This window comes from Cryptomeria japonica, chromosome 1 (assembly GCF_030272615.1).
Source record: "Cryptomeria japonica chromosome 1, Sugi_1.0, whole genome shotgun sequence".
In the NCBI taxonomy this organism is placed as follows: Eukaryota; Viridiplantae; Streptophyta; class Pinopsida; order Cupressales; family Cupressaceae; genus Cryptomeria; species Cryptomeria japonica.
In genome coordinates, this window is record NC_081405.1 from 371123085 (window position 1) to 371195173 (window position 72089).

The 72089-nt window shown below is 33.8% G+C and overlaps 1 protein-coding gene across 1 annotated transcript; it reads left to right on the forward strand.

Annotated features, from left to right (window-relative positions):
- Positions 1 to 19670: 19670 nt before the first annotated feature.
- Positions 19671 to 22460, forward strand: LOC131069103 (RING-H2 finger protein ATL52). Its single transcript, XM_058004414.2, has 2 exons — positions 19671 to 21154; positions 21425 to 22460. The coding sequence occupies exons 1-2, from the start codon at positions 20401 to 20403 to the stop codon at positions 21847 to 21849; spliced, it is 1179 nt and encodes a 392-aa protein (XP_057860397.2). The 5' UTR covers positions 19671 to 20400; the 3' UTR covers positions 21850 to 22460.
- Positions 22461 to 72089: the final 49629 nt, after the last annotated feature.

Sequence of the window (72089 nt, forward strand, 5' to 3'; positions counted from 1 at the left end):
CCACCACCATCTCCGTCTAGCGGCTCTCCTGGATCTGTCAGGCATGGGAATGGATGCTCGACCCAATACGCTATGTACTCTGCATCCATGATAGCATCCTCGATCTCTGGCCATATATCCCAGGGTAAGGGAATCATCTCCACTAGCTGTGTAAGTGCCTGATCATATGACAATAATGGCCCAAAGTGCGTCTAATCCCTGACCGTCCGCGCGTACATGCCTGAACCCCGTGGCATCCGCTGGATCCTGCCAAACTGCTTGCCCACCCTATCCACCAGCTGCCTCTCCAATACATAGGGCGTCTGCCCAATCAGATACCTGCTTCGGAAGGTGTAGGGTAGCTCTACTGCATCATCCTCCCACTGCTCACATCCCAGGTATGGCCTCCATATAACCATATCAATCTCATCTATAGCCCACTACCAGTACTCCAACCTGGCAATCCGTGGCTACGAGGTGACCATATCATACAAATGCATGAAACTGCGTCCGTGACCTCTGCCCCTAAAATGTATAGGTTGTGTCACCGGTAGATTCTCATAGGCCCACACCTGTAACAATGTGACTCCGCAACCTAATCTCACTGATTTGTGTTACACAAATTGATGTAGCTCATAGTATAAATGTGCCAGCACACACGGTCCCCAGGCATATCTGGTGTGTTGTGTCACCAGTGTCTCCAATGTGCTCCCCCAGCCCATAGCCAACCCTTGTGTCTCTCTATCCGGACACAAGAACCCACTAATCACTCCTCCTACCACGGTTGGTAGTGCTAATCCTATCGCAGTCATGGTGTCCCAAGCCACGTGTCCTGCCCTCATCCCCAGCCCTGGATCTTGGAACACTCGTCTCAAGGCATCCCTGTCTCCCTCTCGATCATATAGAATCAACTCCCCATCGATCGGTATCCGTAGAATCCTGTACACATCCTCTAGGGTGATTGTCATCTCCCCCATCGGCAAATAGAACGTGCACGTCTCTGAGTGCCATCTCTCAGCTAGCGTAGTCAACAAACCCATGTTCACCCGAAACTCAAGCACATACAGAATATGTCTCAATCCCATAGCCTCAATCATAGCTCGGTCCTTGAATGTCAACTCAGGTCACAACCTCTGAGTCGATGGGAATCTCTCTCGTGACTCTAGCATAGGCAAATACTCCTGCAGTCACGCAAATCAATCATGTCAGTCCTAGTGGCATTCACTGTTCATCACAAAATGCTACTTTTTTTTATCTAAGTGCATATGGTACTCTATCCTAGTGACACTCACTGTTCATCACAAAGTGTTGCTTCTATCCTAGTGGTACTCCCTATTCATCACAAAGTACTATGTATTTGGCACTCCCTGTTCATCACAAAGTGTTGCTCGCATTTGCACTCACTGTTCATCACAAAGTGCTACTCCTATTGATACTCCCTGTTCATCACAAAGTACTATGTCTTGGTACTCACTGTTCATCACAAAGTGCCTTGATCTATCCTATCCTAGGGCCTCTGCTTGAGTGAATCCTCTTGAGTAGTTTCCTAATTGGCAACATATGTTCTATCACAAAATTGTCAATCCTAGCCCTATTTGCTATCCTAGTCATCCCTAGAGGACCTGCTTGAGTGTATCCTCTCAGCAACTTATCCAATCGACAGCGTATGTTCATCATAGAATTGTCGATTTGACCTTGAAGACACAAATGCGCTTTCATGACATAAACGTGCTTCGAGACTGTATAAACGCGCCTGCTCTGCACAGACGCGCCTGAAAAACATAGATGTGCCTATGCTCTGCACAGATGCGTCTCCCTTCCATAGATGTGCTTCAATTTCACAGACATGTCTGCATGACATAGATGCGACCATATTCTACACAGATGCTTTTCCTAACATAGATGTGCCTGGCACCAACGCAGACACGCCTAGCGAGCATAGACGCGCCTGGCACCAACGCAGACGCACCTGGATGTTTTTTACATTTTTTGGACCCTATCCTAGAGCGCATTTATTACCCTATCTAGCATGCATTAATGACAACAATAAATGCAACAAAGTACAAGGAGGTTTTGTGGTACTCACCGGCTCTCCTGCATCTGCTGGCCTCTGATATCGACGAACGCGATCGAATCTGTGAACCAATGCCATCACTGCTGACTGTTGCTGCCCTATCTCGCTCTGCACTCTGATCTCATGGATGTGTGGATGACAATGAGGATGTTTTCCCCTCATGGTCTATTTTATAGACTTCCCTAGCCCTCATTTCCCGAGTCAGTCTTCTTTATTCCATGATTCTGTCACTCTATTCTATTCGGTCAGTCCATTCTAGCCTTTCTTTCTTATCGAGAGATTGTCTGTGATCTTTCCAAACATTTTCATCCAATCTCTCGAGGGGGCATATCATTCCCATCTTGGGAAAACTTTGTATCAGTTCATCTTATCTTCTTTGAAACAACGCGACAAGCCGCATTGTCTCAAGGGGGCAAAATGTAGACACCTAAAATTATCATGTCTAATTAAATAAATATTTTATTTATTTAATTATCTAAGCCTAATTCTTCTATTAAATTAAATAAATCTTTATTTATTTAATTAATTCATTTATCCTCTTCTAGCCTTATTTCTCATTTAAATAAATACATTTATTTATTTAAATTGTCCTTTTCCTAAATTAAATAAATATCTTATTTATTTAATTGATCTCACTTCTATTAATTAAATAAATCTTTTTGTTTAATTAATTCATTAGCATTTTCTACCCATGACACATGTCATTCATCTCTTAATTCATACACTACCTATCCCTTTCATTATTTTATTATTTTCTCTACCTACCCTCTAATCATAGCCGACCTCCTTTTACACCTCTCAATCTTATCCCTCCATTTCATATAGTGTCTTCTATATAAGGAGATGTTTCCTTCATTATCAAACCCTCCTGACTACTTGATCAATTGACTAGACTACGCTTTGCACCTTCATATGCGATCCTACTTACAACCACATTCCGTTCTTTGTTGAGCTCTTGTGCACACATAAAATCTAAGAGCAAATATATCAAGCAAGATCAATGGAGATAGGAAGAATGGAGATTCAAACCCTATTGGATATGTGATGGTATAATCTTTGTGATTTCATTTGATTTGCATTGTCTTAGGTAATCTTCATATGTTATGGTGGATCTTTGTTGTTGTTAGGCTAGGGTTTTTGTGGTTGAATCCATTTAGTCTTCCAACATTGTTATTGTTGTATCCATTTCACCATATACAATATGTATGGACTAATTCTTCTCTTTGTCATCACATTTCCTATTACATACATTTCTATATAATTGTCCATGTCCTATTCAAATTCATATACTTTTCTAAATAGGCTACATTTTTTATACTTGTCCATGGTGCAATAGGCTGTAGCTATTCTGGCTCCAAAATGACATGCTATGCCATGATGCGGCTCCCCAAAATCGCATGCCCATTCATGCCATATGGCACCAAACAAACGTTCTAGGACCCACCATCGAGCTTCTGACATGGAGGCATGTTGTTGTTTGTGATTGACGGAAAGCAATTGCACGCGGCTAACATTTGTCGGCCACTCTCCCAGTCACGGGCACGGCTACAGTTTGTAGCCACGTGTGTCTAAAAATTTGAATTTTAATTTTAAAACTCCTCTCCCACTCTTGCCCAAACATAATTTCAAACATATTTGTTTTGAATTCGACCACTATTGAATTCCATTTTCATTTTCTGATTCTCAGGTTTAGAGTCGGGTGAGGGAATTGGGGTTTTTTGTTTGTTTGATTTTGTTTGGTGTTGCAAAATTTTTAGATGGAGAAGACGGAAGGAAACCTTGGATCTCATCATTGGCTGCCGTAACTGGTGTTGGAAATAGGAAGGCGGAGTTTGCTTCTGCAAGGCAGAGTGTTTCTGTGCGTAGATCGATGGTCCAATGATCTGCAGTGAAAAGATAAATGTCTAGTTTTGGTAATGCTTCGTACAATGTTGCAGAGCTTCAAGTCTTTTGGGGCTAAAGAGCTCAACAGTTGAAATGAGATGGAGGTGGCACCAGTAAGGACCACAATCAGCACAAACGAGCAAGGATTTGTCATGTGATAGAGTTTTGTTTATTTCGATCACCAGCCGCCCAGCGAGGATATTGTCGTATGTTTTAAGGACCTCCATGGCCATAGCAGGAGAGGAGACCACCACTTTTGTTCTCATTCCCAGACGGAGAGTCATGAGAGGACCATATTACAGAGAGAGGGCATAGAGAGAGTGGTGAGGCATTGATTTCCCCAGCTGAAAGAGGTTTCCCACAATAGGCCAACCTCGAGGCCCAGGGGGCAGACAAAGCCTCATCCTCTTCTCTCTTCTCCATAGAAAGAAGAAGAATAAAAAGTGAACCAATAGCAATTAGGAGCACACAATACCAAGAAAACGAAGGATTAAGAATATCCATATTGTTTGTAAAAAAGGAGCGCAGAATACCAAGAAAATGGAAGATTAGGAATATAAATGTCATCTGTAAACAAGGTGATCCTTTATTTTATTTGGTTTTCATACGTAATGTGAACTAGTACCAAATTATGAAGCTAAGCAAATGTCCACAGACGTGCGTACATTTTGGAACGTTGAGGAATCCATTCGTTTGTAGCTATTCTGGCCATATTTTTGCAAGATATGGACAAAATACATTTGTAAAAAATATAGAAACCTTCAGCCAAATGCAATTGGCAGGTGTAAATCCAGACTTTGCGATCTTTACTATTGTCCTCCCAGCCTGCTCCTAAAATGGGAGCTTTGGAACAGGGCATGGACATGCAAAGCTGAATCAGCTTCATAGAGAACAGACCACAACAGTTGATGTTGTTCATCCTTAAGACAGGTTTGGTTTTGCTGAAATTCCAGATATGATTTTTTCTTCATTTTTTTGATTTTTACTCATTTAAACTGTGGAAAAAGAAGCCTTGCTTGATACTCTACAATCTCTTTTGAAAGAGAGGTTAAATAGTTTAAAATTAATGAAAAATAAGCCTTGTCTTGCTTGTCTTGCAGACCCATTGAAAAGGGTAAAAAAAACAATAAATGGAATGGACAAGCTTAGTTTTGGTGAGAATCCAGTTGCAGTAGTCCATTATATTGTTCATTTTTGTTTTGTCATGGTATTTGCAATCTCTTTTTAAATAGATGGTTTCATACCCTTGATGGGGATGACCAAAGATTGGATTTTTCTCAACAAGACAAACTACTGAAATAGATGGCTTCACATGTAATATGGATTCAATTGCTGCAAGCTCATCCACAAAGTTTGCATGATATATCCTTCCTTCTTTATGATCTATAAATTTATAGATTTGAAGAGATTTACTATAACCTTCTCAACTGTAATTATTTGTAGACAAGCATCTTTCCAGTAGAATAAGGATTGGATGTGGCTTTTGAATAAGAAAGAATACAATATATAATTCTTTTGGTTGGTCTAGTTTACTATTGTTAGTTCTACTTTTCTATTTCTATTATATATCATAATAAAAAATGTGTATACAATTTATAAATTTAATAGGTAGATTTCAATTTATCATTTCTAATTTGTATGTTGGAAATTATTATTCAATATGTTTTGTAAATGGATTTTTTAATTGTTTAGTGTGATTTATTTATTTTCGTTTAGACTAATACTAATTTTAAATTGTATGTCAAATTATAATATTTTTTTTATTATTTTTGAATACATTATTTTAATTACACAAAAATTTGTTAGTCATCTTAATATCTTTTTATCTTAGTTAATATTATAGCCAAACCCTAAAGGATACAACTTTTCCAAAACCTTATGTTAAGAGATTCGATGTAATCTCTTAAAGAAATTAGTGAGCATTTTAAGGTTCAACATTCCAAGACAAGAATAATAGATTAACATAGCTATAATAATCCCCGATGCATGGCATGCGATCATTCCTATCTCTAGATGACATGGATATTAAATGTAGGTCAATCCCATCAAACTAGTTATTGTTCCCTCCTATTGACTTGTATTATATAGAGAATTCAAGTTTAAGTGATGGGACTATTACTTTTTTGCTTGCATTATGAAACTAATCCCATTAGATGTAATTCAATGTAGAACAAGTAGTGGTCAAAGCATTTTGCTTGGTTAAGAAAATAAGCGATATGGGTCTCTTTATTGATCATACTCATCAAAGATGAATCTTGATATATCTTGCTATTGAGAATAAATTGGAACTACTCCCATATATGCATCCCTATCATATAGGATAAAATTATTCTTTTCTCAACCCATTTTCAATAATTTACGAAGACTACCCTTCTTTTATAATGTTTAATTATATCTAAAATTTAAAATTAAATTGTAGATTTCAATAGATCTTTTGTTATTATAAAATTCTCAACTAAAATTATTTTTATAGGAGACAAGAATGAAAAGTTGCATTTGAATAAAAAAGATTAAGATATACAATTATTTTGGTTTATAATATAAGGTCCTCTAATATATTATGGGCCTAGTTTATAAATAATTTTTGGCTATATTTTTTTTTATATTAGAAGATTAAGATACACAATAGAAAATATGTATATAATTATTAAATCTAATATGTATTGGTTAAGATTTGAATCTATTATTTATAATTTATATGTTAGGTTTATTATTCAATTATTGGTCTATTTTGTGGTTGTCGGGGAAGGCCCCCCAGATAGCTCTCCCAAACTTCCCCTACCCTAACAACAACTTCTAGATAGTTGATAGTGTTGGGTGGGATACTGTTTCTAAGATCAACGAACATATTATATTGATCTAACAATAAGTGTTTCATCTAAATAAAATATAATTGCTAAGTATTTTAAGGATCAACAATCCAAGGCAATAAGCATAAATTCTTTTAGATACGTGAATTCCCTAAATGCATGACATGTGATCCTTCCCATCTCTAGATGGTATGGCTCTAAATGTAGACCATTCCCATTGATCGTTACGGTGGTTATTTTTCTTTAATAATGGTATGCAAATTTATATAGATAATTCAATTTTACATGATAAGCATGGGATTGTCATTAATTTCATTATCATTCTTTTGCTTGGGATTTTCACCAATATATAATATATCCCTAAATAGAATAGGCCCTTAAGGTAGGTTAACAACACCAAATTCCCTTTAGAAGAATCTAATCTACACTATATCTCCAAGATTTATTAGTACACATCATACTCTTAACTTATCCTTGTAATGATATTTACCTCCTTTATGTATACTTCATAATAACATAATGTGGTATTAAATCACTAATTCCACTATAAGCCTACTCATCACCTAATCTAGTAAATTACAAAAAAAAATTATATGATTTAATATAAACAACTTAAGAGATGTGTGCCAATGTTGGCATCCCTATCCACCTATTAAATTATAATATAATCTCTATAGATGCATTACATTCCATCTCTCTTTTACATGTTTCAACTATCAAACATGGGAGGAAGTCAATAGTAAGACCACTACAATTCATTACAAGTATGATGAAATTTCCTATTATCAAACCATCCATAGGTGATCTTGTAATATTTTTAGCTTGATGATAGAAAGATCTAGAGCTTGATCATTATTTTAACCTCTATTTTATTCTATTATTTCCATAGCTATTCTTTCTTTTCACCTTAAATTTAGTCATTACTTCTATTCAATGTCAATATTTTTTGTAGGTCCATGTTGATTCTATGTTGATCCATAGTGATTTATTTAATTGTTATATTTAGTATCATGCCTCCATGTAGGTTTCTTCTATGAATCTTTCACCTCACAATCATGTGGATGTTTTTATATTGTACCTTTTATATGTCTATAACCCTATTTAATTCATCACCATTTTTTGCAACTTATTTTGTTAGCTCATGAAAGGAAATATTTTTTTAATCTTTATTTTAATTATATGATTCTTGGGTGTACTCTTCATTATGTTCTTAAAATTTCCCTACCTTGAATTTTATGTTGTGTTTACTAAGTGTAATATCCTACAGTATAGTTTTTATTTCCTTCTATACCAAAGCTTCATAATATTCTACACATTAATTTTTGTTGTCCTAATGACTCTAACCAAATATATCTAAGAGAAATAGATTCAATCCATCAATATCTAAAAAATTATAATTTAAATATAAAACATATTTATCTATAAAGAGCTTCGTTTTTGGATTTCTTCTTACCCTTTATTTGGCTATCCTTGATTTATTTGAATTTATTTATAATTGGTTGGTCATTTTTTTTGCAAATTAATTCATAACTTGTAGGATTCATATAAATAATAACATTTTCGTTTTGAATAAATGCATAAAATTAAAGAATTAGATCTTCCTTCCTTGAAGCCCAAATTCATGAAATGTTATCCTTTGTCTTTCCTTCCTTCTCATCATCTCATGCTTTTCATCATCCTCCCCATTTTCCTTCTCCTTCTCCATATTCTACTAATTATTATTATCCTTCTTATCCTCCTCCACCTTCATAATCTCCTTCTCCTTCTCTCATTTCTTTTAGTGCCTATCTATCTATAAAATCTTGTTTAAGTTCACCCTAAAAGGAAATGTTAGTAAACCATGACACATACCAATTGTTAGCTTCATCTTTATGAATACAAAGAAAGATAATTTCTGTAGAACACTTTAGTCATAAAATATTTTATACCAACAAAATAAGAACACTCCATCAAAATAAGGTTTTAAAAAGATCAATATATCTCCTTTACCACCTAAGAAATGAAAGCATTCATAGTCCATTAGAAAAGATCTATCATGGGAATTTACATCATTTATTACTTCCATATTAAATCCAAAGTCTTCATGAGAAATATGTTGAAGGAATACCTAAGTGTACACTAGGTCTAGCCTATTAAAGTTAATTTTAGCTCTACTTTAGAAGAATAAAATGGGAAAAAATAGAGACAAAAGAAATTCCAACTAAATCATGTATATAATGATACATAGGTGCACCAAAACAAAAACGCTAATACAAAGGCACCCCCTCAATATGAGTTGCATCACATTGATATGTATCTTCATCTTATATTGCAACTCATCCACATCATTGTAACTAGGTCATGATTCATATAAAATTAATAGATCCACTATCACATGCATTTTTATCAAACTCATGGAAAGAAAGTTGTAATATATTACCACTACAAATGTTGAATTTATTTTTCATTTTAGACTCAAAAATAAAATTCAATCCTTCAATCCAAGCATGATGTAAGTCTATATGAAATGTCTCTGAAGAAGAGGTAAGGATTTTAGAGTTTTTATCCAATTTAATTCCTTCATAAAAAAATATCCACAATAGAACCGCCCTTGTGGATAAGTTCTAGAATGATTTTGCCTTGAGTTAAAAACCTCTTCACAATCAACATTATTAGGGTCAACACATTTAATTAATGAATTTAAAGAACAATCTCAACATCATTTGCACCATGAATAACTAGTATTTCTAACCCATGCTCTACAAATTTACCAAGGTAAGAAGCTTGTTCATTCATAGAAAAACACTTTTCCTTATCAACATTCATATTAGTAAGATTTTTATGTGAAGGTCGAATCTCTAATTTATCATCATAGGAGAAATTACAACTTATATAAATACAATAAAATAAATTTATCATCACAATCAGCAAGAAATATTTAGTTTGAGATCTTCAAATTGAGTGCCTAAACATGTATCTTTAATAATATCATTAAATAAACTAAAAAATCATTGTTCATAATAACATAATCATTTTTAAGTAATCAAAATTCCACTTCACCCATATGTTTGCAAATTCCCTCAACAAAGTAATGGGAGAGAGATAGACCTAAGAGAGGAGGAGAGTGAGATAAAGAGATAGAGACTGAGAGGGAGAGAGAGAGAGAGAGAGAGAGAGAGAGAGAGAGAGAGAGAGAGAGAGAGAGAGAGAGAGAGAGAGAGAGAGAGAGAGAGAGAGAGAGAGAGAGAGAGAGAGAGAGAGAGAGAGAGAGAGAGAGACTTAAGTGAAAAAGAGAAAGGGAGGGGGGGAGGTAGGGAGAGAGTGGGAAAGAGATACACTTGACAGAGGAGGACAGTGAGATAGAGAGATAGAGGTAGAGAGGGAGAGAGACTTAAGAGAGAAAGAATGGGAGAGAGAGGGAAAGAGAGAGAGAGAGAAGATTAATGAAATATTTTTTAGGTACATAGCGTGTTGATGGAAGATTAGACTAACATAGTGTGTTAGTCGCTTTCACTGATTCACAGACTAAATGGCCACCATTTCCTTTTGCCTCATGAAAAGTGAATTCGACTAGCATAGCATGTTAGTAGCTTTCGCTGATTCGCGGACTGTGTGGCTGCCATTTCCTTTTGCCCCGCGAAACGATGAATTCGACTAACATGGCGTGTTAGTCGCTTTCGCTGATTCGCAGACTGCTTGGCCGCTATTTCCTTTTGGACCATGAAACATCAAATCCGACTAATATAGCATGTTAGTCACTTTCGTTGATTCACGGACTATGTGGCTGCCATTTCCTTTTGCCCTACGAAACAATGAATTCGACTAGCATAGCGTGTTAGTCACTTTCGCTGATTCGTGGGCTGCATGGCCGCCATTTCCTTTTGGACCACAAAATGACGAATTCAACTAACATGGCATGTTAGTCACTTTTGCTGATTCGCGGACTGCGTGACCACCATTTCCTTTTGCCCTGCGAAATAGCAAATTTTACTTACATGGCGTGTTAGTCGCTTTCGTTGATTCGCGGACTGCGTGGCCGCCATTTCTTTTTACCTTGCGAAATGACAAATTCGACTAACATGGCATGTTAGTCGCTTTCCCTAATTCACGGACTATGTGGCGGTGGCGGCTATTCTAGCTCCAAAACAAACCTTTCATACAGCATGTTAGTAATAGGTTAGTCGATCGCAGTTGTTAATTGCAAAATCGATGGTGTAAAACGCGTGACGAACACACGTGTTAGTCAATCCGTACTATCTTTTTGAAGCCAGAATAGACGCGTCCCTGTGTGGCTGCCATTTCCTTTTGCCCCACGAAAGAATGAATTCAACTAACATGGTGTGTTAGTTGCTTTCATTGATTTATGGACTATGTGGCCACCATTTCTTTTTGCCCCGTGAAACAACGAATTCGACTTACATAGCGTGTTAGTCGATTTCGCTGATTCACGGAGTGTATCGCTGCCATTTCCTTTTGGACTACGAAACAATAAATTCGACTAACATAGCGTGTTAGTCACTTTAGCTGATTTGTGGACTACATGACCGCCATTTCCTTTTGCCCCGCGAAACAAAAAATTCGACTAACATAGCGTGCTAGTCGCTTTTGCTGATTCGTGGACTAACACGCTATGTTTGTTGAATTCTCTGTTTTGTGAGGCAAAAGGAAATGGCGGCCATGCAGCCCGCGAATCAGCGAAAGCTACTAACACGCTATGTTAGTTGAATTCATTGCTTCGCGGGGCAAAAGGAAATGGCAGCCATGCAGTCCGCGAATCAGTGAAAGCGACTAACACGCTATGTTAGTCGAATCTTCCATCAACACACTATGTGCCTAAACAATGTTCCATGAATCTTGTCTCTCTCCAATAAAACCTTCTTCGGTTTATTCCTCTAGTGGCTCCATCGGCCTTCAGAATGAAGTCACTTAATACTTCATCCAATGGTCCCATGACATCTAAATTTCCTTTTGATTAGCTTAACTTTCACCGATTGCTTCATCGGGCGTCGGCATAGCGTATTTTCCTTGTTTCTGATAGTTATAGTATCCCCGATAGATCCGCCCTCCATGGCATTCTGCCCATCAGGCATTGACACAACTCTAAGAATGTTTCTCCGGTAGCGTAAGCTATCCCAATAAGCCTTCTTGCACCTTACTCTCCTTATTGGGTTGTTTCGGTCTTATCGACATAGGCTTCCCCGAAGTAGTCTCAGCCCTTCGTTTGTGCCATGTAGTCCGCGAATCAGCGAAAGCAAACAAGCTATGTTAGTCGAATTCGTTGTTTCGCGGGGCAAAAGGAAATGCCAGCCACGTAGTCCGCAAATCAGCGAAAGTGACTAACACGCCATGTTAGTCGAATTCGCAGGTTTCGCAGGGTAAAAGGAAATGGTGGCCACGTAGCCCACGAAACAGTGAAAGCTACTAACACACTATGTTAGTCGAATTCGTTGTTTCACGAGGCAAAAGGAAATGGTCGAAGCTATTATGGCTCCAAAATAGACCTTACATACAACGTGTTAGCAACAGGTTAGTCAATTGCAGCCGTTAATTGCAAAATCGATGGTGTAAAATGCGCGACTAAGACGCGTGTTAGTCAAGGAAATGGTGGCCATGCAGTCTGCAAATCAGCGAAAGCGACTAACACGCTATGTTAAATTGAGACACCAAGATCCAAAATCACCAAGGGGAAGTGCACTGACATATTTAAATATGTCTTTTTTAAGGAAGGCAAGGATGCCCTAGGCACCCCTATACAGAAAAGGGTGCCTCGAGTGCACCTATTCATCGAAAATAGGGCAAATAAATGAGAAATGAAGAGCAAAAAACTCAATGTTAGGGTTAAGATTACCGTGCAGAAAGATGACATTAGTTTTGAGGTAAAAAGGCCTGAAATGGACTCGGGTGAGAGCTAAGATGGGACACATGAAAGTAGGGGCACATAAAGTTGTGTAAATTGTGCAAGGTTACAAATTACAATAGTTCACTATCTCTCTCACTCATACACACACTCCTTGTTTCTATCTCTCTATAAATCTCCTTTCCACCTCTCTCTATCTCTTTGTTCCTCTCCTTGTTACTTGTCTTCATCACCTTTCTCTCTCATTATTGCTCCCTCTATCTGTATCTCCTTATCCCTCTCTATCTATATCTCATTATCTATACCTCTCTCTTATTCGCCCCATCTCTCTTGCTTTATATATTTATCACTCTATTACTCTCTTTATCTCCCTCTTACTCCTCTCTCTATCTCTTTCTATCCATATCTCTCTACCTCTATCTCACTATCTCTCTCTTGTTCACTTCATCTCTCTACCTCTATCTCTCTCTCTCTTTCTATCCATATCTCTCTACCTCTATCTCATTATCTATACCCCTTAGGACACTATTTGGTGTTGTTATAGGTCCTATTGTGTGCTAAGGGATCATATAGTGTCCTATGACCCCTTAGGATATCCTATGACCCCTTAGGACTCCATATGACATCTTATGTATCGTTACGGGTCATATGGTGTCCTAAGGAGTTATATGGTGTCCTATGACCCCGTAGGACACATGCATGGATCCCTAGGATACCATATGAACCCTAAGAATACCATATGACCCTAGAGAGGGAGAGAGGGGTAGGAGAGTGAGGGAATGGGAGAGAGACACACCTAATAGAGGATGAGAGTGAGATAGAGAGATAGATACTGAGAGGGAGAGACAAGAGATAAATGAGAGAAAGAGAGATGGAGAGAGAGGGGGGGGGAGACCGAGATAGAAAAAACATAATATTGATGAATCAACACCTTGAGGTTAACATAATTTGTATTCTGATGATGTTTCAAAATCATTGTTGAGTTAATATAGATGTATCTTCTTCATCATCAATAACATACAAAGGTAGCTCATTAAACAAAACAAGCATTATCCCATCATCTTGCTCAATATAACTAGGTAACTCATTAAACAAAACAATCAAAAATGTGTTATTAACACTTTTTCCTTGCTCTTTAACCTATTGTTCCATATCATCATACATATCATTTTATTGCCATAAATTTAATTTTTCTATTTCTACATCATTTGCAGGTATATTGACAAAAGATAACTTTGTTTCTACCTCAAAAAAGTCTCTCTTTTGTTCAGCAAAATAGCTCTTTTGATATATAATAGGACCTCTTGGACAAAGGCAGATGATGCTAGGGAATGAAAGTTGATTTGCAAAAGGACTTTGATAAGATTTGGGGATTCCTTGAGGTGGAGACATCTATTTAAAGGGTTTCTCTTAGGTAATGATGACCTAGTTTTCTACACACATATAACATCTTGCATGCGTTGAAAGCTTCTAAAACTTGGGATTTCAACTTTAGAAGACTCACTTGAAGGTTGAACAGGCTTACCTTGCCCAAAAATTTTAAATTTGTACTTACAAACCTCTTCTTTCATAAGATGATCTATTGTAGTTGAGGGAGCTTGTTTGAGGATATGAATTGAAAGAGTCAATTAAGTCTCCAGCCTCTAAAATTGAGCAAGAAAAACCTTCATCTACTTCTCCTTGGTTTTTATCTCACTGCAAGATATTCTTCCTACTGCTTTGTTTGATCCTCTAAATATTTCTCATGACGATAGGCTTGATAAGCCCACTCATCTTGTTGCAAATCAAATTCCCTTGATAAGTACACTTATATTCAAGTTCCCAAGGGGTTTGAGTAGGGATGGGTGGGTGGTAAGCATATTGAATATGATAATAGCTTGATGTAGAAAGTTTGTCTGGGATAAAACTAGCAGTGTTTTGGGTCTAATATAGATAATATGGTGTAGGAATATCACTCTCATGAAATAGGGGTTGATAAGAAAAACTCTTATGAAGTATAGACATATTTATTCATTCAAAGAGCCGAAGAATCAAAATAAAATAGATTTGCTTTGAAACATACCAACACTTGGACTATTGAACCAATAGATTTGAACTCATAGTCACTAGGCATGTGAAGATATTGCCTCAAAAGGAAGATATCATTGATATAAATACCAATATCAACAATGTATGGAAAATCCTTAGACTGAAACAATCCAAACTATCCCACTTGGTGTGCCAAAAGCTATTGTTACTAAGGATTGTGCCCAAATGCTAAGATGTAAAACTCAGTAATCTTGCACAACATGGGGAGTTTATCAATCTATGAGTGACATAAAACAAGGATGAACCTCCATATTATGGGATACTTCCCTTGGAAAACATCCTAAAATTATTGCACTTGAGAAGAGAAAACGATAGAAAGATTTCTTTTGAATTGAAATCTACTAGCCCTAGGAGGTGATGCACTAAAATTTTGAGATTCTACTTGCTATCCTAAAATCACAATCGAATTCAATGGAGATCAAATTTCATTCACAACTCAAATTAGAAATATGTAGTATATAATTGATTCATAGGAAAGTTTTAAATTCAATAATTGTTTGAAGGAAAATGATTGTATTCACAACTTCAACTTGTCAAAACACTCAACAAAACTTACAACATCTACTAACATGACACTTCTTGCCTTGAAAATGCATAAATGAGACAAAATTGAAGGATCTTTAAACAAACCATAGGAACATCATCATATCATCAATTTAGGAGTCAAATAACAAGTTTAGATTCTATTTATTGGTTACATGTTATCTCTATTAGCTACGTCTATGGAAAACTATTAAATTTTGTAGGCTAGAGCAAGTGTAGATTGTGTCATTGAAAGACTCATTCAAAAGAAATAACACTGAAGCTTTAAATAAAAACACCATGTAACAAAATAAATCAAGCTCATGATTATAGATTTTACATGACATGAGTGTAAATGAGACAATGAGTTCACTTATCAACAACATGTGATGTCAAATAGAGAGGATATTTGTCACCAAGATATTGAATATTGGGGCACATATTAGTGTGTCCAATTGTGATCAAAGATAAGAAATGATTTTGTGTGTGTGTGTGTGTGTGTGATAGATTCCATCAGTTTTGATGTTAAACCATTTGTGCATATTTAGGATTAAGATTATATATGCTATATACACAAAAATGTGACTATACATAGACAATTAAAGCATGAAGTTAACCAATATAGCTCACATGGACACACAATTTAGTCACAACAAAAGAAAATTAATATAATGAAAGCATACAAAATATTTTTGTCCACCATGCCTTATCAATGCACCAAGCTATGATATTCATATCCAAGGATATAAATTGGGTAGACTATAATATTAAATTCTCATAATGGCAATACAACAATGTGTAACATCTAAGAATTTCGTTCAAATGAATTGGTGTTCAACAAATTTATAGATTTTTGTGTGAGAAAATAGAGAGCCTAGATTAGTTGGAGAGACCAAAGGTTCTCACGGCTTGAGAGGATTGGGAGCATAAGAAGAGAACAAGTTTCATGCTTGTAATTGAGGAACTCAACGTCTCTCCATGATTCAAGGGGAATCAAGGGTGAGTGACATGTGTCTTGGATAGAGTGGATGGTAAGGATCTAAAAAGTATTTTTTAGGGATGTGAAAATAACTCCTATGCCTTAAGTATTGCAAGTGTACAAGTGATATGACATATGCACCTAATTGAGAAATTGAGAACATAAATATTTGAATATTTATTATTAGGCATGCACAAATGATTAGGGATATTAATTCATTTTTCTTAGGTGTTTAATTAATTAAATATTGTAGTGTTTATTGAATTTTTAGGCATTTAATTAGGCATGCACAAATGATTAGGGATATTCTAGTGTCTGTCGGTGAATGCCTCCTAATGTCGGTATATGACTCCCATCCAATCTTGTTGCCATCAATGACAACAAAATGAATCCAATTAGTGTCAATTTCCAACACCAATATGGTGTCATAAGGGGTCATATGTTGTCCTTAGGGGTCATATGGTGTCCCATGATCCCTTAGGACACAATATGACCCATAATGGCACAATTTGGTATCTTAAGGGGTCATATGGTGTCCTACGGGGTCGTAGGACACAATATGATCCCTTAGGACACCATAGGACCCATAACGACCCAATATGGTGTCATAAGGGGTCATATGTTGTCCTTGGGGGTCATATGGTGTCCCATGACCCCTTAGGACACCATATGACCCCTAACGATACCATATGGTGTCATAAGGGGTCATGTGACCCATAACGACACCGTATGGAATTGTAAAGGGTCATATTGTGTCCTAAAGGGTCATATGGTGTCTTAAAGAGGTCATATGACACAATATGACCCCTTAGGATTCAATATGACACATAATGACACAATTTGGTGTCTTAAGGGGTTATATGGTGTCCTAAGGGGTTGTAGGACACAATATGACCCCTTAGGACACCATAGGAACCATAATATCTCTTTCCCTCTCCCCTATCTCTCTATCTCTCTCTCCCTTCCCCCTCCCCATCTCTCTCTCTCTCTCTATATATATATATCCCCCCTCTCTCTCTCTCTCTCTCTCTCTCTCTCTCTCTCTCTCTCTCTCTCTCTCTCTCTCTCTCTCTCTCTCTCTCTCTCCCTTCCCCCTCTCTCTTTCCCCCTCCCTCCCCCTCTCTCTCTCTCTCTCTCTCTCTCTCTCTCAACATGTTATTATTTTATGCATGAATGACCATAGAATAATTCTCTATGTAAAATGACAATTGTACAACTATCTTGAGGCTTGAAAGATGATCAAAGCTTTAGTTTGTAGAGTCTCCCTTGTCACCGAATCACATGCATATTATATCAAACTCATCCACAAGGAGCCCAACTTAGACATGAAACTCATGAATTCATAAACTTAGAATGACATGTTCACACAACCACAATATTGAGAACTCCAACGTAGACATAGACTATCATAATTTAATATCATCACAAGTCTCACACATAAAACCCGTCTACAAAACATTATTTCACTATTTTTTTATGTTGAACTGTAGCTACAATTACTTGCGCTATGAAAATTACTCAGAGAACTTAAATATGTTATTACATTTTGCATACATGTCTACCAGAATAGTTGCAATTGCCTTTGAGAAAATTCCTCTATCCTTTATGCTTTGATGGATATCCATACACTATGCCAAAGCTACCATTAGGTACAGGCTGGGAGGATGCTAGAAAAGGTTGTAGAGTCTAACTTTTACACCTAACAATTGCATCGGTTGGAAGATTCTAAAGCCTTTTGAGAAAATCCCTTCTATTAATATCCTTTAACCAAGAGGATGATTCTCTTTTAGGCATTCTATCAAACATTTCAGATGCACTATCTATGCTTCCAGATTTTGTGTATTTTGCATCAGGGCACTCTGTCGAACAGTTTTACTCATTTTGCATACATGTTCACCTGGGCAATCACAACTACAACATCTAATAAATTCTTGCGATGGATGTCGAGACCCTGTTCTAAAGCTTTGATTTAGGCACAAGTTGGGAGGACGCTAGAAAAGGTTGCGGATTCCCTTTGGCTAAACGTTACTAAATTCTTTTCAACAAACATATTTTGTGTATATCCTGCGACGGTAGGATTCCATGTGATCACATTTTTTTGATTTATCAAGTGAAACAATTTAGATGCCTTGTCTATGCTATGCTCCCCCTTCCAGTATGCTTCGATGGATGTCCATATCTACCATTTTGGGACAGGTCGGAAGTGCGTTGACAGATGGGAAGTGATCGGTTCGAGCAGGAACATTAACGACATCACTGTTTGGACGGGAACGACGACGTCTACGAACGGGAACGGTGAACCAAAAGGTTGACGGATTTCAGTGGGACCCACACCAGCCACCAGTACTGTCCTTTCCCGCCTTTCGAGTCTTAACCAAGCCCCTAACTGGTGCGGTCTGTGGAAACAGTGCGGTTTGCGGTCAACACTTTTTGACGTCCGTCACCTCCACACTATCCTAGCAAAGGGGCATGGGAGGGATGTATGCACATAGGGCTCCAGATGCATGTCGTTCGTACGACAGTGCCATTTTGGAGCAAGAATAGACGCGTCTGGTGCAATATGTACAAAAGTTGGACTTTTTCTTCTCTTAGTCATCACCTATTCCTATTACACATATTTCAATATACATGTCCACATCCGTAATTTTGTAAAAGACTTCACTATTACATCATCACATATAATTGGCATTTCCCTAATATCAATCCTACAATCTAAATTTCACTTCCAATTTAAAAAAACAAATTAAATTTTTTTAATCAACCCCGACATATTTCATTGACAATTATAAACCTTCTAAATACATGTCTACACAGTTAATATATATTTTATTTAGGGGAAGCGTACCAATAGTCATTACAACTAATTTCGTACACATATAGATTCTAAACAGTACATAAGATTTTGACTTTTTTTTTTGTTGTCTTACATGCAACTTAACTACTTATAACTATTCTTTTGACTTTTGAGTAGTATGACGCAAGTTGTGGGATCCATCACGCGCAAGGGTCAAAAAGTACACATTTCAAAGTGTCGCCTGATACTTGCTTAAAGATGCCCCAATAACTATACACTAAAAATTGCCAATTCTTATACACAAATGTCCTCATGCCTTATGGATACCAATAAAGATGTCCAAATGAACCAATTATGATCTAAAAATGTTAAAAAATAAATGACTATTGATACATGTGAAATCTATTAATGAACTTTTAATTATTATTATTATTATTTTTTTTAAATTAATAATTAAGAAATTGGATGTTAGAACATGTGCTCCAACAAAAGAATAAACCGCAAACAAAACAATTAACTCCTGTATATTTATTTGCATTCATTTCGACTCCAATCAATCCGAATATCTCTCCCATCGGAAAAACATTCCTGTTATAAAATTTGCGCAATTTCAGCCAATTTTAATGAACATTGTGTACCGTACACTTGTACGTCAACCCCATTTTTTGATACGATATTTAAATTGTTGTATTGGAAAAATAATCATGCTTTTTTGACTTTCAAAATCAAAATCAGATCCTCTTCATACAAGGCGTACATATACAGTTACAGATGAAGGATGAAGAATTCATCATCTTCCTGTATCTGTAACTGTATATGTGGGTGCCACTGAATTCAACAGTTATGGAATCAATATATCTAAACCCACTTCACACTATGCAGTGATTCAATTTGTAAATTTTCAATTTACTACAGTTCGTCCTACACTTTTTTGCCCTTTCTATTTTGGACCAGGTTTGGTCAAAATCTTCAGAGTTAAATTCGCCTCTGTCCTTTCAATTCTTCATTGGATCTTTCTTACGTGTCAAAAATATTAATTTAGAAATTTCAATTTCCATCCTGATCATTGACCTTTATATTCTATAAACAAAAAGATCATGGTCTGTTGATTTGGGTCCTGGAAATCTGCATTGGGTTCTTGCGAGCAATCTGATGATTTGCCTAAACATTTTGTGATCTTACAGTTTTGTATTGGATTGTCCTGAAAAATGTCTGGCCTGGTGATTTTTCCATCCTATAGAAATTCCTTGAATTGATATGATTATCCGTTGGCATGGAGGAGCCCAGATAATCCGCAGTAAATTGGACTTTCACATTTTGGTCTTTCTCCTTGTCACAGATTGATTTGTTCTTCACACTGCAGAAGGAGAAATGTGTTCGTAGGATTTAAGTGCTTAAAGAAATCTTTAAACTCATTTTGCAGAGAAGACGCAAATGAGTTATCCTTCCATCCCCACTGCACCAAATGACTATCCGCCTTTCTTCACCCTTACTCCACCTCCTCCAACTCTGCCGACAAGGCAATCAGATCCTAACTTCTCTCCTCTGATTATAGCCCTGATAGGAATCCTAGCCAGCGCCTTCTTGCTGGTAAGTTACTACACTGTAATATCCAAATATTGCACAAAGTGGGAGGTACTCAGACCCAGAAGACGAAGCGATCAAGAGACTGATCCTTTTCCTGTGACTGAAGATTCATGGCCTGTCATGAACAATGGCCTTGAGGAGTCTGTCATTAGATCCATACCTGTTTTCAAATATAAGGCAGGGGATGGATTTGTTGATGACACTGAATGTGCAGTCTGCTTAAGTGAATTTCAGGAAAATGAAACCCTCAGGCTTCTTCCCAAATGCACTCATGCCTTCCATGTTCCTTGCATTGATATGTGGCTCAGTTCTCATTCAAATTGCCCTCTTTGCCGTGCTAATATTGTAAGCCCTGCAGTTTCCCCAATACAAGAAACTGTTACTGAAGAGAATTCTGATTCGACAGTTGACTCTCCATCTCGGGAAGCTTCAGAAAATGAAACTGTTAGAGAAAGCTCAGAAGAAGAATCAGCACAGGAAATGGGCCTTGAGGCTCCTCCTTCTCTGATGGCCATTTCACATATACGAGCAGAGAGTGATTTCATTATCAAATATGGAAGAAATGACAGCCTCTCTCAATCTAGCAAACTTCATCTATCTGGTAAGTGGAGTTGTTTTAAGCACTAATTTAATAGCTATTTCCCGTGACTGTACCTTTGAGACCCTATGGAGCAATATTGTAGCAAACAAATTGCACTATACTATTGGTATATGCTTGATTTGTACTTAGGGTTGCAAGCTTGCTCTGCAGTGTACAGAAGGGTTTATGCCTTTGATGTGGTGCCGTTTGTTAGCAGTATATCTTATACCAATCCTGTTGACCTATTCTAGTTATTTGTGATACTAACATAAAAATAAATTCTTTATGCAGAAATCCAGCAGCATCAAGCAATGAAGAGGTCCTATTCTGTGGATTCATGCCAAAAACTCCCTGTATTAATCACCGATCTTCTTGCAATTCATCTGGCCCTGGAAGATGGAAAGTTGAAGGGGTTTTCCAGTGCAAATGATGGAGGGGTTGGGGTTTCAAGCAGTGTTGACCTTGAAGATGGAAATTCAAGAACCTTTTGCAGTGTGGAAGAAGCACAAGTTGGTGCTTCATCCAGTGTGCAATCTTCCAGTCCAGCACTGGAACACAATATGGCTACAGAGATGTCTTGTGCATCTTTAAAGGCCTTGAACAAGCAATATGGTGGTGATAGAAACAAATCAACCATGAAGAGATCCTTCTCTGGGGGAAAATTCTTCTTTTTCAGAAACAGCAGGGGAAGGAATACTCCCATCCTTCCCACATGAAGATATGTAGGTTTGTCCAGCTTTATGGTGCAGAACTATTTTGACTTTTAGAGGTATGTTTCAATATGTTTGGATAATTAATTTGTTGAAACTCTCTGATGCTTGTATTCAACAAGGCAAAAAGCTGTATCTGAGCTACTTTCTGGAGGATATGACACTCAAGTGTGGTCTATTGAGATTGCTTCAAACCCTGGAGTTCATCCAGGTTATCGTGGTTGTTTTCTTTTGGCTATAAATTCCTTAAAAAATGAATTGGCTATATCCTCCTATGGTTTGATTGGGGAAGTGTTCGACTTTTCCAAGTTCTGTAAGATTTTGGGATCTCTCTTGAGATAGTTGCAGCAATTCAAATGACTACTGGTCATGCTTGGCATTCCTGCACAGGAAGCCTTCCTATTGAGACATTCTTGGTCAAGCTTTATTAGGTTTTTCCTATAGAATGTTTAGCCGGCATGGTATATTGAAACTTGTATTTTCTGTCCAGAGGTTTAGTAATTCATATTGCAATCTTAGATGTTCAGATTGGTATTTTTATTTTCCATAATTCAGGACATGAATTCCCTGTATATTTGGTTCCAAATATTAACGACTTATAATCTCTTAACAAACTATTTGATTCTCAAACTTGTGATAGATGAAGAGACAATCTTCCATAATTTTTGAATGCTTCTATGTGCTACATGATTAAATTTAAAACTTATATACTGATCTGCAACATCTTCTTGTTCATAAGCTTAACTCTGGTAATTTGTTGGTGCTTGTCATTCCTTCATTTTAATAGCATTTCACCTATATGTTATGTTTGGGATTAGCTGATTGGTTTTAGCATTCATGGAGTCGTTATGGCTCCATAAATGGTTCAATTGCTGAGATACACTGGTTTGTGATGCAGAAACTCTGTACGTCTAGTGTTTCCTCAGTTTATGTACCACCTCTAATATTCTACATGTCTAGGTGTTTCCTCAGTTTATGAACCAGTTCAGATATTTTCATTGAGTTTAGCATTTCTCAGTTTGTGTCCCTGTTCAAATATTCTATATGAATAATGACAATGTTGGCTTCTAGCATTAAGAATTAAAACATATGGTTTATCTCGTTAGATTTATTTTTTTCCACAGTGCTATAGTGCACCAGTCTCTCAACTTTTTGGAATAAGAGGGTAGATGACTAATTTTTGAATATACAATGTATAGATTATTCTCCTGTATATACACAAACCAAAGTAAACTGCTATGTTCATAATAAAATTAGTAGTTTGGCATTTCTTATCTTAATTAAGAACATATGGTTTTCAGTCCAGTGAGTATGAAACTTCTGGCAAAAACCCTAGTAGTATTGTGGATTGAACAGTATGTGGATCAGTACTAGTGTCCAGAATATTTATTTTTATATTGATTGATAGCCAACCTTGCTATAGTGGATCCTTGTAAGATTTAAAGACCTTAAGCGTTGTATCAAAAATGCCAAAATATTATGTAACAGAAGGATTGAGAAGTCAGCAAAGAAAACAATGAATCTCCACTGTTGGACATAATTAGAGACAGTATATATCCCAGAAACCTAGAGAAGACTGCACACATAAACAGTAGGAGACATTGCACTACCAATCATCATAAGCCCTTTCAACTTAAAAATATAGTAGCAGTTTCAGTAGAGGCAGGGATACATTCTTATTACAAGGTGTGTCCAAGACACAGGGATCTTTGTTTGACTAGAGCTGCTTCAGGAAGGGATGCACCATATGACCCATCTTGCATTTTAGTCCTTCCCAGCGTGATGACAGCTTAATCAGCTCACTAAATTGGATATTTTTGACCAGATGTTTTCAAAAGGTGTCTTACACCAATTTCACAATCCTACTTATAATATGGACCTTCAATTCTAATATATTATATTTCACTTCCTGGTAGAGCAGTCCTTCAAACAACAGGACTCTTTTCTCTCTGCTGTCATACAACTGCGCCAGTTGTGTCCTGAAATGTGGGCAGAGGATTATGTTATTTTTCTTTAGAAAATTGCCATGAGAAACACTTCCATTGAAGTGAATGCCCTGAATATCTAGAAAACCATTAAGAGATGCACATGTGTTTTATCCTCAAAGCCTGAAAAAACTATGCGAAGATGAGGGATTCTTTATATGAGATGGATAAGAGATGGTATTTTAGAACAAAAGTGGAAACAGCTAGGGTATGTATAGAGCATTATACTGCAAGCAACTCTAAGGAAAGCTTTACCTTTTAGATGGAATTTGGAAAAATTGTGAATACTTAAATTAGAGATGGACCAATCATCAAGAGGGTCAGTAGTTTAGTGGCGGAACACATCAGAGTAAATGGAAAGTCTTATAGGTTCAACTCCTCATCAGTTCATGAAAAAGTTTAAAAATCTAGGGCAAGCTAGGATCCTTGAGCTCAAAATGGGATTTTAAAAAATTAGCCGCATCCAAATCAGAGCTGGCGATGCAGAGCATCCAAGGAACCCAACCAATAGGGGAGATCCTTCTCCCAACTCACCTATACAATAAGGTGATAACCCTCTAAAACCTCACAGGACTCCTCACAAGGTTACAATACATCAAAACACCCTCACGTCCCCTTCCACTCATTGGAACATGCTCAAATAGCCCTCATCAACTTGTATGAACCGAAATCCAAACCCTTCAACATTCAAACACCACAGGTCTCCCTACTAGCCACTCACTCAACACCATACCCAATTAGGACTCCAAACTCCATTCCAACATACAAAGACTACTCCAACCACACATATACTCTTGGAGATCCCTTCAAGGACTTCACAACACTCCTACTCTTGATTCTATACCCACCCAACCAACCCAACATGGTTACTCTTCATTCACAATTAGTACACTGCTCATTAGGATAGTCTTGACATATTTTATGACAGTCATATAGTAGACAGGGACAGTCATGTTTGAATGGTCTATTCTTCTCTTACCACCCTTCAAATACAAACTATGATGATGGGGATCCACCATACCACACCCTTGACACTTAAACCAACACCAAATGCACTTCTAAATATGTAAATGCAGTGATTTTCAACACACTGTCAAACTGTGACAGCCAACTCAAAGGTTTAAGACACTCATGAACTCCCATGGATTAATTGCCTTCCTTGTTCCTATCACACTTGGATCATGCCAAGGGTCCTACACACATCCCTCTCCTCACTTGCAAACCTTCCAAACACCTTTGTTGCCTTTATATCATTCAAATCTTCATGAAAACTCTGTGTTTTCAGACTATACACTGTCAAATCAGCACCTTGACATCAATGGGCACGTGCAAAATGCATCATGGAGACCTGCAACCAATATACAATGGAAGAGAAAACTAAAATACATGATTCCACCCATTTTGGAGGTCTGATAATGAAAAAAAAAAGAGTTTTACATTTTTATTGTTCACTGTCAACCCTAGGTAGGGTTTTGGACAGTTTTTACAAAAAATAAGAATCTCTTCAAATTCTTAATGAAATCAAATGCCACAAAAGACAAATAAAACTAGATTCACCCTCCTTCAATGCACAATCAACTCCAGAGGTGGATCAATGCATTTTAATGGTGAATAATGAGTTTGAACAGACTGTTACGTGGGAGTTCTCAGGAAAAGTGCAGTAAACAATGAAATTGTATTGATTGTCTTCTTCTCCAATACACATCAACCTTTACTCAGGCCGTGGAAAGGCTAATTTAAAGGTCTTTGTGCCTTCCCCAACGGTTAGAACCAACATTTGATCTTTCATTACTAACCAACACCTAATCACCCCTTTAAACACAAAAAGTTGCATTGAGCAATTTTTGACATTATTGACAACTTTGGCTAACTTTAATCCTAGACCCAACCTATGACTTCAATGACTCAACAATGACACAAATAGGTCCAAATAGGTCCATAAGACCCTTACATAACATCAAACATTATACTTAATCTATTGAGACATATTTTCCACATTAGGCCAATTTTGTCAATATGTGTCAACATGGTCTCCATTAGGACTCAACGTACAAACCATTAGTCTCAATGACCTTATTACATCATATATGAACTTATTACATCTTATATGACCTTTCAAGACCTTATTACAACTTTCATACTTCAAAACACAAAAGATTCAAAATTTGCCTCATAGAGGCTTGATGGTAGCCTAGGTGCTCCTGCACCAGATGGACTGATCACCAAAAAGACCGATAGTTCAATAATGAAACACCCAGCAACAAATAAAAAATCATTTAACTAATCCATGAAAAACGTTTAACAGACCAATTTACCTAATTACAGCTCCCTTTCAAATTTTTCACCATTAAACCTAAACACATTTGATACCCTCAGGTTTTTCTGCTTATCCACACTATATATTGAAACTTAAGAATCTGCTTAGAAACTGAAACCACGACATGAAGTTTACTAAAATTAAGGTCTTGTTAGGTTTGAATCATCAAGTTTAAGGTTTTTGTGGGATATAAAGTATACACTTGTGTATTTATCGCATCTAATGGTGGAAGCTATTTAACCTCTGTTTATCTCAAGCAAGATAGGAATTCCAAGGCCCCATTTTTAAATCAGTTATTTCAGTTTCAACTTCATAAGCAATCACCATTTTCGTTGATTTATTATGCAATTCGGTGTCAGCTACAGTCATCCTTCCTAAAGTCTTAAGTTTTGTTGTCATGCTGACAACATCGAGAAGTTTTCTTTTAACTTCATTGATATTGAGTGACAAAATATGAATCACGCCGTGTTGACTTCTATTTTAACATGGTTTCTACGGCCTCTGTTGTCCTTTCCCTCTGCAGATTTGACGCCACAATTCATTGTGATCGTTGATACCTCATTGACCATGTTGCATGCGTTCTCATTCTCTATCTGCCTCAACCACCTACCATCACTATTTTGGATGTACATTTCATCATATTTCAATTAATTAACTAGCAATCGCACTTTGGTGTGTAATGGGTATGCGAAAAAGGTGTGAATGGTCAATTAGGGAAAAAAATGGTGTATTTTGCATATATTTGTTTAGTGTGTAAGTTCAATTGGTAGGCCATTTAAAAATTCATGTTCTTTGTGCAACCAAGGTCTCAATCAAGAAGTGATAGCTTAAAATAAACTATGCATCTAGTTATAGGGATCCAAACATGAGTTAAAAAAGAAAGATAGATATAATGAGATATAGATAGAGAGGGAGAGGAAGAGATGGGAAGATAGAGCTAAAGGGATCAAGAGAGAGATAAAGGAGGTAATAGAGAGAAGAAGAGAGAGGGAGGAGAGATAGAGATAGAGATAGAGATAGAGATAGAGAGGGAGAAACAAGAAGTGTGTGTGAAAGTGTGAGAGATATTGAGATAGAGATGCAAAATAGCAACAAGGAGTGTGCGAACAAGATTTAGAGAGATAGATAGATAGAGGATAGAGAAATAAAGAGATGTAGAAAGAGGGAGTAACATAGATAGGAGAGAGAGGGAGAGGTATAGATAGGGAGATATAAGGATAGAAAAGAGTGATAGAGATAGGCAGAGAGAGAGAGAGAGATGCACAAAGAGGTAAGGAGATTAGAGGTAGGGGAGAGAGATAGAGAGAAAAATGTGGAGATGGAGAGAGAGACATAGAGGAAGAAGGAGAAGGTAAATAGAGAGATAGAAAAATAAATTAAATGTATTATATAAATTAAAAGAAAAATTTAAAATGATTAAAGAAATTATAAATTAAATTATAAAATGTATTATATTGATTAAAGAAATTATAAATTAAATTAACTCTAATAACTTTAAATTATTATTTATAATTTCGTAAAAAGACATAATAATTAAAATTAATTTTCAAACTTAAATCTACTTGCTAATGGGCAATATAGGGTTAATCCTAAGAGGTATAGGGAAGATGTGGAGTGGATCAAACCGGAACAAGGTTAGGTGAAGGTTACTTTTTAAAAATTTATTAGATCTAAAATATTAATAAAACATGTACCTAAAAAATATAATTAATATAGATTGCAAACATTAGTAACATTAATTGAATCACAATGCAAATCCTAACCTTAAGATTTATCATATCTTAAATGATGCATAATGTAATTAGTTAGGCTATGTTCTTGAATTATTTAGATCAAATCTATTGTATTGTGTCTGATAACTTAACTATAATTATGATTTTTTCTTTTTAAACTGGTTATGTTTGCACCGTGGGCTAGAATTAAACCATAATTAAGTATTATAAGGGTTATGGTTAAGAATATTATAAATTTAGCATTAATAATAAATATTTTATTTAATTTTAAGTACAATTTCATTTCTATGTGAGATTAAGTATTATTGGATCTAAAACTATTACTCAAATCACCACAATATTTTTTAAGCTTACATTTAACTTTAAAATTATAATAAATTGTAATTTTTAAAATTTATAAACATTTAGTATCTAATACAAATAAATTAAATTTCTATTAAAAAAAATCAATAATGAGTAATTATAATTTTAGAATAAGTTAAAGATAAAAGTCTAGATTTAAACTTTCAATTCTAATTTATTCTTTTTTGTATGCAAATCATTTCATATTAGAAATTATAAATGATTAGTAAATAAAATAAAATAAAATATATAAAATGATATATATTCACTAAAAAATATTCTATTTTATTTAAAAAATCACTTTTAATAGTTTAAAATAAAAAAGAATTTATGTATCTAATTATAAAAAAGCATTGTATTTTATCAAATGAAATTGTTTTTAAACAAAAAATTAAGTTTAATAAAATTTTGTGGGATTTATATTGCTTTAACATCTAATGGTTGTGAATGTTTCAATCGTCTTGCAAGCCTCTAAGATGATATCAACCGTGGATCGTCCAATTGAGCTTGTAAAGCTCACATAGGGAACGCCTTCGGCGTAATAAATATAATTTGAGTGTTAGATTTCTAAGTAATCTTTTCTTTTTCTTTTTTTAATTTCAATTAATTAATAAATACAATCAAATGTGTATTTAAAATGTTGAACACACAACATGTCACAACTCCCTCTCTCACATATTTTTCTAGGTTGGTTTGGATTCTTATATTGTGAGTACGAGAACCTCAGCCTCAAGCTCTCTGTTCTACAAATGCCCAATAAATTATCTCTTCCTTTGTCCTTGTGTATTTTGTTTTCCTTAGAATGGTTTTTGAGAGCTATTCAAAATAAATGCTTGAGCACTAAAGCTACTTGTGAGGAATTTTAGTATTTAATTTTCCCAATTACTCATCATCTAATACCAATAGTCGTTATAGCTAACTTCGTGCACCCACAGATTCTAAATAGTACATCGAATTTTGATGGGTTTTTTTAGGTTGTCTCTGCATGCGACTTAACTACTTAACTATTGTTTTGGTTTTTGGGTAGTAACGATGCACGTTGTGGGATCTGTTATGCATGCAAGGGTCAAAAAGTACACTTTTCAAAGTGTTGCCCGATACTTGTTTAAAGATGCCCCAATAACCGTGCACTTAAAATCACCAATACTTATGCACAAATACCCTAGTAGTCGTGTGCTATGGGTACTAATAAAAGTGCACTAATGGGCCAATTATGGTCTTAAAAAGCTAAAAAATGAGCAACTACTAGTACATTTGTAATTTATTAATGAGCTTCTAGTTATTTATTTTTTGGTTTTTTTAAAGTTAGTAATTGGGGGGTTGGGTGTGCAAGGAGTGAACGGTTATTGGAACATGAACGGTAACTGGTGCTCTTCCCCCAAGACAATTTGCTTAGGAGTCCCAATCTTTTGGTCGCAACAAATTATCACCCCATTTATAAAACTATAGCAACTAGCATTTGCATCATGTTGTGAGTAATAATGTTTTATTTTCAACTATAATAGTTTATTCGTCAATACAACTATTATAATTATACAAACCAAACACAATTATATGAACATGGAGTTATAATTTTAATTTGTAAAACATATTTATAGCAATAATTAAAATAATTATTGATGCAATTAACATTCTTTTTATGTGTAGATATTTAATTAATACCTAACATGTTACTCATAAAAATAAATATGAATTTATTTTAAAAATCTCACTTCTAAAAGAAGAAATTAAAAAATATATTTCACTAAATAGATGAAAAATAGATATAAATTACAAGGATACATATGAAAAGAGTTTGGATGGATTCTCTTATCTAGGTACAAAGGGTTAATGTGTAGGAGTTCTTTTAGGACAATGATGAGGGATGCCAATGTTTAGAGTGGAGGGTCTAAGATTAGGAAAAATTTGGTGATGGGTATGCTTGAATGGAACCATGTAGAATAAGGTGGTGTTGGAGATCCTGCTAACATTAGTTAGGTCTAGGCATTGAGAGAATTGGGATCAGTTGGGAACCTATAGAAGCAAGGGAGGTTCAATAGAAGGATCCAAGACCACTTTAACCCTTTTAGGTATTTTCTTTTGGGGCTCCAAGGGTGGACGAGAGGTTGGTGGTATGAGAGGGGACATGTAAGAATTAGTTCAAGTGGTTGCACAACATCAATGATTATGCAATCTTGCAAATTGATTTCATTGAGTCCTAACCTAAGATGAGGAAGGGGAAGGATTATCCTATGTGGGTTGCTAAATCCTCTAATTATCATAGGTGTAGTAGAAACAAGAGGAATTGATTTCATTGAGTCCTAACCTAAGATGAAGAAGGGGAAGGATTATCCTATGTGGGTTGCTAAATCCTCTAATTATCATAGGTGTAGTAGAAACAAGAGGGATTAAATGAAGTAAAGTAACCATGAGCAGAGTAGGAATGGGATGGGGAATTTGACTTGTGACACACTTTTGATAGAGTTAAAAGATAATTTTGATATAAGGTCAAAGAAGTCTAGGAGTATGCTAATATCAATTGAGAGAAAAGTTATCCCAAATGGTGAGGGGATGATACTAACTATGATAGATAGCATGAAGCACACCATCATGGAGAAAATCTAAACACTTATGGTCAACAAAGTAACAATCATCATCATGGTGAGATAAGGACGAACCAACCAGACATGAAAATGGTTGGAAGTGAGAATGACACTACGTGGTAAATCCAAGAACATTGGGCCAACCTAAATGGATAGGATGATGGGACCCATGGTGGGAATGGATAGGTAGCCATGTGGACACAAAGAAATGTGAAAAGGTAGACAAACATCTCTATGAGACTAGTAGACATGAAGAAACCCCTCGGTAACCACTCACCCCACTCATAAAGCCCACTAGAAGACCATAAAATAATTTTTAGTTGATCAAGGTTAGGATATAGAGATGACTATCCTAAATGCCATGATAACATTAACAAGAGAGAATAAGATGATGGGTCTGAGAAAAGACTCAACACAAGTGGCCTAAGGTTGAGTGGTCATCGCACCTACAAATGAGTAGTGTAGGATTCACATTAGGATGGGTAAGATGTGAAGTATTGGGGTGTATAAAATCGAAATTGGTATGTTGTGGAAAAAGATTGGTGTAAATTCAAGTAACTTTTGGTTAGATTGCAATATGGATTATTACCTTTTGTCATTGATACCTATTACCTATATGGTGTTAGATTCAATAAAATCCTCAATTGAATACTTAAGATGCATGCACTTTTTAGTGGCATGACTAGGCACATGATGATATTGATAAAAGGCTTGGGCATCATAATTGTTATGAGGGGTTTGGTTGGTATCAAGATGGTGAATAGAAAATATACTCAAGGCTATATGATAGGAGATTTTGTATGATAGAGTGTAAAGAATCAAATAATTGTGTAAAGTTGTAGTTGTACAAAGATCACATAAATAAAGCCATGTTTGAAGAATAAGGAATGGTTGCTATGATAGTGTTGATGGTTGCCATGGATGTGGTGTTTTGAGATAATAAAGTTGTGATTTTTTTTTGTATTTTTTATTATATGTTGTAGAAGGCCCTAACAAATAAGTAGGAGCTAATGAGGCAACAAAAGGTGACACCTCATACTAGCTAATTGTCTATTGGTAACTTCATGTAGGGAAATTGTGGGAATGAAGAATAGTGCATCAAGAAGATCTTGTCCCAAATTTGAGGCTATAAGTTTTTTATGAAAACTCACTACTTATCAAAATCAAGGAGTGCATATGGAATTTATGAAAATCGATATTTTTATATGGAGATGAATTTAGTGACTTTCTTTGTAATAAACTATGTTAGTAAATGTAACTCAATGGCTAATATTAACTTGGAAATGTTGTAGAGATAGATTAACTAGTTGATAAAAAGAAGAGGTAGATTGGTCCAACAAGGAACAAATGTAGTATTATCTGGTGACTTTAAGGGACTGTAGAAATAGATTTGCTAATTATGTGTCTTTAAAGATGATATTTGTTATAGAGTGTGGTGAATATAATACATGTGTGTGACATATATCTTTTCCATTATTTTTTTCAAAATGAGGGGCCTCAAAGAAAATAGGAATGAGTGTGCCAATAATATCAATCAATAGCATATTGCAACAATAATATTGGAAGGCAGGGGGTTGTGAAGTGATAGATAAAGAAATAGGTGGTTGTTGAATACTACCTATATTTTGTAATAGTTAATAAATAATAGGGTTAGTCACATGTAAAGGTGTAGGAGTGATATTCATGGTCATAGGGATACCTGGTATAGACAAATCATTTGAGAGAAAGGATTATAATATATGAATCAAGGAAATTATAAGATGGAAAAGGCTAGGATAAAGGAACAAACCTATATGATGAGATGAAGTTACATTCCATTCTATAAGAAAAAATGCTCATATGACCAAGCTAGATGGAAAAGGTGGTGACATTGGTTTGATTAGTCATATGTGTATCAGTTGTAGAAAGAGACACAAGAATTTTACTATGCATAATGTTAGATTATGAAATTTGACTTTTCTTAACACTAAGACTAGTTATTATTATAAATGAGGCTTATATCACACAAGAAAGAAAGTCCTTTTAGGTGATGGATCAACATCATTTGCATGATGTTTAGGATGGGGGTTGTGGCATGATGTGTGTCCTCATCACTAATAAGGTGAGATTGGAAGTCTACTAGATGCTTACCAACTTGATAGAATTAACCCTCCATTGCCACATGGATGGCCATCTCTTTTTCAAAGACATCATCAATTTCATGAAAAATAGTGGGAGGAGATTTCAGTAAAGCTAGAAGAGTTTTAGGAATTGGATTAAAGTAGACATTATAGAAATCAAGAGTTGTATGAATACGAGTGCTATTCTTTTGCAAAGAAGACATCTTGAAATGGTTACATTAGCTTCTAAAAAAAACATGATTAAAATAAATATATTATATGATGAAAGTCATAAAACAAAAATATTATGAGTGTTGATAACACATAAGATAAAGTTGGTAAAATGTGAAAATGCTCACTAAGTAGTCAGGTTTAACAAATGAGTGGGTTCACAATAATTTAGATAGGGTAATTAATTATTTAGACCCAAATATGTTGATGTTTTAAAAGTATAATTTGATAAAACACTTCGAGATAGGAATTTAATTGAATGTAAATGATTTTGATTTTTTGTTTTTGAACTAATGAAAGAAAGAAAAATAACCTAAAATATTTTCCCTTGCCTAATTAAACTATATTAAGAGTAAGAAATGGAGAGAGATGGGTTTTAAATATTGAAACCTAGAAATTGAAATACAACAATGGAAAAAGTAATTCACAACATGTAAAAGAGAAATTATAAAAGAACTTAGTATACCCCTTGGTTAGCTCATTATTTAGGATGCTAGCAGAACATGCTATAGTTTAATTGGCAAACTTGCATCTAGTTTTCATGCTACAATCTAAGATAATGAAAAACTTAAAATACTATATAGATTTTGGAAAATACCTATAGACAAGATCAAACAAAAGCAAGAGTAGCAAGCCAAGACATACCAAAGTTCAACAACAAGTAAACTAGAAAACACTATAAACTATTGATTTTAAACAAAACAAATGAAATTAAAAAAAATAAAAAAATAAAAAGGTAGAAGAGTAATAACAAACCATAATGTATTTGGGGTATTTCAAGCACCTACAATCTAACGAGAGAAGAAAGGGGATGCTTACATAGGAGCTTGCCTTTATGTCAAGTCCTTAGTTTGGTCGTCAACCTCCATGGACAACCAAGATATAAATATGGAATGTGAGATTGTGTGATCTTAAGCTATATAAATTTAAAAACTAAGAACAATAATGATAAATAAAACTACTAATGCCAAATCCCTATTCTATGGGGATCAATACCTTGGTGTGTGTGGAAGCATAAATGAAATGGAGATCAAACTTCCAATATGCCAACAGAGATGACTAAAACAAATAAAGCTTACAATAATTAGAATACAAATGCCAATGAAAAAATGAAATGGAAACTTAAACAATATCACATATAAATAACAATGGTTGTTCTTAATGGCATTAAGATTTCATGAAGACAATGTTAGACCAACAAAAGTGCTCAAGAATGTTGTAGATGGCTATAGGATTCTATTAAATAGCTTGAGAGAGTACGTGAATGGTAGAGAGCAATAGGGAATGGATGGAATGTTTTTAATGAGAGATAGTTTAGAAGGTGAAGGAGCATGCCAAGTGAACTAGCTATTGGGATTCACTGAACATATCTGATAGTAGTTACCCTTGCATACACAAGTGAAGCAAGGTGGAAAGAATAGAAGAAAATTACTATTGTATGATTGTAAAATTAGAGGATGGTAGTGTATCATGTGCTACCATCCCAAGTATAGCAAGGCTAAAAATAATTTCAAATGTTAGCAAAATACTAGCTTAACATAAAAAAGACATTTAGTTACATAGAAATTTGGAGAAATACACAAACATAAGGCTAGCATTGGCATTGAGAATGGGACAAGCTATCACAAGATCAAATGAGCATATAAACATGCTAGGGAAGATGAAAACTAAAATAGGTTCAAAATATAAGATGAAAATTGTATACCCTACAAATATTAAGGACAAGGATATCACAACTCTCCTTTTTTTATCAGTAGGATATCACAACTCTCCTCCTTAAATCCTTATATTTTCTTTATTTAATTTTATCGTTATTATAATTAGATTATAAAAAATATGAAATTAATTTAAACAATATTTATCTTAATAAAAAATATATAAAATAAAAGTATTTAATTTTAATTTATTAAAATAATAGTAAGAGAAAATAATAATTATTACTTTGAATTTAATGATATGGTTTCAAATCAAATTAATGTGCAAATAATAACCAAAGTAAATATAATCAATAATATGATTTTTTTTTTCATAATAAAAGGATTGCTAAAACAATATATGAAATTGAGTTTATTATGATGGGACTCGTGAACAAATAGAACATTACCCCTTTTTATTAAAACAAAGGAAAACATATTATTGTGTAGGCTTAAGAGGCTGAGATCTATTAAAAAAGCTTCAAGGAATAAGTAGAAGTTACCAAAGAGATATAAGAAGTAATAAAAGGTATTTACAATAGGCATAAAAATATTAGATGAAGATAAGAATGATCTGAAAGGTTTTCTATATGTTCTTGTTTATATGTTTTAACTTACATCGTGATATATTTGTCCTTTATTAAACTCTAATTTAAGATAAACCTGTTTTAAAAGAAGCACAAATTTATATTTGTTAATGACTTTTTTATTTTGTAAACAATAAATAATTTCTATTTAACAATTCAATTATGTGTTTTGAAATTTCAAGATCGATCATTTTTTAATAGATGATATGTCAAAAGAAAAAATAAAACACTCTATGTTTATCTTAATGTAAAAATGGTGAGATCTAGTAATCAATTATAAGCATCTAACACTTGTATATGTTTCAGTATATTTTTATGTGGTCATATAAAGTTAAGTAATCAAGTAGTGACATAAATAGAATAATATTAATAACTATTGAAAAATGTGCCACAAATAGAATAATATTAATAACTATTGATAAATAAAAAGAGACTTGAAATAGGTTGTGATTAGCATCCTCCACTCAATCCATATTCATAGATAAGTCCTATAGTAGCCTTGTTGTTTATGTTTATAATAAGTCTCACATGTTTGTAAAAGAAACATATTCATTTAAAATTTATGTAAATGATAATCCTACTTGTAAGGATCATTACAACAATGTCAAAATTGAATTCTTTGAAATAAAACACAATGTGAATATTAGGAGGTGGTCATGTAGAAGTAGGTAATCTTTCTATATCCTAGAAAATTTAGTGTTGAAGCCAGAAATCACCTCACTATGAGCTCCTTCAATTGTGATTAGTTTAATACAAGTTAGGATGATTTATTTTCCTTTAAATCTATGAAACGGTTTAAGAATAATTTACCAAGAACATCCCAAATTTCTATTGATTTGAGAGTAAGCCTTTGGTATTATCGAGTGTCTTCCGTCTAAAGAAGTGATGATTAGTCTAAGGGCCATATTATGTTTAGTATTTTTTTATATAGTGTGTATATTAGCAACACCTTGGAGATGATTAATTGGTGTGATTTGATATTTACTAGTGAATGAGGGATATCTTTTAGTGTAGATATATGAGTAATTCCCCCTTATTGCTAATGAAAAGGGGATCATCATGAGGCTTCTAGTATTCCATGCTACAAAATTCTCAGGTAGTTGTTTCTATTATGCAACTATTTAAGAGGTAGAAATCAAGGTCTTATTATTAAATGAAAAGATAAATTATTATTAGTATTTAATAATTAATAGTTGTAACAAACCTAGTACTAAGCTTCTACTCATTAAACACTAGTTTTTTTTGTTTAACAAAGTTACTAGGTAAGTGAAAATACACTTCTAAAAGTATATTTTTGTTAATATACTTACCAAAATATCTATAATTTAATGAAGTTTAGGTCTTATGAGGCATGCCGAAAATTGTTTATGTTTATATTCTTATTTCACTATGAAATCCACATTGGATGGACAAAGCATGAGAAATCTATGTATATAACACAACTTATAGAACAACCTTCAAAATTATAAGAGTAGATCCTTATTTGAAATTTAATTAGATCTCTATGAATTTACTTAACAAAGGAAAAGAAAAATAATTCTATTTAAAGGTAAATACAAAAATAAATATACTTTAAGTGGATAACCATGAGTCATTCACTAGATAATCATATACTATTTTCTACCTTGAAATTTTGCATAATGTTTCATAATTAAAAAATTTATAACTTGGACAAATCTCTCTCTCTCTCTCTCTCTCTCTCACACACACACACACACACACACACACACACACACACACACACACACACACACACACACACAATGTTGCAAAGCCAAGAAGAGCATGAACACCTTATACATTATAACTAAATGATAAGCTCATTGCTCTTATTTATAAAAAAATAACAAAACAACAAAAATATACTAATAAAGTGGGGAAGTAGTGTCAACATTGCATGTGCAATAATTCCCATTAAAGTGCCTATCACATTTTGACACATGCGTGCTTGATTGAATCTTAAATGTAGTTGCATACTCTTTGAAGTTCATTCAAATATTTAAAATATTTTTTTATTAAAACTACATGCAAAAAGAGCCTTAATCTCACCTTGTGTCTACTAAGTGATGATCCCCATCATGCTTAACTTCAAAATTCCTTTGACTTAAACTCATTAATATCAATAACTGACCACTCTTGATTAGATGAACCCTACAATCTAAGGTTGACACATAAATAAATACCCTTATAGAGTAATGTTCATGGGTCTTTAGATTATCCATCTCATCATTTGATTATAGGACCATCATAATACATTCAAAATATTTGAATATGGATTGATCAGAACTAAAATAATACCTACTCAATTACCTAGGGCCCACCTTTTGTTGAATTAGTTTCCTCAACCAATGGTACACCACTAGACTAACAAAATGAAAAATTACTTATGGCATTGCATGAGCTATCAAGTGGGAATAAGACTAGATATCTTGTTGCCTTTAAGAGATTACAAGTTCAACAACATCTATACACATGCTTTGTTGACATTATCCATAATTGAGACATGGATTCCAAGAAGTGGAATAACTTTGTAGGAGCGTCACCTTTTTTGTAGATGATATTATGTTGGCATGTGCAACTTAGACAAATAAAATATTGGAGCCTCCATATTGTGTTGTCTATCACATTTGACACGTGTGCTTGATTGAATCTTAAATCTAGTTGCATACTCTTTGAAGTTCATTCAAATATTTAAAATATTTGTTATTAAAACTACATGCAAAAAGAGCCTTAATCTCACCTTGTGACTACTAAGTAATGATCCCCATCATGCATAACTTCAAAATTCCTTTGACTTAAACTCAATAATATCAATAATTGACCACTCTTGATTAGATGAACCTTACAATCTAAGGTTGACACATAACTAAATACCCTTATAGAGTAATGTTCACGGGTCATTCGATTATCCATCTCATCATTTGATTATAGGACCATCACAATACATTCAAAATCTTTGAATATGGATTGACCAGAACTAAAATAATACCTACTCAATTACCTAGGGCCCACCTTTTGTTGAGTTAGTTTCCTCAACCAATGGTACACCACTAGACTAACAATATGAAAAATTACTTCATAGCATTGCACGAGCTATCAAGTGGGAATAAGACTAGATAACTTGTTGCCTTTAAGAGATTATAAGTTCAATAACATCTATACACATAGCTTTGTTGACATTATCCACAACTGAGACATGGATTCAAAGAAGTGGAATAACTTTGCAGGAGTGTCACCTTTTTTGTAGGGCCGAATCTATTCTGGCTCTAAAACAGACCTTTCGTACAACGTGATAGCGACATGTTAGTCAATCACAGTCGTTTATTGCAAAATCGAAGGTGTAAAATGCGCGACAAACACGCGTGTTAGTCAATCCGTATTGTCGTTTTGGAGCCAGAATAGATGCGTCCTTTTTGTAGATGATGTTATGTTGACATGTGCAACTTAGACAAATAAAGTATTGGAGCCACCATATAGAGTTGACCTACATACTTGTTAGCTAATGGCACAATGTGAGCTCTGATAGTTCCTTTATGTTACCTCAAAGTTGTGCAAAGCATAGGATCAAAATGAGATTAAGTGATTAACACACAATGAGACTATCGATATGCTTTGGTAACTCTTGTTATTGATTAGAGTATCCTTTCCAGTAAGACTAATGGTCTCTAATTATTCTATCAGCATAAGATCCACAAACAAAAAATACAAAGAACTTAATATATATGAAAAATAAGCTAGAAGGCCCCACTTGAGTTCTAAACAGTGAAACAATATCAATAGATGCTCTACCATGACTATGAAGGTTATAACCTTGTTACAAAATAAGATTTAATTGATCTCAATATCAAGTCTTTTAATAAAGAATAACTAAAAAATATTCTAACAATCTTATATTATAATCAATTATATTTAATAACCATACATAAAACAAACACAAAATACCATATAAAATCCCTAACAATTTTAAATAGCATTATTAAACAACTTTAATTTTAAATAGAATAAGTCAAACTGATATAACTATATTGTTCTCTTCAACATTCAAATAAGCGTGCCAACTAAAATTAAACTAATTATTAAATACACTTTCCTAGACAGTCTTTAAATATTATATAACATATTCATTAAACCCTAAACATAGTGCATTCCAACTATAGAATTCTCTCATTGGTGTATGAGAAAGTATAAACACAAGAGAGAAAGTCAAAATTCAAAGGTAGAATTGAGAATATATGGACAAAATTGAATGTATATTTTTATTGTGAATGATGAGGAACACAATGATGAGGAGCACTTCTTCACTTTTTTGACTCCTCTGTTTTACATTTTACTTTTGATTTTGACATTCAACTTCATTATTGCGACACTCCTATATTTTGCTTTTCCGTATTTTTAACTTTTTACCCTTTTTTAAACGGCAGCCATGTGATTAAAGTTTGAAAATGTAAAGTAATGTGGATGAATTTATAATACCTATATAAGAGGTGATAGATGATTTTATGAATATTTTATTAGTAGGGCATACATTACACTCCATTCAATTTCTAAGTGGTTAAGACTTATGGTTTAAAGAGATCAAATTATTGATGAGTTTGAGATCGAATTTGATTCTTGGTGAATTTGGTTGAATGAATATCATTGAATTTTTTAATCTCAGGTAAATATAAAAATTTAATATAAATGGACTGTATAAATATTAAAATGTTTACCCTCTAGATTAAAAATCTGACCAACCATGAGTATAAAGTGCATCACGATGGTCCCCACAATTTGGATTTGTAAATATTTCTTATCCATAGACATTATGGTCCACCTTTTACAATCATGGACATTGTACTCATTGCCCATAATTTCTTTAGGGTGCACTAGAGTAAGGGAAAATAACCTATCACGTAAATGTTTGGACTAAACAAATAAATAAAATAATAAAATAATAAAATAATTAATTAAGGAGATTTATGAAGCAAAGATTGATAATAGATTATACAATTAATATAGAAATCAATGTCAAAATTTAAATGTACTTAGTTAAAAATTAGTTCAAAGAATGTATTGTTGGAAATAACTAGAACTAATTTACCAAGTTACTAGAAAAACAGGGTTTAAATTCTGAAATAAATGTCTTCAAATCTAAAATCAATTATTTTGCTCCTTTGTTTAGATCTACATCAATAAACTTGATCTTCTTTTCCATGGGAATGCATTAATACACACAATCAAACATAGATTGATAGAAGTGAATTGGTAGGGAGTGGTTGTCTATCATAGGGTTGCCTCACTTTCATATCCAAAATATAATAAGGCAATTAGAGGTGTTTAAGAATACATTTTGGGAATTTATTGATTTTCAAGGACCATGTTTGCCTTATTCATTAGTCAAACACTTGGATAAATTGATTTAACAAGTAGTCATTTTGAAAAATAAATATTTTTTTAAATACTCAAAGGATACATATATGATCAAAGGATAATAATATGGTTGGTTATTCTTGAATTATACATGTGCTCCATAAAGAAGTTACAAAATAGAAAAAAAATGCAATGAATAACCATAATCACATCTTCAAAATAGACATAAACTACAACTTGATTGAAAAATACCTCTAAAAATAACACAAGTAAATAGGACAAGGGTAAGAGATCCCATCTAAGAGGAAAATGGTAAACCTATGAGTCATTAGAAGCCTTTGACAACGTAGAAAAGTTGGTAAAACTTCCTTCAACAAGGAAATAGCTATGGCCTTGTCACTACAAAATATAACTCATAAAAGGAACGTTAGTGACAAAAATACCCCCTCCAATTTATTGCATACAAAGAGTGAAAGGAATTCGAGATGGGGAGAAAATATGTTATTAATTCAAATCATGCAAACATATTAAAAAATATCACCATTTGATAAACATGTAAGAACACAAGAAATATGTGAATATGAAAATATATGTAACAAAGGAAAGGAAAGATCCTCCCAATGTCACCACCAATGAGTCAAAGAACAAGGTAATGAAAGCCCTATATGTTAGATAGAGATCATGTGTAATAACATGTACTATGAAAGACATAAGCATCATAATGATCATGATAAAGATAAAAACATCTATAGTTCTGTGAATATAAGATAAAAATGTAAAGAGAGAACAAGTGAATGCCATTAACATATAATATGTATCATATGATGATAAGAATGTAAGAAGAAGATCATTATTATGTGTAAGCATCAAGAATACAATAAAGATCTACAATTTAAATTTGGCATGTAAATATCATAAGAGTTAGAAAGCACAAAGATAAAACAAACAAAAAAATACAAATACCATGAATATGTAACATAGGAACATATAATATAGTGAGGAACATGAGAAAAAATAAGAGCTAAATATGGAACATATGAAGAATGAGGAAACAAAGAAGGCATATTGAAAATCATACGAGGTTTCTATCATTAATATGTGGCATTGACACATAAGAAATAAGTAATATAATAATGTAATATAGGAGCTAGATAAAGTACATGCAAATCAAAATAAAAGTTATCCCTATTGTAGAGACAAGGCATACGAAACAATATAGAAGGTGAAAATAAGAATAGAAGATGCACATCAAGCATGATATAAATAAAATGATAAGTGTAAGAAGATACAAGGTAGTTGAAATAATAAGAAAGAAGGATTACAATATACATTGTATAAGAAAAAGGACAAAGTAGAAATGATATAAAGAACACAATAGATGTTAAAATTCACTCGTCTTAGCATTTCCCATGAAGTTGTCCTTGCATCATTCATATGCTAACTATGAATATGAGAATCAAAAGCATGAAGCATGGGATGTAGTAAGAGATGGGTGAGGATATCTAACTAATGAAATATACTCATCAAGTTTGCATATAATATGCTCTAAAATGTATTTCTTAAATTAGTTCTTTTCATGGGAATAACCATGTCATCATGAATTGTGCCCTCAATAAAATAAGTTTGACGTAAAGATGTCAAGTGTGGTATAGAATTAAAATTAACTAATATAGATGTTATATTATGGGATTTACTTTTTATCTCATGTGTGACCTCAACGTATGGTGTTACATGATTAACAAAACTAATAGCCTAACTATTTTAAGGATTCTCAACATGAAAGTCCATACTATTATGCTTAGCTTGTACCATCCTAATATATATAAGATCTTAAGTTTTATTTTTAATACAATGAATTTATCCATAGAATTTCAATTCACAAGATGATAAGAAAAATATTTAATTGTCTATTGTGTATTCTAGACATCTCCCTTAGCTTAACTAGAGGAAAAGTAACAAGTTTGTGTTGTAAGAAAAATTTGTACCAACAACATGTGGAATCTCTTATAGTATATTGAATTATCCTAATCTTTTTTATTTGATGTGTATGATTTCATCTTTAGATACATATTCATTACTCTTGTTATCTGAATGTGACAATACTAATAACTCATGAACATAAGGGGCGTGGTTGAAATACATTGATATAAAAGAGGATCTTCTAAGCAAGCATGCTTACATTTAGATAAATATCATAAATCTAGAACTTAATAATAAAGCTCTTGAAATAAATTTACTTTAAAGAATAGAAATAAATCATATATATATATATATATATATAAAATCTTAAGATATAAAAATAACATCTTTAATTGGCTCATGGTCTTCTTTCTTATATTAAATGATGTGCAGCAAACATCTTAGGTTCAATGTCATGAAATTATTTCATAAAAGAATTGGCTAAATCTCAAAAACAAGTGATCAAATGATGGAGAAATGAATAAAATCGTGCAAATGAATGATCATTTAGGCTTGTTATAAATAATTTAGCAAGGAAATTATCCTTATGAAAATAAGTCAATTGTATTATTTTATAGGTACTAATATGAAGTAATGGATCATCTTCACCATCACACAATTTCAAACAAGTTGCTACATGTTAGATCCCAAAATCATTATTCCACTTCCTAGGACTATATTCCACTAATGAGGCAAAAGTTATCAAAAGGTGAGAAAAATCCATCCATTGGTGGTGTAGACACATAAAATTTAACATTTTATTCCCAGGTGAATTTATTTCATAATATATAATTATTTCATCTATTATATTTCTATCCATTAATATTATCATATATTTCATTAATATTTTTTTGTTTTTTGCTCGGTAAAAGGCCTAAGCCATATTTTATTAATAAATAAAATTACAATCTCCGCTCAGTGCAGGCGCTAGTAGGAAAGAGCGGAGAGGAGAAAACCTTCGCCCTTGCCCGGGACCATAGGTCCAGTCAGTATCTAATATCATTTAATGAGTTACATATATTCCTTTACAATTTCTTCATTCTGGCCATTCAAAAAGCTCTTCATAGGTAGTATTTTCCACATGAGCTAACTTGCTTTTACCAATCTTTGTTGTGTACTGTTGTCACTTTTGCCTCATTTTCTGCCTTCTGTTCTTCCTGCAAAACAGATTTTCAAAACAATCCTGCTACAAACCACTTCATGAAGTGTTAGTGCAAAAGAAGAAGAACTAGTATTATCTCTGCATACTTTTTCTTTTTTATACTTTCCATTTTTGTTATTGTAGCCTAGGCTTCTTTCATAGTAAGTCAACATCAGGAATTATTGGCTATACTATGAAAGATTACTCAGGCTACAATAATAGTAGAGGTATAAACACTGGTCAACAAGAGACTGATAATAACACAACCCCTCTATCTTGTAGTTCATGATATTACCTTGATATTTTGGTCTTATAGATGTCTAAATGCAAATGCTGAATTAAACCAATATGTAAGAGTTATGAGAGTACTTCCTGTTACTGCATTTTGCAGATGAATGACTACAGGTGTCCTCAGGTTGAGCCAACATAAGAGTATATGCCTGACTCAAAGAAAATCCGGATTCTAAACTTCACTTATTCTAGTATATATATATATGTCTTGTAAATGTCATCAAGTAAGTATCTTACCCTTCACTATCTATGCTATAATAGGGTCATACATTTCTAAGCCATTCTAATATCAAAGTGCTTTCATAAAAAGTTTGATATGTTCCTGTACTAACTGTAGATCCTACATCCTTGTATATTAGAGTAGTTATATTAGTATACTGCAAACAAAACTATATTATGAAAACTTGTTATTCATCCTTATCATCTACGAATTCCATGCAAGAGGCATGTGTATCCTGTGCCTCCATATCACTAGGATTACCGGCTTGGAATGGGGTCCAACCCTCATCTACCATATAACTTACCCACCATTCACCTTTTGGCTCCTCCACCACACCAAGCCATTGTTTGAGGAATGCAATACTCCTTGTTATCTTGGATTGTCTTTGGCATCATAGTTTCTAATCTTTGTTGCTAAGAATAGGCCTCTTAAACTCTATATTGAGTGCTTCTTCCTTGTCTATGGCTTCTGCAACTTTGGTGTAATCTTCCGGGTAAGGTATGTATAGCTTATCACCCATGCATTTAATAGTCATTTCTAGGTTAACCAAATATTGTTTCTTAAATATTAGCCTGCATAGTGAGACTGTGACTGCCTTATCTTCTCCAATTATGAGTAATATTACTACAAACCCCGCAGGGATTCTGCTATTGACTCATTTCCTATGTTCTGAGTTTATAATCTCATTGCCCAGAATCCTCTTGGTCGCATAGATAACCAGATCATCTTCCGATCTCAGAATAACCGACCAGCATTTGCTAGATATCTCTCCTACAAAGGACATCTCACGCTTCTCAGGGCATAGACAAATACCGGAGTCCATCTTTTTACAAAGGTAAATGGTGGGTGCCTCTTCTTAGATATACTGGTTATTTTAACCGGTATTATTGGTAGATCGAGTTGTGACTAATTTTTCTCGTGATGGTTTCCCTTCCTTTTGGTAAATATTATGATTGTTCTCTGATAAATCTGACAGATTTCCATCCCCATATTGCCTTGTTGTATCAACTGTAGGAGTGTTGATTTCTTTTTCATGATTGTCTGTTAGCCTTACTCCCTAGCCTCTCCAATGTATGATTACTAAGCAGTCGAGCAGTGCCTTTATGATGATGTATAAGCATATGTATATGTTTTATATATATATATATATATGTATCAGTCTTTATATATATAGCTAGCTGCAAGAAGTTGAGTCCCACTTTTGGGCAAAAAGTGGAAGTGTTTACTCTATTTTTCAAATTTTTTGTCGATTGATGTCAAAATTTGATGCACTTAGAGATTGAATCTCAAAAAACTTCAGTAATAGAAAATGTAGTGCTCAGAGTCTACTTTTCAAATATGTAATTTATTTTAATACCCGCATGGTAGAAATCCCTTTTTAGTAGGCATGTTTAAAAACCAGTTTTTCAAAATGCCTGTTTTAGGACCATACCACGCATGTGTATGACCACCCTTTTTTGATGCAAATAAATGAATTTTTGCAAATCCTTCTAAGAAATGATACCCAAGACACCAAATATTGATGAGAATATTTTTGCTTATTTTTTTATTGAATATATTTTTTTAATTAATTTTTAACTGACAATAAAGTATATTTTCAAAACATCGGGTGTACAAGCACCATAATTTGATGAAAAATTCATATTTTTCAATTTTTCTTTTTAATATTTAAAAGAATTGTATGTAGATTGATGTCATATAATTTATTTTTCTAAAATCCTAAAAACCAAAAAGTTATTAAAGTTTTAGTGAACCTTGGTATTTTAGGTTTAGGTTCCACTTTTAATTAATAAATAATACAAAAATAGTAAAAGTAATCTTATCACTATGAAATTTACATTTTTGAAATTAGGATGCTGAAAAATCTAATGGGTTTTCGTTTCGTCAAAAAATTCAATCAGAAAGGCCCTCAAAAAATTAGGCCAAGGTAGAAATATGATGTCGTTTTACCTTAGTCATTTTTTTGGAGGTCCAAGCATAGGCTTGGTGAGACCAAGCCTATCTCGAAGCAAAAAAAAAAGCTAAGGGTTGTTTCCTACCCCTAATTTTAAAAAACGGGTGCCCATTTTTTAAATTCAAAAAACAGGCGCCTGTTTCGCTTTGTACCATTGAGAGCAAAACGGGCGCCCGTTTCGCTTTGTACCATTGAAAGCAAAATGGGCACCCATTTTCAAAAAAGGGCACCCATTTTATTCAATAATGAGTGCCCATTTCTGAAAAGATCTGTTGGGCTAGAATCTGGCCCACAAGCACAAATCCCAACGATTGAATGATTTTTCAATCATTGATTGATAGGTACGATCTGCAAAGAGAATGTTTTGATTAATCATTCTCTTTGTTTGTCTTATTGTCGAATTGGTAAGGAGATTGATTCAAATTCAAATTTTGGTATAGCCATGGGATCAAATCAATGCAGGAAGAGGCAAAGGAAGGTTCTGACAACTGAGGAGATTGCAACAAATAGGGAGAAGGAGGCAATGCGTCAATGAGAGAGAAGATCAAGAATGAGACAAGGAGCTTCAAGTTCCACAATCATTTTAGAAGAGGAGAACATCAATGAGACCATAAATGCTGATGAAGGAAACACAATAGAACCATTTAATTCAGGTGCATCTTCTAATCCATTATTGGATACATGTATGTCTTCACAGCCCTATGTTTTTTCTCTTGAAGATATTGGTGATTTAGTAGAAGCAGGTTACTTATTAAATGAAATTCTAATTGAAAATCAAACCCCAAATGAAATTAGAAGTCAAGTTGAAAGTGAAATTGAAATCCAAATTGAAACCCCAAATGAAACTAGATCTCAACTTGAAACTGAAATTGAAACCAAATTTGAAACTCCAAATGAAATTGAAAATCTACCTGCAACTAAAACCAATAATGTGTATGTAGACATGGAAACACCAATTGAAAATGAAACATGTTTGAATGATAATCAAATGAATGAAAATTTTGAAATTAAAAGTGATGTACTAGACAACCTTCCTGGCTTGGTTTCATGGAGATAGATTAGGACACATGCAAATAGATTGTTTAGACATTTTTTTTTATAATAAGAAATTTGGGTTTCAATGTCAATTAATGGTACAACTATTTAAAATGACTAAAATGCGAAAAGTGATGAAGAAGTTAGGCTTTTATGTCAAACCCAAGAAGAAGGAGGAGTCTTTAAAACAAGTTGTATCGACTGTTGCTAGTGCCTTTGATACAATTGGAAAGAAAAGTCATTTTAAAGATAAAAATGCGGCACGACAAGCAATAACAACAACTTTAGTAAGCTAAAAAACTTCTAATAAAAGAATGATGAGTAACATAAGTGGATATCTTAATATTCATCGCAAAAATTTGTCAAGAGCTATAAAAAGAAGAGTTAATTTTGAAAGTGATCCGACAAACAAATTTTGGAATTTTAGTGGTAGACTACCAAGGTCTGATATGAAACTTACTGGTGAAGTCAAAAATTTGATCGAAAAATTCTGGCACAATAATACGAGAGTATCACCTAATGTTAGAGATGTTCTTAAATTAAGAGTTGGGTCAAAAATTTGTGATCCACATCCAAAACACCTATTGGACATGACTCAAACTGAATTGTATAAATTTTTTTTGGATGATAAGGTGTTGACTATTAGCATTTGTCAAAGGTCTTTTGAAAAGTGTAAACCTTGGTATGTTCGAATTAACAAGGAAAGAGTCACATGTTGTTGCAAAACTCATGTTCAATTTCGCTACCATTATGATGTATTTCGATATATACATGTTACCACGCATAGTAATGGAATGTTCCAAGAATGTGGTATAAATATACCACCTGAAACTATAAAGGAGTTTATTTCAAGTTTGTTTTGCAACCCACTAAATGAACAAAATTTTCTTTTCAATGCATGTGTTTCTGGTGTATGTGATATATGTGGCAATCTTGCATTGTTGGATGAATGTTTGCATGAAAATCTTTCAAATGATTTTGGACAACAACTAATTGATGTTAAAAGATTTAAAACTATTGAGTATCCACTGAAGGATGGAAAGGTTGGAAAATGATGCGATCTAATCACTAAAAAAGTTAGTGTTCATGCATTTATGAATGAATTCAAGAGTAACATCATACCTAAATATGTTAAACACACTCAAAATGCTAGATGGCTCGATGGTCAGTTTTGTATATGTAAGGATACATTTCCTGTTGGTAGTATCTTTCGATTGTTGACTTTGCAGAGAACTACACACTTGCACCACAAGATGAGGTACAATCACAATACTACATTTCAGTGCAGGTATCAATTTTTGTCCATATTGTCCATAGGCATGCACTAGATAGTACACAAGAGGATCGCAAAATTTTGAGAGAGTACCATTTCTATATGAGTGATAATAAATTACACTCATTTGAGTTTGTCCAATTTTGCTTCAAGACCTTTTTTTAGAATTTGAGGGAGAGAGAAATTCAGATGACACAACATCTAATATGGTCTAATAATTGCACAGGGCAATTCATGAATGCTAGAATGTTTTATTGGTTGAGTAGGATTCATAAGAAAACTAATATCGAACACATTTGGATTTTTTTTGAGGCTGGACACGGGAAAGGAGAACATGACGGTGGCTGTGCATGTGTTAAGAGAGCCCTTTGCAGAGAGCAACTCAAATTCGAGGAAAAGGCTAAATTTAAAAATGCAAGTGCAATTGTGGATTGGTGTAGTGCAAATTTATCCACAGGATCAAGTCAGAACTCTACAATTAGACATTTCTTCTGGCTAGTTAAAGAGGAGAATATCCTTCCAAGATATGATTGTGATAGAATAAATGGGTCAGCTAGATGGCATTCATTTAAGAGTTCTAATTCTAACACTTGGACTATATGGACTAGAGAGCTTGCATGTTTTTGTCAATTTTGTGTTGCAGGTGAATGGGAAGAATGCGAGAATATGGAATGGGTCTAAGAATGGCAACACAAATCCTTAACACCTACTAAGACACAATATGAAGATGTTAGAAGAAATGAAGACCCCAATCAAGTATTTGCATCAGAAGATTATAATCGTGTTTCAGACCTCATACAACCTGGTAATTTAATTCAATTTATTGTTTATAACTTTAAATTATACATTTTTATGTATTGTCATACAATTTATGATTACATATTTGAATTATAAATTCTAACAAGTTTTATTTCTACACATTGTAATTAAATTTGTTTTCTAGGACATGTGTATGTTGTTGTTGCACCTGAGGATAATGATGAGCAGGTTGAGTATTGGCTAGCTAGATGCGTAGAACCTAAGAAAAAGTTGATATGTGATCAAGTAGATGATGATGGTTTTCAGTATCCAGTTGGGTCTGTTGTGGTAGTTGGTACATGGCTACGCAAATACTTAACAAGAAGGAATGGATTACCAGCTTATGAAGACTACCAATCGAAAAAGAAGATTATACACTATTCTCATTTGGTGGTGGCAACAAACATCAAATTAGAAAGATACAAAGGTAGACCTGCTAATAAGGTATTGTGGACACTTTGAGTAGAAGAGCATGAGGCAATCATAGACGCATTGCAGAAGAGAGAGGATGCAGATGGTACATTAGGTTGAATCAAATTTATATGCATGTAAGTTTGTGTTACTTGTGTGAACTCTTTTATATTTAATAATGATAATTGTTTTTCTTTGTCCCTTTAACATTGTATTTGTCTAAATTTGATACAATTTTGGTTTCATAAACAACATTGTATTAGTTATCTTCTTCTTAATGTTATTTTGTGCACATTGTAATTGTGTTACAATTGAATTCTAATTTTTTATGATATATTTATTTTATCGTAATCTCTTCATAGATTAATTGTAAGTTCAAAGATAGAATTATGTCTTAAATATGACCTGACTCTATATTTATCATTGTATGACAAATCTATATTTATAGTGTGCTTTTTTATTTTAGTACCATGAAGTCCATACTTTTCATACCACTACTATCCATACTAATAAACCATCAATACACTAGTAAAGTAGTGTGGTCAACTTAAGAGGAAAGTTGATACTTCACATAACATGACCTGATATCATAATAGCAAGGAAATGACATAATAAAAAGTCCTATATATAATCACATAACACATAACAACAAGTCCTATATATAATCACATAATAACAAGTCCCAGGATAACATAACAAGTGTCATCATAAAAAGTCCACAATACAATAACATGACATGATCTAAAATATACAATCTAAGAACTCGCGTGCATCTCATTTGTAGTCCTCTTCACTCCACGTGAAGGTGGCTGAGATGAATCATCCTGTTGCATGTGGTCTTGAGATGAACCATCCTGTGTCTATGCAATATCAGTGTCTCCACCCTCCTGTGCAGTATCAGTGACTCCACCCTCCTGTGCAGTATCAGTGTCTGCACCCTCCTGTACATTATTAAAAGATTTTACATGAGAAGAAGATTTAACATGAGAAGAAGTTACTTGCATAATTCACTTATAAAGTAATTAAATACTAAAAAAATTAAAATAAATTACCATATGACCGTGCTCTACTATGCCCTCACTGGTACGTGGAGGTCCACTATCATGAACAGGAAAAGTAGTCGTAGTCAAGTCTTGCAAAAAAAAACATTGTACATCAATTTTGATAATCCCTATAAAAGCCAGACACACAGTATAAACAAATTAGAAATTATTTTTGTAATCATCATGCCTCAAATGATAATGTCGATGGTTGCATCTGGCTCAATCCCATAGCCGTACCAATATTGGTAGTGGTGTGGACCTGAACAACATATATAAAGCATGAATCAAACTTGTATATATACATAAATTATAAAGTATATATATAGACTACAAGATTATCATAGAAAAGCATACATGTGAAGTAGGCAAAGTAACTGATGGTCGAAGGTGTACATGTGATGCGCCATCAAACAATCCAGAAGCCTACAATTGCAAAAAATAACGAACATGAATCAAAGTTGTACATAAATTAGTAAGCATGTAAACACTTCAAATTAATGGATGAAAAACATACTAGTGGTATATGAGGCTGAGCCTCAGTGGTCCACGGGTCACGTGAAGAACTACCCACCTCAGTGCTACATGAAGCACCCTACAAAATTGAAAAAACATATCATATGTAAATCATTACATTACAAAAATTATTGTTTATTTTAAATGTACATATCAATACAATGTATCTAGATGAAAGTGCATACCGTAAATGGGGCACCAACATCTCTAGGTATTGAGGTAACATGTTGTTAGTTCCTCAATGATGTGGTATGATCCATCCTCTATTTAGAAAAAATTTACTCATGTTATGGTTCATATGTGTATATATAAGGAATTTAATATTGCACTGTAAATTATATAAATAAATTTGTACCTCTGTAGGCTGATCATCATCTGCCCATAGGAGATCAACATATGAAGAGATGGCATCAGCATGTGCAGCCTCCTCGACATCATCATAACCACCATGGGCAGCATCAGCATCATCAAAATCACCATCTCCTCCAGGGGCAGCCTCACTCTGTGGACCCCTACATACATCCCCACAGCTCGTGCAAACATGTGCTAAGCAGGGGGCAGCCCTCACCTCCCACAACTACTGTACCAAATTGCTTGACAGGGCACTCAATGAACCTAGAGAAGAATCCGCTGTTCGATGATGGGCAGGTGCTGGAACAACTAGTGATGGAAGAGGAACCAATGGATCATCCCGCACACGGTTTCTAACCCCGTTGCTCAATTTCTCTCCTGGCCTATCCTGGGGCATACCTCTCCCAACCCCTTGAAATGATCTAATATCAAAGTAATCGGGCTTTTTGCCCAATTCAAATTCAACTTATAATTTCTTCAAAAAATACATTGGGACCTCATGATTGGAGTGTGGTGGATTATCAAAGACCATCCACCACCACTCCCAAAAGTGGCTAGCAATGCCCGGGTGCCTACACCATCAAATAGAGATCTGTGGCTTCTTCAGATCTATCTCTTCACTCATCTTAGGGTTCACAAAATATTTTTTCAAATCCATTTTTATTATTTTTAAGTCATTAACTTATTTGTATGTGAGGCCATCAGCATAAAATGCACACAATCCCTCACGCCAACTACGATAGCTATCTAGCTCGCTATCTAATGCCTACACAGACTGTACAATGCCTTGCATACTATCTGTAAGGTGTAACAACTGAGGAGGTAGATGAGGCTCATGCCTAATAGTATGAATACCTCTAATCAAAGCATCAATATTTGTCCTAATTGTTTGTCTCAACTGATCAGGTGGAGGTGGAGGTGGAGGTGGAGGTGGAGGTGGAGGGGTTGGAGGTGGAGGTGGTACTAGACCTAATAGCTCATCTATCTCAAACTCATCCATCATGTGAAAATAATCTGCATATATATACAAACATGAAAATTTACAATTACAATTACAAACATGAAAATTTACAATTACAATTACAAACATGAAAATTTACAATTACAATTACATTGAACATGAAAATTTACAATTACAAACTATTTAATTTACATTTCACCTTCCAAAAAAACTTATAATTAAATACAATTTAGCAACTTAAATATAAAAAAAGGAAACTCACATATAGATCTATAATATTATTAATAGGTGGGTAATAATAAGCATCATTTAAGAAATATTATCCACTTAAATCAAAGTATAAGAAGAATTATACAAAATAAAACATCATAATGCCCATGCAACTCAAACAATACTTTTTAACATCTAAAGATGAATTAACTTATAAGTTCCATCAAAATCATAAAAACAATCATAAGTTAAAGTCATAAGTTATATCTATGAACTTGTCAATACATGTACTACTTTGTTGTGTTCTTTTCTAGAATCATTGGATGATTTAGTGATCGCAAATAGTAGTACTACACTAAGTTGAAGCTTGAATAAATGACCATTTTTTGTGATTTCACATTCTAGTCATTTACTTGGACATCTTGGCACTTGAAAATGACCGTCTTACGTGAGATGAATTTGTTTGATATGTTTTATATGTATTGATTTTATTGATCTTTTAAGGTTTTATTTGAGGAGGTATCATAGGTTTCTCTATTCATCCTTTTGTGGTAAAATTAGAAAGGGATAACTATGATTCTTTTGTAAAATGGTATCTTGATAAGTTTTAAGGTGGTGTAATCATTTTCCTTTTATGTATGGAGTCATACCTAAACTAGAAACACTAGAAATTATATAATCTTGGTGTAACATCATTGACCATGTAGGAGTGATTTGATCTAACTTATCAAGATCATGATTCTATGTGTATTGCATTGGATATTGATTTCCCCCACACACTTTGGAATATACTTTAGGAGATCCATGGAGAGCCTCATATCTCTCCATTCCTAGAGGATCCTATTGTAGATTGTTTCATTCCCTTTGTAGATGAAGATCACATACCCTTCGATGGTGATACTTAAGAGGAAATTTATTATATCATATTAAATAATTTATTTACTTAAGATCAACTTTTATTTACATATTAAATAATTTTCAAAATATAGGGTCAGTGCAAGAAGATGAGTCCACTTTTTGGCCAAAAAGTGGAAGTGTTTTCCCTGATTTTCAGATTTTGTCTCATTTGAGCTTAAATTTTGAAACACTTAGAGATTGAATCTTGGAAAAAGTCAGTAATATAAAAGATAGCCCTCTGAGTGTAGTTTCCAAATATATAATTTATTTTAATACCCACATAATAAAAAATAACTTTTTAAATGGAGTTCTGAAAACTATGTTTTAAAAATGCCTGTTTCAGGACCATACCATGCATGTGTACGACCCACACTTTTTGACACAATTAAAATTATTTTCTCAAACCGTTTTGGGAAATGGTTTGTAACACACTGAAGATTGATGAGCATATTTTTTTGTATTTTTTTTTCTAATATTTTTTTTTTTAATTAATTTTTTAATGGCCGTAATTATCATTTTAAAAATTTGACGTGTACGACCCACATAATTTGATGTAAACTTAACATTTTTTGATTTTTTTTTTTTTTTAAATACAAAAGAATTTTGTGTAGATTGATGACATATAATTTTTTTTCCAAAATTCTTTAAAATAAAAAAGTTATTAAATTAACAAAATTAGTTAATATTTCAAATTTATGGACCCGATTTAGTATAAATTAAATGAAAAATAGTTAAAATAATCAATTTTTAAATAAATTTACATATTTGGAATCTAGACAGTATAATCTGAAATGGGTTTTAATTTCGTATAAAAATTCTCTAATTAGAGGCGCGTAAACTATTTCTGAAGTTCATATTTGTGCTTTCATTCATGGAGATTTGAATTTGCAGGTCCATGTCTCAGGTGTGGCCATCCCAGGCCTATCCCGGGCCTAATCCCGAGCCAAGTGGCGGGTTGTGGAATCAACTTCCACAAAACGGGCCCCCGTTTTCAAACAAGGGCGGATTGTGGAAAAAAAGGAAAAATGCCATTTAGAAACGGGGGCTCGCTTTTAAACAAAACGGGGGCCCGTTTTTAGAAACGGGCCCCCGTTTTTTAAAACGGGCCCCCGTTTCTAAAAAACGGGCCCCCGTTTTGTTCTAAAACGGGGGCCCGCTTTTAAACAAAACGGGCCCCCGTTACCTTTCGGCTCGGGAGCCCGAAGCACAAACGGGCCCCCGTTTTTTGAAAACGGGCCCCCGTTTTTTGAAAACGGGCCCCCGTTTATAAGAGCGCATTTTCCAATGCGCGGACTTCCGCGAATTTGTGACTCATTACCTTGCACTTGCCCTATATTTTAATTATGTACATCAATTATATCAATTAGAATAAACATTTGGTAATGAAATACAAGCAACTATCATAAAAAATTTAGAATCAATTCATTCTAAATGTAAAATGATACATACACATATAAATATATAATCAGTTTTTTAATTTAATATATACTTGGCAAAATAAATTTATATAGGCGTGTAAATTTTTAAGTAATTTAGTGGGGTTTATAATGAAACCTATCCAAGAAAATTTGTAATATATTAGAATACATAACTCATCTAAATTAGATTATTTGGGATAACTATGATTCTTTTGTAAAATGGTTTCTCTATTGATTATTTGGTCACAATTATTAATCTAAATATTAGATCATTAATAAAAAATAGTATATAATATAATTTGTAAATATTATTAAAAATAAGTATATATTATTATTATTATGTATATTATTAATATTGTTTTATATATAATAAATTAATAATAATTAAAACTAATGAATGCATACTTAAATGATTAAAACTAATTCTTTTCCAAGAATCTAATTAGATATAAAAGAAAACTATTGAGTGACGAGGGTAATTGACAAGCCTATAATTATGTATTGCGATTTGAATTTACTCAAACATATCAAATCTAACGAGGTTGATAGGACAAATTAATCACTTCAAAATTTGAAAATCCAATTCACTTGAATAGTTTGGTATGCATCTAACTCGGCATATTTTTCCTTTTGTTATTAATGAAAATAATAAAACCATTTTAGTTATGGATATTTCCATGTCAACCTTGTCTACAACACTTATAATGCATATCTCACAATTTTTAGTTTGAAAATTAAATGTAATGGCCAATAATACTTACTACAACTTATGGGGCATTGGGGTTCTTTCAAGTGTGTTTTATGTAAGGAAATTAGTGAGATTATGATCATCCTTTTGTGCAATGTGAATTTGCAAAAATAATATGGAATTCATTTTTGCAAAGATGGGGGATTGATTGGACGATGCCACACAATCTCCCTAATATTTTGGACTATTTGAAATTTAATATGTCTAGTCCTATCTTGTGGTTAATTTGGAATTAAACTCCTATCATCATCATTTGGCCTATCTAGCTAGAAAGGAACGTGTGAGTTTTCAAGGATAAGGAAAGAGTAGTTAGTACAATATGGGATGTAGTGGAGATGTCTCTTTGGTCGAACTTGGTAGTGTTCATATTAAGATGATTAGGAAGTAAAGAGGAAGATATGGCTTGGGTGGATGCTTGGCTGAATTTTAGGTGGCATGGTGGGCCAACAATAGAGGTTGATTGGGTGACCAATCTAGGTGTGGGGCAGAAGGATAAGGATGGATATTTTGATGTGAAGCAATTATAAAGGGAACATTAATCCATGGTGTCCAACTCAATTGCTTAGGACATGAAAACGTTAAAATTTCTGACACTAAATATAGCCACCATTATGAATGCTTAAGGTGGTTGATAACATAAATGTTTAGGGTTTTAATTAAAGATTATAATTTAGGGTTTAGGGTTTAGGGTTTAGGGTTAATCAACCAAGATAGTCAAATTTCTCCTGGGACTTGTTTGTTTTTTTCTATTTAGGGTTTAGTGTTCATTTTTCTGTTCAGGGTTTATTGTTTGTTTTTTGTGTCTAATGTTTATTGCTCATTTACGCTTTTATTTTTTATTTTTTTCCTACGGTTTTTACTATTCATGTTTTTTGCAATATTTGAAAACTAAAAACTATTTTAAACATGAAATAAAATAAAATAAAAGACGTTTTTCGAACTTTAAAATATAAAAATTAAAAAATAACAATACATTAACATTTTTTTAATGAAAAACAATAAAAATAAATAAAATAGAATATAAAAAATAAAACTAAATACCTGGAAGGAGGTAAAAATGGTCTAGGGGTCAGCTGGGGTGAAAAAAACAGGTACCTGTGCTCCTCAGAAACGCCTACCTATTTTTCAAATAGTAAAAATGATAGAAAATGGTTTAAGAAAAAAAAAATACATTTAAAAAATGGGCGCCCGTTTAGCTTCGGGCACCCATTGCTAAACAGGCGCTTGTTTCTTTATGGCTCAAGCACCCGAAGCTAAACGGGTGCCCGATTTGTAAAAATCGAGCACCCACTTCTAGCGGGTTCATTTTCCAACCCGCGGACTTCTGCGGGATTGGGACCCAACTTTGAGCATTTACCCATATATATATATATATATATATGCTTAATTGTATTTATGTCTATGTATGTATATACATATATAACTATATGCATATATATATATATATACATATTTATATGTCTATATATATATATGCATATATATGTATGTATATATAGATTTAAGTATATAAACATGCTTTGTGTATACAGATGAGCATGTGTATTTCTGACAAATCTGATTGGTTTCCATCCCCATACTACCTTGCCATATCGACTATAGGGTTGTTGATTGCTTTTCCATTATTCTCTATTTGCCTTACACCCTAGCATCTCCAGTATATGATTGCTAAGCAGTCGAACAATACCTAAATGATAAGGTCTTGACATATGATGATGTCTACGCATATATATATATATATATCTATGTAAATATATATATTTTTAAATGTGCATATGACTATGTGTGTATATACATATATAACTATATGCATGTATAGATATACATATTTATATGTTTATATATATATATATATATGCATATATATGTATGTATATAGCCATATAGGCATACAAACATATTTTGTGTATACAAATGAACGTATACATCTGCTATATTGAGAAATCTATTAAGAGCCAAAGGAGGAGTTATAATGAGCTCTGCTCTAAGATTATTATTGATAGGTATATATATGGATATATACACATATATCTGTATATGTGTGAGTATGTATCTATATATATATTTATATATGTATACGTACACACACACACAAATATATATATATATATATATATATATATATATATGCACATATGCACATATAAGTATATAAGTATAAATATACACGTACATATATAGTGCTATCTGTGCATATACATATGCATGCCTTCCAATATGTGTGTGAATGTGTTGTTCAAGATTATAGCTAAACCCCTGCCTTCCTATAAGTAACCTGGTCTAATTGCCTAGATATTAATGATGTGGTTTTGTTTGTTCCATCTACCCCTAAATTGGCTAGATTATCTGCCAATGTATTAGCCCCCCTATATATGTGATTGAGCATGTAGTCTGAGAAGCTTTCCATTAGAGATAGGGCTCTGTCCAATAAACTTTTGAGTTCCCAGTTTGGCATTGTCTCGGTCCTTATTGCATTAACTATAATGGTAGAGTCCCCTTCTATTTCCAACTTGGATATTTTTAATTGTTTGCATAGGTTTAAACCCTCTATTAGGCTCAATAGTTCTGCCTTATTGCTAGTGAATTGACCTAGATATCTAGATCTAGATCCAATACAGATCCCCTCATCTAAGTGAATTATATAGCTTGCCCCTGCCTCCCCTAGATTACCTCTGGATGCTCCATCAAAGTTGAGTTTGCACCATCCAACCTTTGGGAGAACCCATTTGCATGCTTTCCTTGCTTCAGTATTGTCTATGCCACCCTTCCGAGTGAACGAAGGGATTTTAATCCCCTTCCATTGCCTTCTAATGCAATTATCCTAGTTTGTAAATGTCTTATCATGTTGGGGAATGCTCACATTCTTTCTATTGGATATTTCTGTGATGGAGGCTTCTATTTTTGCTATAAGATTCTCTACCTTCATTTCTGCTTCTTGAAAAATTCTCCCGTTCCTCTCCTTCCAAACCTCCCTGATTACTATTGCTGGGCTACATATCCATAAATTGTGAAAGATGCTATTCCTTTTGATGATTGGCCAACTTCCGAGCCATTCCTTTAGGCAAGGGATAAGGGCACCTGACTTGTAATGAACCACTTAACTTCATCCAAAAATCTCAATGGATTTTTAAATTTTTTTTTATGATTACTTATTCCCACTTGTTCTTAATTATGTTTGATTCAATTAAGCATACTTTGGGCATCTATCCAAATGAGATAGGCATCCATCCCACTGAGATAGGCATCTATCCATACAGGACAGAGAATTTCATCTATCCAATTCGGGATAGGTATCTACCCAAACAAAGTAGGCATCTATTCAAAGAATAGGTAATGCTCTAGCTAGAGACTTTAGACTCATCGGGACCATCTGGGTCCTGAGTCACTCTCTAAGGACTACACTCCCCTACTAGGAATGCACCAAGGTTGTCATCCTTAGGAGTATAAAAAATAAAATAAATAAATAAACAAGCTTGAGTTCTGCCTCAGAATTTGGCCTAAAGCCTCGGGAAGTCAAGCGAATCCATACAGGATCCCTTCCGAGTATGCATTGAATTACTTATAATCTTCCAATTAGTGTTACTATACCCTTTCATTGAAAGACCAATGAACTTCGAAAAAAATTTATCAACTCATCCTTATCCAAATCCTAATCCCCATCCTTGAACACCTGAGTAGAAGGGACAACTCCATCCCTAGACTTCCTACATACCCATTTCAGCACAGGATCAAGGTGTAAAGTATGTAGTTCTGGTTTCTAACTATGGTTTAATGTAAACTATATGGTGGGTGTGCAACCCTTTCTAGGGTCAATGTCCTAGACAGTTTCTCTGTGGTTGCTACCCACGATGGCAGCTCTATAGTGAAAAGGCTCAAGGTGGCCTCATGCTTGTGGCCTAAAACAACTAGGTCCTATTTCCTATTAAATACACCACCCTTAACCCATTATCATCCGCTGAAGTCATCAAGATAAAATAATTTCCAAGATCATAACACACAGCGAAACCGTAATGGGGTTTTCTAAGGTTTAACTGAGCAAATGTAAACTAATTTTAAAATTAATCTTTTTAGATTATCGATCCAAGGGGGATTACCCGCCCCTTGGATTTTAACTTCCAAATGACCCTTATTTCTCCCCGACGATTTATAGGGACGATGCCACAAATGCCGTTGTTGCAGCTTTATTAGGCATTAAGTGCAGTAGTTCAACACGACAACATTACCCATAAGCGTGACCCAAAGGCACCATAAATACCGAATGCTGCTAAGGTTTTTGGTTTCAATTCCTCTTCTTTAGTTGTCTAACTAGGAACTATTAATTTATAAAACTTAAATAACATTATACTAAAACAACTATGAAAATATTGCATGCGAGGAAAAATTGTTCAATTTCAAAAATCAAGATATAAATTTCACATAATTGAAGGGAACATTTGTAGAGAAAAATAAACAAATTATCTACTTGGGAAAAATATAGTATTATTTCTTGAAGAAGAAAGACTAATACTGGAATGTAACTTGCATGATAAACAAACAAATGTTCAACTTCTTTAAATAAGAAATTTTTTAACTAAACATTGAATTATTTTGCAAGAATTGTTTTAAGGAGACTATGAATCTAAACACATCTAATTGGAAGATAAATCCTTTCAGCTTTTAATACTTAGCATCTAAATATGTACATACTAAACACTCATCTAACTTAAATACATTATATTAAATAATTCAAAGAATAAGGTTCCCACTTAGATAATAATTTAAATAATTTGAAGGAACTTATATTTCATTCAATAATAAGTAAAATGTTTAATTAATAATATCCTATTTCATATGTTATTTGATCTTTTAAGTACAACTCATCGTCAACGTATTACTTATAAATACCTCCTTATCCATTTATATCCAAAATATAAGGAGCATTTAAATAACTTAAATGTAAACTCCTATTTAAATAATCCAAAATATAAGGAGCATTTAAATAATTTAAATGTAAAGTCCTATTTAAATAATTAGAGTGCACATAATAAGTAAAATTTACCAAACAATTTCTCAAATATAAAAAAGAAATAAATTCTCTTTTTTTAATAAAACTTTCAAACACTTAAATTAAGATTATTCTTTTTTTTAATGAATATAATTTAATAATTGATTTTAAAATTTATAGCTTTAATAGGGAAACTCAAATAAGAAAGTTTTAAAGCTTTTAAGATAACTTATTAATTATCAAAAAGGCAATTTTTCAAATCAATTTTATCCCTTATCTTTTAAATTTTAATCTTCAAGAAATTTAAATAATAAGTCGGGTTAAATCATTTGGTTCAAAACTATTGGTGTAAATTGGAATTAAGGGTGTTAATATCTTTTTATAAAACAAACAGTTAATTTAACATAGTTATGATAAAATTAATTTTATACAAGAGAACATAACAACCAACCGAATCAATGGTAAATTTACTAATTAATTGATTTTTATTTATTTTATCTAATTTTATGCTTATCAACAAATAGATTACTTAAAATTTGTCTTAAATAAAATTGTCTTCACAAAATAAATACCCTCATGAAATTAAATTTAATATTATAGTGAATACTGAAATTTCAACTAAACAAATTAAGTAAGCAATCTCAACCCTTAGATTAGATTTAATCTTAGCCCTTAGATGTAAAGTTCACCCACAACCTTAAAATCTTTATACTAATACTAAAATTTAGGGCTTTTCTTTCATTTCATTTTTGTAGATCTTGCAGGGAAGAATGGAAGAAGAAGAATGCATTCAGAAGAGTTCTACGAAATCTACCATGGGAAGGATGGAGGAAGAAGAATGCATTCAAAAGAGTTTTACGAAATCTACCCTGGAAGTAATGGAAGAAGAAGAATGCATTCAAAAGAGTTCTACGAAATCTACCATGCCTCTCTATGAGTTTGCTACCCTTTGCATCAATCAGATTCCTATTTTGTATAAAACCCTCTTAATAGGATAATTTTTCCCAGTCTTGTTTGCAGATTAATGTACGCAAATTTATGCAGATTTTGAAAACCCTTTTTGCAAGGATTGGATGACTGATTTTGTTGTAGTTTTTTTTTTTTTTTTTAAAGTTTAGTTATTCTATTTTTTTGTTTTTTTTTAGATAAAACATTAAATTGATTTTTAATTTACTTCATTTTATTATATTTTCATATTAAACTATTTCTATATGAATAAAATTATTTAATTTACTTACATAATAAAATAGACTATTTCTGGAACAATAGATTCAAAATTACCTTCATGGCTGTTAAAAGTTTTGACAAATTTAGTTGAGAATAAACTGTTCTGTACAATAGTATAGATATATAATAGTTACTCATATCAATTCTAAATTTAACTATTTATATTTAATTTAACTAAGTCTAATTTTCCAATTACTTAATGATGAAGGTTTCTCTCACTGTGAAAGTGATTACTAGATCTTTTTTTTGTTGCTATAAGTAAATTAATTTATCTGTTTAAACTCTCATGCAAAAATCAAGCATGCCTGGGTCATAGGCTTCATTCTAAGCAACTGGTTAAAGTTCTTTAGAAGAATCAACAACTTACTCTATAGAATCTACAAAATATACTGGATAAGCTACTACTTCATAATCAAATATTGAGACCACTGATGTTGGTGCTGGTGGAGAACGAGATTTAAGGGGATATTTTAAGATAGTATTTCTAATTATATTGCCTTTTAAAAGAAAAAATGTTAGACTTGCATGAAAAGACTAAAACCATATTTAATTTGATTTTTATCCCATAGCTTTTCTCTTCCAAATTTACTTTCCATTTCAAATCAATAATTTATGAGTAATTATTTCTTAGATGAAACTAATTAATTCATTAACTAAGTTTCCTTTTTGAACCCACATATAAATATTAATTACCTCTTTTCCCTTGTTTATAACTAATTAAATTATAATTTTTAGTGAAAGTAATTGACTAAAAAGTCAGTTCAATTAACACAAATTATTTTGCATGTTCAATTTTAAACAATATGTTTTTGTAACTAAAGTCATTTGCAATAATAATATTTACTATGCCAAACTTCAAAATAGGATGACCTAACATTATTTCATTATTCTCATTTAGTATTAAATTTAGACATTTATAATTTAGTAATATTTAATTTAATAATAATAGATTGATATCTTCTCTTTTTTTTTGTATTTGGAAAATTTAATTTATCATTAAACTATGTTAAATTAGGTATTTCAAGATAGATATGCAATGAATCTATTTCATATATTTTATTGATAAATCTATTTAAAATCTTAATTCATTATTAATATAAATGTTGTTTCCAATGAATTTTATTGAACTTTTAATGTTTCATGTTATGAATAGATTAAAACACCATTAGCTTTCTTTGAAATAAAATGAGATTCAAAACTCCAAATTTAAAATATTATTTGGAACCAATAGAAAATCTTAATAATAAATAAAACTATATTTATTTCCTTTCTAAAAGACTAAAACAGATTTTTATTTTATTTCCTAAGATATTACAAAGAAATAAAAGAAACTCCATATATATTTTTTTGAAATACAACTAAATAAATTTTATAGATCAAACTTCCTTAATCATTTGGAGGAAAATTTACTTATCTCATAAAGCTCTCCTTTGTTGAAGATCTTCAATCCCTTTGATTTCTTCTTAACTTTTCCTCTTGCTCCCTTCGATCCTTTTCCTGCAACCTAGTATAGATCTCCTCCAAAATCCCTAGAAAATCCTATCTTCTACAATACAACATGTCTACCAAAATCCTCCTACTACTAACATAATTTGCAAGAATTCAAAACTACTTATCAAAGAAATCCATCAACTCCCCTTTTTCAAAAATCTAGTGTTCAATATATAGAAAAGAGAGTCATTTTCCCACTACCATGTAAATTAATTGGTTTTGAGATTCTTTTCCTGAAATAATCCCATGCAAAAATGACTATTGTCATAGTGGGGGTTACATGCAAAAATTTAAATTTGAGATTCTCTTCTAGAACCTTCTCATTTCCTCCTACAACATGTGCTAAATAGCATATTGAGAAAAAAAGTAATTTTTAAATTAATTTCATGCAAAATGATTGTTGTCATAGTGGTGGTTACATTTGACCATGCATTAAAAATCTGAATTTGAATTTTCCTCCATTTTATCAAATATGAGTTTCATAACTCCTTTGTCATAAAAGGCCAAGGATAGAATTATTCTTGTCATAGAATAATTTTGTAACTCTCATGTCATATATTTGCTAAATATAATATTTATTTCTTAATATTTTGAAATTGATTTTTTTTTCCCTAGAATCTTCTTATTTCTCCTACACCATGTGCTCAATTAGAATATTGAGGAAATAAACAATTTCCAAGTAAATTATGACCTCACATGTGAGTCACCACTTATTACTCATTTTTATTTAAAATTTTGACCTTATTTAATTTATCATTTCTAACTCATAATAATAATAATAATAATAATAATAATAATAATAATAATAATAATAATAATAATAATAATAATAATAATAATAATAATAATAATAATAATAATAATAATAATAATAATAATAATAGGAAGTTTTATCGAAGTCTAAAAAGAGGGTTATGACATGACCAACCTAGTTGGGCCATCAGCCAATACCAATATTTCTGTGTGTAGTTGCAGGTTGTGAGTATATGGTCTTTTGTCTCCTTGTCTTCTTTGCATAAGAGACAGATTGAGGGTCCTTCATAGCCCCTAAGTTTAAATTGTTCAGCAGTTAGGACCTTCCCCTAAAATGTCGCCCAGGCAAAGAAGCCAACTTTTGGGAGACATAATTTGTCCCAACATAGTGTATTAGGGATGTAGTTCTTGACAGTGTTTGCCTCATCATATATGGTTCTGAAACCATCTTTGCAGTTGTATTGTCCATCCTTTGATCTATACCATATAAGCTCATTTGGCCCAGGTTTGAATCTTATTAATCTGCATTCAAGAATTTGCAACAGTTCTTGGTCTTTGATATTAGCCAAGAATGGGAGCATGTTTTTCCATTTCCATCCCATTGTTGTATAATACCTTACAAGATTACCCCATAAAGATTTTATTTGATCCTTTATACCAGTCGTATTAATTAGATTATCTATCAGGGGGTATCCCCCCCAGGAATGTTCCCAAAACAAGGTGGATTTACCGTCACGAATATCCCATGATAGATGGTTCGATATGAGCATTCGACTTTCTTTTATAAAATTCAAGATTCTAGATCCCTTGGGTGGGTCTATGTCCCTAAATACTACCTCTCTTTGATTTTGTGATATATATTTGCTCCTAAGGATTCTGGCCCATTTGGCTTCTGAGGATGTGTACATTCTCCATGCTAGTTTCGCCCCTAAAGCCTTATTTTGCCATAGTAATTTTCTTATTCTCGTGCCTCCATCACTCTTTTCTTGACATATCTTGTCCCATGACATCGGTTTCATTTTATTCTTATCCTTTGCACCATTCCAATAGAAATCTTTGATTGTTTGAGTTAATTTCTTATATACCCCTTTCAGAAGTGGTATACATGATAGAAGATAGATAGGCATTGCTGCTAAGATTTTTTTTATGAGGGTTAGTCTTCCTGCCCCTGTCAGCCATAAGGTTTTCCAGGATGAGAGCTTCTTCCTCACCCTTTCAATCAGGGGATCCCATAGTTCTTTGGTTTTGATGCCTTTGTCTAGAGGCATTCCTAAATATGAGAATGATAGATGACCTATTTTGTACCCTAGACACAAAGCTATTTTGTACTCCTCCTGTGCTTCCATATTAAATAAGAATATCTTTGATTTGTCCTTGTTTACCATCTCTCCTGATGCCAGCCCATAAGATTGTAATATTTTCTTGATTTCCTTGGCGTCATTCAACTGCCCTTTCCCCAGAAACATTGTGTCATCAACAAACTGTTGATGAGTACATGGATCTACCCCTCCAGTAATTTGAATCCCCACTAGTCTGCCAGCTCTCCGTGATGCATCCAGACTTCTTCCTAAGGTTTCAGACATAATGATAAATAAGAATGGGGATACGGGATCTCCTTGTCTAAGCCCCCTAGATACTCCAAAGAAGCCTTCCCTGTTTCCCATTTAGTAAGATAGAGAACCTAGGGTTTGATATGCGAAAGTATGTTGACATTTTTGATGATTGATGCTATGATTGTCATTGATGGATACACACTTGATTTGAGATCACTCTTTGTATGTATGAGTTAAAGCTCAACTGGTATTTGTTCCAACCGGTATGATGTATTATAGTCTTTAGACTATCGGTGTTTTGCAGAAAGTGTTTACCGATCTGAAGCGATATGAAGACCCCAAGCGGTTCAAGGATCTCAAGTGGTACGAAGGAATGAAGTGGCACAACTCATATTTCCCAGTCTTCATTATTGTCAAACCGACAACCGGTATTTTTCTTAAACCAGTATTTTGTATGAACCGGTAATACTCTGTGATGAGTTACCATCCACTGATTGTTTGGCGGTGCTTTTTGTGTCGTGTTACCAAATATGTCTAGATGCATTGAACCTAGGAAATTGTATTGTAATCCTATTGGACCAACATGAAATCAGATTCCTTGATAGGGACATCATGTCTAGGGTTTTAGGTTGTTGCTAGGGTTTAAGGTAGTTGATGAGTTTTTGTGAGTGTGAATATAGAAGAGAAGTTTAGGTCTATGAGAAAAGGAAGAGTGTGAATGTGTTGAAGACTGAAGTAATGCTAGAATGCATTAGAAATGAGTTATCAAGGATCTAACCAAGCAATCTATGCTATTTGCTAGATCACTCACTTGTTGATTACTCACATCTTCGACAAGTTTGAAGCCCTTAACTGGGTAGGCCCAAAAAGCCTTTTGTAAATCCTCTAACAAGGTGGTTCACATTTGTGGATCTAAAATCCTCTAGCAAGGTAGTCTTTAATCGGACTTATCTCCTAACAGAGATTGAGATTCCTAATAGGATCTATTCTGGTAAAGAACATTGTATGACCTTAACTGGTCTAGTTCCTATTCTGCAGATAGTTACTTGTGAGTTTCATCTCACCATGGTTTTTCCCATTTGGGTTTCCTCATATTCACATAAAAGCATTTTTTCAGCCTCATATGTTTCACAAGTCATATCGTTTTGCATCACAACATTATTTATTGTTTCCAACTCTTTTTCAATTCTTGACTTCTCCTCGAAGATGTTTTTGAATTTCTTTTTGTTCCAATAGTTTATGTTTAATCTCTTTCAACTTAGAGACAAGACAGTACATTTTAGATCCTTCAAAGACACTATCCTTCCACCATTTCTGTATGTTGGGGAGGAAGTCTTCATGTGTAAACCACATCATTTCAAACTTGAAGGGGAACCCAGTTTTCTTTGCTTCCCCCATAAGTTCTAATAGCACTAGGTAATGATCAGTGCCTGACCATGGCAAAACGATAGTTCTTAATTCTGTTTCGAGGTCAATTAGGTCTCCTTTGAGGAAAAATCTGTCAAGTGTTTCTGCAATGTTGGAAAAACCTTTTCTTCTGTTATTCCATGTGTGAAAACTCATCTCAGTCCTGATTTCTAGAAGGTTATTATTATTTATCCAGTTTGCGAAGTCTCTTTGTGGTTGTCTTATGGTTTTTATCCCACCACTTTTATCAGTTGAGTACAAGATGGTGTTGAAGTCACCACCTATGATGATATGTTTCTCATCTTGATTGTTTAAGTAGTGTTCAATATCCTGCCAAAATAATCTCTTTTTATCTGTTGGAATTGGGCCATATACATTAATGATAATAAACTCAAGATTTAGACTAAGGGCTCTTACTTTACCAACCATCCAATTTCGCATATTTTAATGGCATGTACATGCAATTGCATTTTTTTTCCACATTATATCTAGTCCACCCAATGTCCCTATAGACTCCACCATTTCCATCTACCATTGGGTCAATTTTTTGCTAAATATTACCCAGTTTTGTTTCTTGTATCATAACTAGGTCCATAGTAGATTTCAATATGCTTCACTTAATTAATCTTTGTTTGTTAGGGGCCCCCATACCCCTAACATTTCATGTTATTATGTTTATTCCTTTATGAGGGGGAGGGGAGATTTTCCTTGCCCCAGCAGGGTTGTGATTTTGGCCTGCCCCTTTGCATCCCTGTCCATCTTTCTTTTGTCTAAAAAAGAATTCCAACCTCTCTTGTTTCTCATGGATTTTCCACAGTCTAGAGTTAGCTTCTCACCTCCCATCTAGAGGATACCTCTATTTTGTGGGTTGATTGAGCCATTATCTAATAATATGCTATTTTCCCCTACCTTCTTACTGATCAGTTCATTAATAATAAATTCTCTTTCCTCATTAGCATTCAATCCTTCGACAATAGGGGATTCCTCTAGAGTGGCAAAAATGTGATGTTTTCCTCTTGAGCAACCTCAGTCGGGTTGGTGTTTAGTGAGGGGGGTCTGAACATATTCTTGATTGGAGATGATGATATTATTTTCCCTATTTGTCAGAGTATTAATGAGTACCTCCTCAAAAAATTCTTCAACTAGTTTCCCCATTAATTTTTCTATAACATTGTTCAGTTCTGCTTGGATTCGATCCTCATTAGCATGAACAAGATTTTCATTGTTGTTATCAGCTCTATCTGGACTGTTACTCAAGACTGGGGAAGAAGGTGGGGTTGGGATATTAACATTCTCTTGCTGACTAGTGTTTATAATAAAGCTACCCCTGTCATTATTAAATTGAATATTTATTATGTCTTTTGGAGCTCTGTGGTTATCTCTTGCCTTTTCCTGAGACTTTTGTAAATTAGGGTTCGACCTTTTGCTGAATGCTAAATCTTCAGATATTGGGCCAATATACCATACTAATTTTGGGGTTTAATGACCATCTATTATTTCTAGGGTTATGATTTTCTAGTTTTCCATTCCCTTATTTACTTCTATTAACAGTTTTATATCAGATTTATCTGACCAGTTTTTCTCTACAGCTATGAATTTGCCCACTTTATCCCCAATTTCTATAAGAATTTTGGCATGCATTAATTCAACAGGAATGTTATGAATTTCTACCCATTTTAATATTGTTTTGAATTCATATCTATTAGCATCGAATTTAGGTTGCCATTCAATAAAATTGAAATTTGCACCTTTGTAAAAAATATATTCTTCATGCAATAGCTTGGCTTTAAGAGATTTTTTTGTGGCATTCAATGTACAAAAAGTTATTAGCTAGGGTAGTGATAATTACCTAACCATGGAATGTTGTTTTCCACCATTCAACTATTCCAGTGAGAGGTTGATTATTCCCTCCCCATTTTGCAAAGAGCCCATGCCCTCTGCAATAGTTGCCTAATTCTATGGCTTCCTTGGGATTCAAAATTTTGATGCAATCCGGGTCGGGGTTTATCACTGCTAGGGAACCTTCGCTCCTTGTCACTTTTATAGCACTCTTTCTTTCATAGTAGAGCGAGCTCCCCAGGTTTGAAGCTGACTTTAAGTTGACTAAATTGGGGCCATGACATGGTACTGCCCTTCCTCCATCCATGACAGGTCTTCTATAACCCTCTGCACGATAGGTATGTGGGCGAGATAGCTGCTGTAGCTTTCGAAGGGGATGCCCAGGACTAGAAGTATTTTCTCAAAATCCCAGTGGTATGCAATTTGCATTGGTGGTGCCGCTAGGGATTCGTGAGGTGATGGGGATCGCCCATATATTTGATCATTCCAGAGAAACCCTAGCCTCCCTCTTCTTTGCCCTAGCAGCTCTTCTGCCCTTTACCACTTGCCATAGATGGTTTTGTGAAGACGTTTCCCTACCAGATGGAGGCTTTCCAACCACGTTGCAGCTCTTGCGCTAATGAGAATGATGGTCACTGAGGTGTGGATGTCGATGTGTAGAGCTCCTCATTTTTTCCTTTGAATTAACTTTTTATTCTCATATATTTCATTAATATTATTATCATCATTTATCCATTTAATAATATTAATATTTTCATCATTTATCATTTAATGGTATTATTATTCCATCACCTATATATATTTAATAACAATATCATTTATCCATTTTCATAAACACATGCATAAGCATTTGCATCATTCATTTATCATTTCTCCTCTACCCACTTGAATCCACCTTACACATGTGGGATTAAAACTTTCAAACCCTATTATTTATCCCATATTTGCACCACAACATGGATTCACCCAAAGAACGCTTATAAAAGCAAAGCCCTTCTCCCATTTTGGGGACACAACTTTTGCATTAAAAAAAATTAGTTGCTTGCATCCATTTCTTGCATTTTGATATTTTTTCTCAAATCTCCATCTTTCATAGCTTCTTGTGCATGTGCTTCCTGAGAGCACTTATTATTTGAACACAAGATCTTGATAGTAGGAGGGTAATAGAGTGAATTTTTATTGCATGCATGTGTGTTTTAGTTTAGATATTTGCATTTGCATGTTTGTGTTTTGTAGGTACTTCATTGTTGGATGTTGGAAGATTGAATCTTGTATTCAATCCATTTCCTCCATCTACAATTGGCACGCTTGGTGGGAAGATCTAATCCATTGATTTTTAGATTTGTAGATGGAGGAAATGGAGGAAATGGATTTAATACAAGATTCAATCTTTCAACATCCAACAATGAAGTACCTACAAAACACACACATGCGAATGCAAATATCTAAGCTTAAACACATATGCATGCAACAAAAATTCACTCCATTGCCCTCCTACTATCAAGATATTGTGTTCAAATAATAAGTGCTCTCAGGAAGCACATGCACAAGAAGCTATGAAAGATGGAGATTTGAGAAAATATCAAAATGCAAGAAATGGATGCAAGCAATGTTAAATTCTGTGAGAAGCAAGAATTGAGCCAGGATCTGATGTCGGTCATAGATCACATGCAACTCCAAGCAACAGATGATCGAAGATCAAAATAGCTGAATGAAGATAAATCTGATATGAGAGAAAAATAGAGATAAAGAAGAGAATTTAGAGAAGACTCTCACCGAGCTATCACTTAACTTGTGAAGGTGAGAGTATATTGCTTATTATATAGAAAAATAATAGCATGTACAACCAAGAGGTGCATTAACTCCCACCTCCATAAAAAGTGGGAGGTTTTACCTACTACCCCATAACCCACTTAGGAAAAGACAAAATAGTGGTTATGAGAGGTGGCACAACAAGCCAAAAGAGGGTGTGTAACTCAACTACCCATGTGAGGTGGAGAGTTACACATGTAGCTAATGTATTCTGCCACGTGTCCTCATATTAACTACACCTAATAACCTAAGCAAGCTTAATATATGTGTAGGAAAAATAAATACCCCCTAACATAATAAAAAAACCTACACTAACACCCCCCCTTAAGCATAGCTTAGGTGGGTGAAAAGATGGGTCCCAGCAAATGAGGCCATGGTAGGTACCCATGTACATAAATATCCCCCCCAAAAGAAGAAGCCCCCCATAAGAGGAATAGACCCCCCTAAATAGAGAGAGAAAGAATGAAGGACTAAGAAGCCCCTCCTGAAGTAGACACCTTTTGCATCCCAAGCAAAGATCGCAAATGAAGGAACTTGCTTTCAGTGAAAGGTTTCGTGAAGATGTCCGCAGTTTGCTCCGATGTAGAACAATACTTAAGATCAATGATGCCTTCCTAAATGAGCTCCCGAATATAGTGCATATGTATCTCAATGTGTTTCGTCCTCTGATGATGAACTGGATTTCTTGAGATCTGTATAGCACTATGATTATCACAAAAGATGATGGTAGGCTTTCTGACTGGAATACCAAACTCAGTAAGAATATTTTGAAGCCAAATAGCCTCAGTGGTGGCATTGACTGCCCCTCGATACTCGGCCTCTGTCGATGAAAGAGCAATTGCAGACTGCTTCTTGCTCGACCAACAAACTGGACTAGAACCAAGTGAGAAGCAATACCCAGAAGTAGACTTGCGATCCTGAGAATCACCTGCCCAATCTGAATCCGTATATCCTACCAAGTCAATATCCACACCTGCTACATACTGAATTCCATAATTGTGAGTACCCTGAATGTAGTGGAGGATTCGCTTAGCTGCT

Excerpts from the sequence above, each read along its gene's own strand:
- LOC131069103 (XM_058004414.2), top strand. The coding sequence starts at position 20,401 with ATGAGTTATCCTTCCATCCCCACTGCACCAAATGACTATCCGCCTTTC. Across the intron at positions 21,155-21,424 it reads TAGCAAACTTCATCTATCTG|AAATCCAGCAGCATCAAGCA; the intron begins GTAAGTGGAGTT and ends TTCTTTATGCAG.